The sequence below is a fragment of the Micropterus salmoides genome, unplaced genomic scaffold, assembly GCF_014851395.1.
Source record: "Micropterus salmoides isolate LMB-PRFRI ecotype aquatic unplaced genomic scaffold, ASM1485139v1 Ms_hic_scaffold_2, whole genome shotgun sequence".
In the NCBI taxonomy this organism is placed as follows: domain Eukaryota; kingdom Metazoa; phylum Chordata; class Actinopteri; order Centrarchiformes; family Centrarchidae; genus Micropterus; species Micropterus salmoides.
Window position 1 is genome coordinate 41,575,259 of NW_024041150.1, and position 72,089 is coordinate 41,647,347.

General features: G+C 42.1%; 1 protein-coding gene, 6 long non-coding RNA genes and 1 pseudogene across 7 annotated transcripts; 7 read left to right on the top strand and 1 right to left on the bottom strand.

The window, feature by feature from the left end:
* Positions 1 to 12,338: 12,338 nt before the first annotated feature.
* LOC119912320 lies at positions 12,339 to 12,934 on the top strand. The gene is made up of 2 exons (XR_005446127.1): positions 12,339 to 12,449; positions 12,577 to 12,934. It is a non-coding gene; the product is annotated as an uncharacterized LOC119912320 (long non-coding RNA).
* A 14,336-nt stretch (positions 12,935 to 27,270) lies between these two features.
* Positions 27,271 to 27,913, top strand: LOC119912316. Its single transcript, XR_005446122.1, has 2 exons — positions 27,271 to 27,428; positions 27,556 to 27,913. It is a non-coding gene; the product is annotated as an uncharacterized LOC119912316 (long non-coding RNA).
* Positions 27,914 to 45,159: 17,246 nt separating this feature from the next.
* LOC119912327 lies at positions 45,160 to 45,762 on the top strand. The gene is made up of 2 exons (XR_005446134.1): positions 45,160 to 45,275; positions 45,403 to 45,762. It is a non-coding gene; the product is annotated as an uncharacterized LOC119912327 (long non-coding RNA).
* A 2,733-nt stretch (positions 45,763 to 48,495) lies between these two features.
* LOC119912325 lies at positions 48,496 to 49,206 on the top strand. The gene is made up of 3 exons (XR_005446132.1): positions 48,496 to 48,517; positions 48,807 to 49,067; positions 49,146 to 49,206. It is a non-coding gene; the product is annotated as an uncharacterized LOC119912325 (long non-coding RNA).
* Positions 49,207 to 55,991: 6,785 nt separating this feature from the next.
* On the bottom strand, positions 55,992 to 56,898 carry LOC119912305 (annotated as a pseudogene).
* Positions 56,899 to 61,429: 4,531 nt separating this feature from the next.
* LOC119912296 (Fc receptor-like protein 5) lies at positions 61,430 to 62,657 on the top strand. The gene is made up of 2 exons (XM_038731436.1): positions 61,430 to 62,239; positions 62,318 to 62,657. Exons 1-2 carry the CDS (start codon positions 61,912 to 61,914, stop codon positions 62,614 to 62,616), a joined length of 627 nt encoding a protein of 208 aa, XP_038587364.1. The 5' UTR covers positions 61,430 to 61,911; the 3' UTR covers positions 62,617 to 62,657.
* On the top strand, positions 62,658 to 63,292 carry LOC119912318. The gene is made up of 2 exons (XR_005446125.1): positions 62,658 to 62,809; positions 62,937 to 63,292. It is a non-coding gene; the product is annotated as an uncharacterized LOC119912318 (long non-coding RNA).
* A 3,104-nt stretch (positions 63,293 to 66,396) lies between these two features.
* Positions 66,397 to 67,103, top strand: LOC119912322. The gene is made up of 3 exons (XR_005446129.1): positions 66,397 to 66,413; positions 66,701 to 66,964; positions 67,043 to 67,103. It is a non-coding gene; the product is annotated as an uncharacterized LOC119912322 (long non-coding RNA).
* Positions 67,104 to 72,089: the final 4,986 nt, after the last annotated feature.

Genomic DNA, 72,089 nt, shown 5'->3' on the forward strand with positions numbered 1-72,089 from the left:
TAAGCTTCAAGTCAGTGGTGCTTGTGGTAGAGATGGTAACACTGAGATGCTGGCTTAACAGCTACTTTAAGGACAGGATCTCTAATCAGAGAGTGGTGTATATATATTAATTAATTAGTATTAGTCTTGAATAATTACAAGTAAGTACATAAGTCGACCTGTTAAAACAAACCTAAACATTTTTGTTTATACATGAAATAAAATCATGTTATCTATGTTATAATCTCTGAAAATACACTACAATTCAACTACTGACCAGAATTAACAATTCTGTCAACAGAGCCCTCTTGTAGCCACATGTGTAACTGCAGCACTTTAATCTGTACAGGGTGAAACACAGCAGATGTAATAAGGACATGGCAACATGGCTTCACATGAGCACCCACCAAATGTGGCTTGAATTCAGCAGTGGCGTTAACAGGCACTCTTACAAGCCACTTCGGTGGATGGCATTCATACAGTTGCATACAGGTCATGATTCCAGTCAGCATTCGAGAAGAGAAGTGTAAGTTTGGATAGTCATTTTTTTTGTTTGTTTGATTTTTGTTTGAAAATAAAAGAAGAAACAAAAATGCCATATTTCTGTTGTATGTTGTCTGAATCAAAAAAAATAATTCTTTTTTCATTTCTCCATTTCAAGAAAAACATTCATAAAAGCAAGAAAAACGTATCAAAATAAAAGGCCCAAAGAGCCTGTTTTTGTTGTTGTTTTTTAATGAAAGTACTTTTTTGGACTTTCTACCGCCCTGCCGGTCTTGACAACATTTGGCTTCTAAGTCAATGTTCTGCAGCCATGCCAGAAATCAGGTTTGAGGCTGAATGATGCCAATGACGATGACGATGATGAAGTGATGAAGGTGCAGTGTAAAAACATGGAGCACAGCTGGTGCTTTGACTGAGTGGTAAGTTAACATAAGGTGTCAATAAGACCAAACGAAAGGTCTCTATTTTTCAGTTGTCCTTTAATTATTGCCACATGACCATATGCTACTTTTTTTCATATAGGTATGTGCGTTTGTTAAATTATATACAAATACCAAGTTAATATAAAAGACTAAATTGGCAAAAGATGTGATTTGTTTCTCAGTAAGTGTCACCACTGTGGCTTTGCACAACCTGGTCAGTTTTTCACTTTGAAATTCAACATAAAGTAATTTCCTGTTAACTTTGTGAGAGAAAACCACAAGAGAACGAGTGACACACAAAGAGGAAGGAGGAGGGTTTTACTTGGTTGACTGGTGAACGTAATGTGTTGATCTCAGATGTCCGAGAGTTAAAATGGAGGAATTTCTTTACCGTGGCTGCTAGGTAAGTAAGTCTATATTGTTTTGTTCATAGTGTGTATATTAGTGTTGTCTATTCTGTAGTTTGTGTCTGATTTTATACATATAATATATTTTATATTATTATTTTATTATTGTATGAGTAAGCACATCGTGAGCAATGTTCAATCCTGAGTCAAATTCCTCGGATGTGTACACATACCTGGCAATAAAACTGATTCTGATTCTGATTCTGATTAATGTGTGAATGTTTGTCTCCACGTTGTCTCAAAGATTAGGTCTCAAACATTTCTGGGGATTTTAAAAGCAGCAGTGAGTTACAGAGTGAACAAAATTAACGCAAAGAAAGAAATCAGACAAAGAGCAGGAATTTCAGTGTTGTTTGATAATATGGCAGCAAAGAACAACACAAACATTGCAGCAAGTGTTCATTGCGATTGTTAACAGTGCATAGTTATTCTTACAGTATATAATAGAATAGAAGAAAGAGGATGAAAGCATGTAGAAAAGTTTTATACAGAAAGGTATTTACTGTCCTTAAGTGCTACAGAAGAGAAAAACACACACATGAGTCTCAGACCAGAGGATGACTAATTAAAACACAATTATTAAAATTCAACAAAGTTCAAAGACACAAAAACAACAAGTTAAACAGGTGGTATTCCTCTTTTTGGCTTTTCCCTCTCTTTTATTGAGTTTTATACTTTTTTTTTGTGCATGTAACAGGTTTGCAAATTGAAAAAGCTCCAGCCCAAAGGGAGTTCCCATCTCCCACAGAAAGCTCTGCTCTGAACCGCTTGAAAACAGCTCGTTTGTAGTCCAGCCCTTCACTTCCTTTACTTGTGATGTCACAATGAAAACGCGTCATAAAGCTTGCCAAGCGGCTAGCAGGGTCAGGCACGCCCTCAAACCAAGCTAGTCTGAGCGGAGGCCCTTTGGCTCCACTCACCTTTGTTTGGGTTTCCATTGTATCATATCACCTCACCTCCGTCGAGGTTCCAAGCGAGCTGAGGGATACTAAAATATAACGTAAAAACATCGTCACTATTCACTGCATCATCATTGCTGCACCAGACAGAGGCCAGCAACAGAAGGTTTTATATTTTACAGTTTTGTATGAAATTTCATCACTAAATCCACTTCTGAGAAGTTTTGAGGTGAGAAATCAGCTGTGTAGATTCCGAATATTGACGGTTTTACGAGAAGTGATGGTGGAACAAAAATGTGCTTGAATATTTTCGGAGTTGAGGAGCTCCGCGAGTGTCTGCGGGGAAGCCTGTGCCAACCTGCGGGAGGAGCATGTGAGGCCGGCCAGCCGCCCGATCACAGAGCCCTCTGCTCCCGCCGTCACACAGACCCCTGCAGCAACAACGGCAGAGCAAAACACAGCTTATTTCTTACGACCCGCCCTTCTCTGCTTCTGATTGGCTAGTAGTCCTTACCTGAGAACTGCGCATGTGCAACAGAGAAAAGTATGAGAAAAATATGGTGTTTTTTTGAAAATTAAACCACATAAACCTGTACTGGTACAACCCCTGATTAAGATTTATTTTATAATACCACCTCTTTAAATTAGGGTTTATCCATTTATTGGCACCTTAAGTGTTTATAAAATGGACAGTGGCAAATACTCAGTGCAGCTCCAGGGCCAAAGCTGCTCAATGTGTCCTCCAGTACGCTTTGTTCCACCTGCTGAGCTCCTACAAGCTCTCAGTCCTCCTTCTGGCTGCCTGATGGTGAGAAACAGCAAACCTAAATGATAGAGTGGTGACAGCAGTGTACGCTTCACAGTGCTTGTATCAGTCCTTTGGCTAACTCAGCTAAACTTGTCTTAATATAAGAATAAATGCAACAACCAAATATAAAAGCAAATTTAATAATAAATAAAGGTGCAAAACTAAAAACAACTCAAAACCCACGCAAGACAAGCAAATACTTAGACCAGTAAGTATTAAGTCTTTAATTGTAACGTGCAACACACAGGCAACACAGGAAATGGAGGTCTCTTCCTGAGGCGGTCTATAACCTAAAATCTGTCAATCCACCCTACACACAAGGGAAACAGGCTTCACTTAGGCCAGACTGATTTCTTCTGTGGGCTGTGACTTAAATGCTATCCAGCTGCTCATGTAAATGTGTGATAATGTAATACCATATATAATTCCTATCTTTAGAGATTAATTACACTAATTACTGTTCCTGTAGATTGGTTTAATCAGAGTGTGATTTTGTAGTTTAGTAGTTTGGCTTGAATACAAACATACATACGTAAGCTGTTGATAAGGATCCTATTTAAAGTGGCTGCTGTCTGAATTTAATTACCTGTGGAAGGACTGAAATATTTGAGGTAATTATTACTATGTGTATGGATGCATGTATGTATGATTGTTTTTACTTTATTATATACTATGTGTGGACATCTTTGGGTAGATGCTCATGTATAACCCAGCAATTTAGGCAACATCAACATATTTCTGTAATTTATTACAACAACTAAATGCAGGAAGTTGGTCAAAATAAAGCAAACATAGTAATTATCATGAAGTAATTTAGTTTAGGCTTTTCCTTGGTGCCTAGACCTGCCAACAAATCTCTATCTCTGTGTGTTGCTGTGTGTGTGTGTGTGTGTGTGTGTGTGTGTGTGTGTGTGTGTGTGTGTGTGTGTGTGTGTGTGTTTTGTGTGTGTGTGTGATGAAAAGCAGCCTCCCTCGGGGTCCTAGTGCCCAACACCAGAAGGGATTTAAATTGTGAAGCCATAAATACAAATCATATTTGTATTTTTCTATGGTATTTATCAATACACCTGCTTATTTGTTGAGTACATGTTTGCACTGTAAAAAAATCTAAATCTAACAATTGTTATTTGTCTTATTATTATTGGGGGCTTAGGACCATGTCAGTGCAGCTTCAGCCCCCTAAAATATGCCTAACAACATCCATACTCAGCACACTATTACTCTCTGGAATGAAGTAGATAGTGTTTAGAGAGGTTCTTATCTGGAAAGAAGGGGGAACGAGTCCTCATGTTCCTTGTCGGCATCCTCGCCTACGCGAGTCCTCAGTCCGCCCTTTTCCCTCCATTCAACCCCGGCCACTGCTTGAACCTGTCTACCTGTCAACCTTGAAGGTTGCGCATCCTAAATAGAATAGAATAGAATAAAGTTTATTGCCATTTGCACAGTTACGTTGCAGTACAGGTACATTGGAATTCTTGTGCGTCTCTCAGAATCATCTTTAAAAAAAGGTAAAAGTATATATAAGAAAATATAAATACATACATTTATTTATATATATATATATATACACATGTATGTATATGTGTGTGTGTGTGTGTGTGTGTGTATATATATATATATATAATATCAGGTGTATACATGTATACACATAAAAAATGGTAAATGCTCTGTATTTGTGTATTTATTTGTGTAGCTCCTTTGTAGTCTTCCGACCACTCAAAGTGCTTTACACTACGTCACATTCACCCATTCACACACATTCATACACTGTTGGGCCATCGGGGGTTCAGAATCATCTAAAGGACACTTTGAGACACACACTTTGATATGCTCTGTTTATGGAAATTAAACAAAAAAATTGTATATGTCCCAAGAAAAATAGATTGTTATTTCACAATTTAATATAAATGTGTAGCTGTTGTTTGATTTTGAAGTCCAGATGCTGTTTCATGTAAAACCTCAAACCAGCCTGAGTCTGTTTTCTCTTTAGTTCTGACCTCACTGCTGAGCTGCACAACAAACCAAGATGAGAAAACTTCTTCTGTCTCAGCCAAAGCTGTGCAGTCTAAAAGTAGGAATATGAGCCATGTGGAGAAAATAATTCAAAAAAACTTCCTCCAGCCTCTCTGACTGTGAGTCCCAGCAGCTCTCAGCTGTTTAAAGATCAGTCTGTCTCTCTGAGCTGTGAGGAGGACGACAGCTCTGCTGGATGGACGCTGAGGAGGAACACAACCAGAGAAACCAGGACTCAGTGTGACGACTGGGGAAGATCAGCTGGTTCTTCCTGTTACATCAGCTACATAAACCCATTGGACAGTGGAGTTTACTGGTGTGAGTCCAGAGAGGGAGCAACCAGTAACACCATCAGCATCACTGTCACTGGTAAGATCAGACTGTGGAGTTAGTGTTGATGAAGCTGTGTGTAAATGATGAAATGCTGTAGTTTGTCTCTGTGTTGAGGTGGACCAGTGATCCTGCAGAGTCCTGTCCTCCCTGTGATGGAGGGACATGATGTCACTCTGCACTGTAAAACAGAGACCCCTCCCTCCAACCTCCCAGCTGGTTTCTATAAAGATGGCTCCCTCATCAGGACTGAGCCTACAGGTCACATGACCATCCACCATGTTAACAAGTCTGATGAAGGCCTCTACAAGTGTAACATCAGAGGTCGTGGAGAGTCTCCATCCAGCTGGATCTCTGTCACAGGTGAGGAGGTTACCTTTGATTTCAGGATTTATTTCATCCAGAGATTTATCTGACCAGGTGGGATTCTCTCTACAGGTAAACCTATAACCACAGCCCACTCCGACAACCCCGCCCTAAAATATCTTAGATGAAGATAAATTAAGTACATTTTCTTTCTAACCTGTTCTGACTGCAGTAAATGACCTGCCAGTCTCTATGGTGATGACCCCGTCTACCCAGGCTGAGGAGGGATTGGATGATGACTATGATGATGTCATAAACTCTGCTGTCACCACAGAGCATCACTTCTGAGCTGATCCAGTGTGTTCAGTGTGTTCTGGTTCTTAATGAAGCTAAAATGTTTGAGTCATCAGCAAATAAACCTCAGATTTCCTTCATAGATCACAAACAGCAGAGGACCCACAACACTTCCCTGTGGAACTCCTCATGTTCTAGTTTGACTTGTAGATGATGTTGAACTCAGGATCTCAGACTTCAGCAGAAGCAACAGTCTCACTTTAAACTCTTCTAATCTTGAACGTGATACATAATACAGACCCCTGGACAAGTGGACAAAACTGTCAACCTGTTTTTGATCCAAATGAAAGCTGATAGTTGGTCAGGTTGTGATTTGAGTTTTTTTATTCTTCATTTGTTTGTTTGGTTAATTTTTTCAATTACTACTTTAAAAGTTTTTAATAAACCCAGGGGCATAGCACAAAATTCTGGGCTCTATCCAAGCAGTCTCTGTGGGCCCCCCTCCCCTCTTGGTCCCTGTCTCTCATGAGTCTGCAGAGTTTGAAATCTCACCACATTTCAACCCTCTTTTCTCAACACACTTACTTTATTATGGTTAAACCAGGTTTGCTATGAGTATCATGCTTAAATGGGGTTAGGGATAGCTTAACTCATAACTAATTTCCCTCATGTTTATTAAAGCATTCATCTTTCCCAATGTATAAGACAACGCTAAAATAATACCATCTTAGTTGTCATAGCCCTACATTGAGAAAATGCTTACTATACTGCATAATGAAAAAACTGAACAAGACATATATCTCATTTGCAGAAACAAGAAGACAATAAAATCAGCTTTCAAATAAATGATAGCCTTTACAATGACATTTGTATAATTTCAGTACATTTAATATATCTTTGTGTCCACGTCCACAGTGTAAGTTAGTGGTTCAAAGGCATGTAGGCCTAAAGGCTAAATAATTAAAACTTTCAAAAGTTCAATTTATGATGCTGATATCAATGTTTGTTCTAGCCTACTATGCAAATATGCATCAAGCTAGATTCCTGCCTTCAACCTGCTGATAGTAACTTAAACCAGGGGTCCCTAACTACTTTTGTTAAATAATGTTTTTATTCAGGCTTCATTAGCATACTAGTGTTTCTACTAGTGTCATACTAAATGTTTTTACTGCCTATATCACTCTGAAAAGCCAAGGAGCCTTTATAATTTCCACCTGTTGTCTATTCCATTTGCACAACAGCATGTGAAATTGATTGTCAATCAGTGTTGTTTCCTTAAGTGTTCAGTTAATAAGTTTGATTTCACAGGAGTGTGATTGACTTGGAGTTACATTGTGTTGTTTAAGTGTTCCCTTTAGTTTTTTGAGCAGTGTATTATCACACAATAATTGGTCTTTTTCCACAATTATGTGAGCAGTCATAATCTGAATTTTTATTCTGATTTGTAAACCGAAAGTTATCCATGGAAGATAAATCAGGTGACTCCCTGATGGAACTGCATGATGAATAAGTATCTGCCTTCACTTGTCATCATTGAGGAGACCATTCATTTTGACCAAATCCCCAACTCTGTTTGTAGAAATGCGGACCCAAACTAGCCTCCCGCAACACAAGGGAGGCCAAATTAGCCTCCCTTGTGTTGCTGCAACGTAGCAAACAGGGGCGTTACATTGGGACGCTGAAGGGTGCCTTTAGCGTAAAATCCTTACGCTTTGTCACGCTGTCTGAAAGCTGTCTGTCAGTTATGATGCATTCAGATGAGAATGTGTTGGTTTAGAGGAGCACTTTAATTTGTAAATCTTTACACTTGATTATGCAACAGAAATTATAAAAAGAATTAAAGAGATTTGATTTTGATTTTTCTTCTGTTCACTCACTTAATTTTGGCATTTGATGAATATAATCTATTAACACTGTGAGTCCGGTGTGACAAAGTATGTGTACATACACCTGGCCAATAAAATGACTGATGTGTTTTCATCCTAAATTTGAGTTGCAATAACTTCTACGAGCCACCAGATGTCACTGTGCTTTCTGTTTCCACAAAGCTTCAGGGGCACTTCCACACTCAGTCACCACCTGCACTGCTTTAATATAAACTAGATACAGCACCGGGTGAATTTGCAACACCGTTTAAGGTTGTATTTGGTTTGATGATGATTTGGTGACATGACCATCCACCATGTTAACAAGTCTGATGAAGGACTCTATAAGTGTGACATCAGCGGTCATGGAGAGTCTCCATCCAGCTGGATCTCTGCTCTGACTGCAGAAAATGACCTGCCCGCCTCTATAACAATGACCCTGCCCACTCAGGCTGAGGAAGGTTCGGGTGATGACTATGGGCAAATAAACCTCACATTTCCTTCATAGATCACAAACAGCAGAGGACCCGCAACACTTCCCTGTGGAACTCCTCATGTTCTAGTTTGACTTGTAGATGATGTTGAACTCAGGATCTCAGACTTCAGCAGTAGGGGGGGGGGGGGGGGGTATTTTTATAGATGTATATTTGTTTGGTAAATTATATACAAATACAAAGTTAATACATGCTGTCTATAAAAAACTAAATTGGCAAAAGATGTGATTTGTCTCTCAGTAAGTGTCACCACTGTGGCTCTGCACAACCTGGTCAGTTTTCCACTGAGACTTAACATGAAGTATATTTCCTGTTAACTTTGTGAGAGAAAACCACAAGAGTACGAGTGACACACAAAGAGGAAGGAGGAGGGTTTTACTTGGTGTGACTGAACATTAATGTGTTGATCTCAGATGACCAAGAGTTAAAATGGAGAAATCATCTTTACCGCGGCTGCTTGGTAAGTAGAATCTACTTAATGTGTGAATGTTTGTCTCCACATTGTCTCAAAGATTAGGTCTCAAACATTTCTGGTGATTTTTAGAGCAACAACAGCTTTTTCTCACTTATTGAGCGGGTAGCAGAGAGTAGACAGTGGTCAGACTCTGACTGCACATTACTCTTGCAATGTGTGTTGACAGGTAAGGCACAGAAGGCCTACTCTGCTCTCATTGTGGCTGAAAGTAAAGTTTATGTGACCGTCAAGGCTGCAGTGTTTATGGCTTGTGAGTTGGTGCTGGAGAGAAGTGTAGCTTGGAGGTGATGGGGAGTGATACTGTAAGAGATGAGAGGGAGAGATACTGGGGCTTTTCATTCACATATTGTGAGCTCTGTGTTGCCATTTTCTCGGGAGAGCATGTGTTGACACGGGGAATGGGTTTTATCGTGCTGCCTAGACACTTAACTGTGGTTTGGTCCAAGGTGAGGTTGCCATGGGCATAAGGCCGGCACTACCAATTGAAGGAGTGCACATCATTCTAGGGAACGAGCTGGCTGGTAACCATAAATTGTACGCTTCACAGTGCTTGGATCAGTCCTTTGGCTAACTTGGCTAAGCTTGTCTTAATATCAGAATAAACACAACAACCAAATATAAAAGCAAATAAACATGTAAAATACAAAAGAAAATAACTAAACGTGCAAAACTAAAACAACTCAAAACCCACACAAGACAAGCAAATACTTAGACCTATCAAGTCTTTAATTGTAACGTGCAACACACACAGTCAAAACAGGAAATGGAGGTCTCTTCTGATGCAGTCTTTAAATATCCTAAAATCTGTCAATCCACCCTCAACACAAGGGAAACAGGCTTCAGCTCCACAATCCAACACACTTTTACTCTCTGGAATGAAGTAGATAATGCGTAGGAGAGGTTCTTATTTGGAAAAGGAGGGGGGAAGGAATCCTCATGTTCCTCACCAGCATCCTCACCTACGCGAGTCCTCACAAGCAGCTTTCCCTCCAGTCAACCCGGCCGCTGCTTGAACTTGTCTACCTCAAAGATTGTGCATCCTAAATGGTAAATGGTCTGTATTTGTATAGCATTTACATTTACATTTACTCATTTGGCAGACGCTTTTATCCAAAGTAACTTACATTTGAGGAACAACATACAGGCATCAACAGAGCATCAACTACAGGTCTACAACTGACAATACATACTAGTAAGAGCAGCAATAAATACTAGTAAGAGCTCACAGTACATATCACATCAATGGGGTAGATACCTAGGGAAGGAAGTAAGAGTTAACCAAAAGTGCAATCAAAACAAAAAGTGCAATCAATACAAGATCATTGTGGGGGATAGAAGAAGAAGAGCACAGAAGTGCATGTTAGAGGTTAGGAGTTAGAGGTGTTATAAGACCTTTGTAGTCTTCCGACCACTCAAAACGCTTTACGCTTCACCCATTCACACACATTCATACACTGAGCCTAAGTGCTAAAACGGAAACTAACACTCACACAGATTCATACACTGATGAGCCATCGGGGGCTCAGTATCTTGCCCAAGAAGGGGCGATTCTAGGATCAGACCTTTAGGGGTGCTCAGCCCCTAATGAGAATGTAGCATGCATACAATGCCTTGCAAAAGTGGTGGGGACATGCTGGAGACATCTCCCCACCCGGCTGATTTTGTCCCCATCACTTTTTGAGAGCATTTGTTAACAATCTTCTGAAAAAAAAGCACCAAGAAATGTTAACTAACAAATGAAAACGCTTTGAGAAAGGTTTATTTGCACAATAAGAAAACATGCAATGCAATATAGTTTTCCCTCATATAAAAACAGACATTTCCACCGTAAATTGGAGCAGAAAATGTCTCCCGAATGCAGGAAATTACCAGTTTAATGCTAAAATCTTGCCTTGTCTTGTTCTTGTGCATATATATATATATACACATACATATATATATATATATATATATATATATGTATATGTGTATGGTATGTAATAAATGCATTTTATAAATGTACATAATAAATGCATTACTAATTGTGCACCTATTTATTCATTAGTCGGTTAAGTTGGCGCATTCAGCTGCCTCTTGTCTCAACATCTTTTTCTTCTTAATTCTTATATTTTCGGCACCACACATTTCTTTTTCCTCTTTCTTTCTTTTCCATATTTACCGTCTCTGTTGCACTTGTCACACAACCCTGGGCTGAGTTCAGCCCCGACAAATGTAGCAAACCGGTGTAAAAGGTTTTTGGATTAAACTCGCCCCAGAGGGAAAGTAAACACCTCTCATCGGCGCCGTTGAGACAATCATAATTCAGCCAAGTTGGGAGGGGCCGCTCGTATCCCTCCTCAATATTGAAAGTATTAGTTTGGCCCCGAGAGACAGACACACAAGCAGCGTTCCGCAAAAGCTGACCTGTTGGCCAGCACGGTTGCGGATCATTCAGTAAAACATTAGAAACTGAAAAATGTCTGTATTCAGGGACATTAAATCCGTTTAATAAAAGAAAAGCCATATCAAACTGTAGGCGAATTGGTTGTCCCTTCTCTTGCTTCTCCAAAATCTAAAATTGGAGGACAGAAAATAATATAAAATATCGCCCCTATGCCCAAGGACACTTCGAAACACATTCCGACATGGTCTGTTTGTGGAAATTGGACTAAATACATATCTAATATAAATGTGTGGTGGTTTTCTACAAACAGGTTGCTCTGTTTTGTAGAAGTAGGTCTTGTTTCATGTTAAAACCACAAACCAACCTGAGTCTTTAGTTCTGACCTCACTGCTGAGCTGCACAACAAACCAAGGTGGAAAAACTTCTTCTGTCACAGCCACAGCTGTGCAGCCTGCAACACTGAGTTGTTAACAGATAAAAAAGATGTTTACAAACATGTTGCCAGATCTCAACCAACACTGAAAACATGCAGAAAACTTTCATCTATCAGCTCAAATCTGAGTTTAATTCAGTGCCTGAAACTCAGAGATCAGTTCAGCAGTGAAGAAGTGAGAAAGTAGGAATATGAGGAATGTGGAGAAAATTAATGCAAATGTTCTCTCTAACCACATCTTTCTGTCTCTTCCTCCAGCCTCTGACTGTGAGTCCCAGCAGCTCTCAGCTGTTTAAAGGAGAGTTTGTCTCTCTGAGCTGTGAGGAGGACGACAGCTCTGCTGGATGGACGCTGAGGAGGAACACGACGATGTGATGGAGGGACATGATGTCACTCTGCACTGTAAAACAGAGACCCCTCCCTCCAACCTCCCAGCTGGTTTCTATAAAGAGGGCTCCCTCATCAGGACTGAGCCTACAGGTCACATGACCATCCACCATGTTAACAAGTCTGATGAAGGCCTCTACAAGTGTAACATCAGAGGTCGTGGAGAGTCACCATCCAGCTGGATCTCTGTCACAGGTGAGGAGGTTACCTTTGATTTCAGGACTTATTTCATCCAGAGATTGACCTGACCAGGTGGATTCTCTCTACAGGTAAACCTACAACCTCAGCTCTGCCCACATCCCAGCTCTGCCCACCCCCCCCGCCTCCTCCAACCCCCTGCCTCAGCCCCCTTCCAGCTTGTGTTTAGACTGATCTGCCACCTGGTGGTCTTCTGTCCGTACTGCATCTCCACTGTCCTCATGGTGTCTTTATATCGACACAGGGCCACAGGTAACACTGAATCATTCACTGACCTTACAATCAATCAATCAATCAATTAATAGATCAATCATTACCTTTATTAATTTAGCTGATGCTTACTGATTGATATTTTATTTCTACCCTGCTCTGACTGCAGGAAATGACCTGCCCGCCTCTATGGTGATGACCCCGCCCCCCCAGGCTGATGAGGGATTGGATAATGACTATGATGACATCATCACTGCTGTCACCACAGAGCATCACTTCTGAGCTGATCCAGTGTGTTGTGATTCTTAAATGAAGATAAAATGTTTGCGTCATCAGCAAATAAACCTCAGATTTCATGATACAGACCCCTGGACAAATGGACAAAGCTGTCGACATGTTTTTGGTCCAAATAAAAGCTCAGGTTCAGGTTCTGGTTTGAGTTTTGTTGTTACTCTTGCTTGTTTGGTTTAGATGTTTTAAAACAGGGTTTTTATTTACTTTAAAAGTTTTCAATAAACTTCACAAAATTGACCAAACCTCAGTCTCTGTCATGCTAAGTTGCAAGTTATACAGAGGATGTATCATGTTTTGGGTTTGGCTTTTTATTTGTTCATCTTTGTTGTGTTTCTGCCATTTCCTCCTGTGTTTATCACTCCCCGCCTCCTGTGTTCTTGTTTTTTTGTCAGTTGTTCTTTGTTTCTGTGCTCTGTTTTTATTTTTTTAAGTCGCCCTCGTGCGTCTTTGTGAGTTTTACTTCCTGGTTTGTTTTGGAGCGTCCGGTGTCTTTGTCTAGCTTTGTTTCTGTTCAGTTATTAGTCCCATGTGTCTCACCTGTGTTACAGTTACCCTGCCCCCTCTATATAACGGTAGGTTTGTTTGTTCCCTTTTGTCAGATCCTTGTAGCTTGTTGTGCTCTTTCAAATGTGTTCCAGTTTTTAATCTTGCTTGTTTTGTTTGTGGATCTTTGTTGCACTTTTGCCTTCTTTTGATTTTGATTGGCTGTTTTGATTTTGTTTCTTTATGGATTTGTTTGGACTCAGCCACTCTCTACTAGGGGTGGGGGAAATAATTGATTTTTAGATGCATCGCGATGGGGACTTGGACGATTATGGATCGATTCACAAATGTCAATAATATTTGTATTGGATAAGGTCATTAGTAATTTTCACCAGTTCTGTCTCTGTGCTATGATGATCTCTAAATCCTGAGTGACAATCCTCAAATAAACTCTTGCTCTGTAGAAAGTCACACAGCTGTTTGGCGACTGCTTTCTCAAGCATCTTTGGGAGAAATGGAAGGTTAAATATAGGTTTACAGTTTGCTAAAACCCCTCGATCAAAAGCGGAAGAGGTTTAATTACAGCTACTTTAAAGTACTGTGGTACATAGCCTGTTGCCAATGTTTGCCTTAACTTGTGAGTTTCTGTGTTATACTACGGGGCTAACGGTACATGGTGAAACCAGAGGTGTTAAACACAACAGATGTAATAAGGACATGTGCTTATGTACAAAATGAAGAAAACGTGGGTTGAATTCAGCAGTGGCCTGCCACAGTCACTCTTACTAGCCATTTTTGCGGATGGCATTCATAAAGTTGCCCCCTAAAAGTCATGAGTCAGGTCAGCAGTCGGGAAGAGAGGTATACATTTGAATAGTTTGTTTTTATAATTGTTTTGTTTTGTTTTTTGCATGGACCTAAAAGTGAAGAAACAAAAAACAGAGCCATATTTCCATGAATCAAAAAAAAGTAATTAAAATAACTGTCCAATTTTGTTTCATTTTTTTTGTTTCTCTGTTTGAAGAAATAAACTAAGTAAAGACAGACAGGTGGGTCAGGTGACCCGTAAGTAAAAGTAAATATAACAAAATATATGAATTTCTTGGGGGGACTTTTACAAGCCTGTCGGTCTTGAGAACCTTTTGGCTTCAAAGTCAATGTTCTGCAGCCATGCCAGAATACAGGGGTGAGGTTGAATGATGATGATGATGAAGGTACAGTGTAAAAACAATGAGCACAGCTGGTGACTATGACTGGGTTTCTGACAAGAACAAACCACATGTCTCTATTTTTCAATTGTCCTTTATTTATTGCCACATGATCATATGTTGTTCATCATATGTTTATAGATGTATATTTGTTTGGTAAATTATATACAAATACCAAGTTAATACATGCTGTCTATAAAAGACTAAATTGGCAAAAGATGTGATTTGTCTCTCAGTAAGTGTCACCACTGTGCCTCTGCACAACCTGGTCAGTTTTTCAATTTGAGCCTCAACATAAAGTTTATTTCCTGTTAACTATGTGAGAAAACCACGAGAGAACGAGTGACACACAAAGAGGAAGGAGGAGGGTTTTACTTGGTTGACTGGTGAACGTTAATGTGTTGATCTCAGATGGCCGAGAGTAAAATGGAGAAATCATCTTTACCGCGGCTGCTGGTAAGCAAGAATCTACTTAATGTGTGAATGTTTGTCTCCACGTTGTCTCAAAGATTAGGTCTAAAACATTTCTGGTGATTTTGAAAGCAACAGCGAGTTATAGAGTGAACAACATGAATACAAAGACAGAAATCAGCCAAACAGATCGTGTACATGTTAACTGCAACAACAGAGCAGGAATTTCAGTGTTGTTTGATAATATGGCAGCAAAAAGCAACACAAACATTACAGCAAGTGTTCATTGCGATTGTTAACAGTAGTTATTCCTACAGTATATCATAAAATAGAAGAAAGAGGTTGAAAGCATGTAGAAAAGTTTTATACAGAAAGGTATTTACTATCCTGAAGTGCTACAGAAGAGAAAACACACACATGCCAAGCTCGGACCAGAGGATGACTATTTAAAACACAATTATTAAGAATTTAACAAAGGAAAAATACACAAAAACAAACTAGTTAAAACAGGGTTTATTCATTTATTGGCACCTTAATTGTTTATAAAATTGACAGTGGCAAATACTCCGGGGCCAAAGCTGCTCAGTGTGTTTCCAGAATCCTCCAGTACGCTTTGTTCCACATGCTGAGCTCCTCCAAGCTCTCAGTCCTCCTTCTGGCCGCCTGATGGTGAGAAACAGTAACCTTAAATGACCGAGTGGTGACAGCAGTCAAGGAGTCAAGTAAATTGTACGCTTCACAGTGCTTGGATCAGTCCTTTGGCTAACTCGCTAAGCTTGTCTTATATAAGAATAAACACAACAACCAAATATAAAAGCAAAAAACTAAATAACTAAACGTGCAAAACTAAAAACAACTCAAAACCCACTCAAGACAAGCAACTAGACCAGTAACTATTAAGTCTTTAATTGTAATGTGCCACACAGAGGCAACACAGGAAATGGAGGTCTCTTCTGAGGCTGTTTTAAATATCCTAAAATCCATCTATCCACCCTACACACAAGGGAAACAGGCTTCAGCTCAGCTATCCAACTCTCTGGAACAAAGTAGATAATGCGTAGGAGAGGCCCCAACGCCATCTTTCACTCCTGCTGCGTCGAAGGTTTCATGTCCTGACTGCTCTGTTTGGGGAAATTGAACTAAATCAAAATTGTATGTCTCCTTAATAAAATACAATTTGTTATTTCCAAAGCTAATATCAATGTGTGGCTGTTGTTCTGTTTTGTAGAAAGTCCAGATGTCTTGTTTCATGTAAAACCTCAAACCAACCTGAGTGTGTTTTCTCTTTAGTTCTGACCTCACTGCTGAGCTGCACAACAAACCAAGGTGAGCAAACTTCTTCTGTCACAGCCAAAGCTGTCCAGACTGCAACACTGAGTGGCTAAGAGATAATGAATAAAAAAACTCATGTAGCCACACCTCAACCAACGTTATAAGTATGCAGAAAACATTTGGGAAAATCAAATCAGTGGGATTCGGATTTCTTCTCTGAAATTCAGCGACTGAAACACAGAGATCAGTTCAGCAGGGAAGAAGTGAGAAAGTAGGAATATGAGGAATGTGGAGAAAATTAATGCAAATGTTCTCTCTAACCACATCTTTCTGTCTCTTCCTCCAGCCTCTCTGACTGTGAGTCCCAGCAGCTCTCAGCTGTTTGAAGGAGAGTCTGTCTCTCTGAGCTGTGAGGAGGACGACAGCTCTGCTGGATGGACGCTGAGGAGGAACACAACCAGAAGAACCAGGACTCAGTGTGACGACTGGGGAAGATCAGCTGGTTCTTCCTGTACATCAGCTACATCGCTGCATTGGACAGTGGAGTTTACTGGTGTGAGTCCAGAGAGGGAGCAACCAGTAACACCATCAACATCACTGTCACTGGTAAGATCAGACTGTGGAGTTAGTGTTGATGAAGCTGTGTGTAAATGATGAAATGCTGTAGTTTGTCTCTGTGTTGAGGTGGACCAGTGATCCTGCAGAGTCCTGTCCTCCCTGTGATGGAGGGACATGATGTCACTCTGCACTGTAAAACAAAGACCCCTCCCTCCAACCTCCCAGCTGGTTTCTATAAAGATGGCTCCTTCATCAGGACTGAGCCTACAGGTCACATGACCATCCACCATGTTAACAAGTCTGATGAAGGCCTCTACAAGTGTAACATCAGAGGTCGTGGAGAGTCTCCATCCAGCTGGATCTCTGTCACAGGTGAGGAGGTTACCTTTGATTTCAGGACTTATTTCATCCAGAGATTCATCTGACCAGGTGGGATTCTCTCTACAGGTAAACCTACAACCTCAGCTCTGCCCACATCTGCAGCTCTGCCCACCCCGACAACCCCGCCTCCTCCAACATCCCCTGCCTCAGCCCCCTTCCAGCTTGTGTTTAGACTGATCTACCACCTGGTGGTCTTCTGTCCGTACTGCATCTCCACTGTCCTCATGGTGTCTTTATATCGACACAGGGCCACAGGTAACACTGAATCATTCACTGATCTTACAATAAGTCAATTCATAAAATCAATCAATACATTTATCAGAGAATTTTATCCAAAGCGACTTACAATTACTACTGTATATATGTCAGATGTCGCACACCTATGGAGCAACTAGGAGTTAAGTTCCATGCTCAGGGGCACATTGGTGGAATTGAACCCAGGTCTCTCACACCAAAGACATTTGTCTTATCCACTGCACCATCACCACCACAATCAGTGATTGACAGTTAGATGAAGATAAATTAAGTAAATTTTCTTTCTAACCTGCTCTGAGTGCAGGACATGACCTGCCAGTCTCTATGGTGATGACCCCGTCTACCCAGGCTGAGGAGGGATTGGATGATGACTATGATGATGTCACCACAGAGCATCACTTCTGAGCTGATCCAGTGTGTTCAGTGTGTTCTGGTTCTTAATGAAGTTGAACAGTGATGGTGATTAGGGTAGTCACTGATGAACCATCCTTACCACATTTAAACAAATAATGATAATCTTTGGTTTGTGCTTGAGTCTGCAGAGTTTGAAATCTCACCACATTTCAACCCTATTTTCTCAGCACACTGTATCCTATAATTACTTTATTATGGTTAAATCAGGTTTGCTATGAGTATCATGCTTAAATGGGGTTAGGTATAGCCTAACTCATAACTTATTTCCCTCATGTTTATTAAAGCATTCATCTTTCCCAATGTATAAGACAACGCTAAAATACCATCTTAGTTGTCATAGCCCTACATTGAGAAAATGCTTACTATACTGCATAATGAAAAAACTGAACAAGACATATATCTCATTTGCAGAAACAAGAAGACAATAAAATCAGCTTTCAAATAAATGATAGCCTTTACAATGACATTTGTATAATTTCAGTACATTTAATATATCTTTGTGTCCACGTCCACAGTGTAAGTTAGTGGTTCAAAGGCATGTAGGCCTAAAGGCTAAATAATTAAAACTTTCAAAAGTTCAATTTATGATGCTGATATCAATGTTTGTTCTAGCCTACTATGCAAATATGCATCAAGCTAGATTCCTGCCTTCAACCTGCTGATAGTAACTTAAACCAGGGGTCCTTAACTACTTTTGTTAAATAATGTTTTTATTCAGGCTTCATTAGCATACTAGTGTTTCTACTAGTGTCATACTAAATGTTTTTACTGCCTATATCACTCTGAAAAGCCAAGGAGCCTTTATAATTTCCACCTGTTGTCTATTCCATTTGCACAACAGCATGTGAAATTGATTGTCAATCAGTGTTGCTTCCTAAGTGTTCAGTTAATAAGTTTGATTTCACTGGAGTGTGATTGACTTGGAGTTACATTGTGTTGTTTAAGTGTTCCCTTTAGTTTTTTGAGCAGTGTATTATCAGACAATAATTGGTCTTTTTCCACAATTATGTGATAGACCAGTAAACCGAAATGTGCACATCCCACACAGGACAACTGCACCAACTCCAGCACCCAGAACAAACTCATTTAAAATGGCTCTCTTCAATGTGAGATCACTTTCAAGTAAGACTTTTATCTTAAATGATTTTATCTTGTCTGCGAATCTAGATTTTATGTTTTTAACTGAATCCTGGTTGCAAATGAATGACTATACCCAACTAGCTGAACTGTGTCCGCCTCAATATGATTGTTTTAGTCAACCGAGGGTCAGTGGTCGTGGTGGTGGGCTAGTGAGCGTGTATAGGAAAAATTTTAAATGTCATCAAGTACGCTGTGATGAATTTAGCTCCTTTGAAGTTCTCACTCTTAAAGTTGGAGGGCTGCAACCTGTCATATTTGTTATAATTTATCGCCCCCCAAAACCGCCTGGAGGATTTTTATCAGAACTTCCTGAATTTTTATCTACTCTGGTTTTAAATTATGACAGAATTGTTCTTTGTGGCGATTTTAATATTCATGTTGATGACCCCAACAATGTTAATGCAACTGACTTTTTAAATATGGCCACTTCTTTTAACTTCAAACAACATGTCAAAGGGCAAACACATAACCGTGGTCATACACTGGACTTGGTTTTTACCCTGGGTGTCAGCATTTCCTCTGTGGAATTAGTGGACATGACCATATCTGACCACAGATGTATTGTTTTTAGCTGCGATTCGCCTGTTACTCATGCCGCCTCACCAAGCTCCGTGTGTTGTCGCATCTTTAATGAACAAAGTGTTTCAAAGTTTTGCACATTCTTTCAGAGCCAAAGCCAACACCTGTCTGATTCCAACACCAACAATCTGGTTGATCACTTCAATATATATGCTTGTCGTCACTAAATATTACTGCTCCTCTAAAGGTTAGGCCTACGTCTAAAGCTAGTAAACAACCCTGGATAAATGACAGCATTCGCAGCCTAAAAAGGGAATGCAGGAAAGCAGAGCGCAGATGGAAAAAATCCAATCTCCAAGTCCATTACCTCAGTCTGAAGGATTTATTAATTAACTACAATAAAATGGTTAAGGATGCGAGAACACACTATTTTTCTGAACTCATTACTACACATAAACACAATCCCAGGTTTCTGTTTAAGACTGTGGATCAGCTGCTAAACCCAACCCCTTGATCTCTGTTTTCAACATCTACTGGTTGTGTCCCTGATTATTTTGAAACAGCTTGCGTGAACCCACTTTTAAAGAAACCTGGTTTAGATCCCTCCCTCCCACATAATTTTAGACCAATTTCAAAACTGCCTTTTATTGCAAAGATTCTAGAAAGAATTGTGTCCAAACAGCTGCTCACTGTGCTGGAAAATAACAAAATATTTGAAAAGTTTCAGTCTGGTTTTAGGAAGTACCACAGCACTGAGACTGCCCTGCTTAAAGTCACCAATGACCTTTTAATGTCTGCTGATGAAGGTATGTGCTCAGTCCTTGTACTCCTGGACCTTAGCGCTGCTTTTGACACCATTAATCACAACATCATGTTAGACAGACTGAGGCACTGGGTGGGGATCTCTGGTACTGCCCTAGAATGGTTTTCATCCTACCTGTCAAATAGGAAGTTTTGCGTGTCTGTAAACAACTATGTCTCTTCATTCTGTCCAGTTAAATATGGTGTGCCTCAGGGGTCCGTCTTAGGACCCATTTTGTTTTCCTTGTATCTGCTTCCCCTTGGACATATTATCCATAAACATGGCATTTCTTTTCATATTTATGCTGATGACACACAAATATACTTGCCCGTCAGATCCACAGACCCTGGAATGCTGAGTTCACTTAACAACTGCCTTTGTGAAGTTAAAAAATGGATGTCAAATAATTTCCTCCAGCTGAACTCAGACAAAACAGAAATCCTGGTCATCGGGTCCCAGCAGATGGCAAATCAAATACTGCCATCTGCTGGTTCCCTAGTAAATCACATTAAGCCTGTGGCAAAGAACCTTGGTGTTTGGTTTGATAGTAATTTAAATTTCGAGCAGCACACCACAAAGCTTGTTCAATCATGTTTTTATCAACTTAGAAATATAGCTAAAATTCGATCTATGTTAACTTTTAAGGACACCGAGACCATTTTACACGCCTTCATCTCATCACGCCTGGATTATTGCAACAGCCTTTTCACCTGTTTAACCCAAAAATCTATTGATCAACTCCAGACTGTCCAGAACTCAGCTGCCAGGCTTTTAACCAGAACAAAGAAATATGACCACATTACTCCTATTTTAGCTTCATTACACTGGCTCCCAGTATGTTTTAGAATTGACTTTAAAATTCTATTGATCACTTTTAAAGCTCTTCATGGCCTCTCGCCTTGTTATATTTCTGACCTTTTAGTCCCATACGCACCAGCACGTACCTTGAGATCCTCGGGCAGAGGTCTGTTGTCTGTTCCAGAGTCTCGACTGAAAACTAAAGGGGACAGAGCGTTTGCTGTCAGGGCCCCGAGGCTCTGGAACAGCCTGCCCGAGGAAATCAGGTCGGCTGAGTCAGTGAACTCTTTTAAGGCCCTTCTTAAAACATACTTTTATAGGAGAGCTTTTCCCGATCTTATATGACTTTATTTTATCCCTTTTATTTTATTGTATTTTACTAATTTTATATTAAATTTTCATGCTCTTATCTTTTTTTTGTATTATTCTTTACACTTGTTAAAGCACTTTGTAACTTGTTTTTGAAAAGTGCTCTACAAATAAGGATTATTATTATTATTATTATTGAGGAGACCATTCATTTTGACCAAATCCCCAACTCTGTTTGTAGAAATGCAGACCCAAACTAACCTCCCACAACACAAGGGAGGCCAAATTAGCCTCCCTTGTGTTGCTGCAACGTAGCAAACAGGGGCGTTTCACAGGGACGCTGAAGGGTGCCTTTAGCGTAAAATCCTTACGCTTTGTCACGCTGTCTGAAAGCTTCAGTTATGATGCATTCAGATGAGAATGTGTTGGTTTAGAGGAGCACTTTAATTTGTAAATCTTTACACTTGATTATGCAACAGAAATAATAAAAAGAATTAAAGAGATTTGATTTTGATTTTTCTTCTGTTCACTCACTTAATTTTGGCATTTGATGAATATAATCTATTAACACTGTGAGTCCGGTGTGACAAAGTATGTTTACATACACCTGGCCAATAAAATGACTGATGTGTTTTCATCCTAAATTTGAGTTGCAATAACTTCTACAAGCCACCAGATGTCACTGTGCTTTCTGTTTCCACAAAGCTTCAGGGGCACTTCCACACTCAGTCACCACCTGAACTGCTTTAATATAAACTAGATACAGCACCGGGTGAATTTGCAACACCGTTTAAGGTTGTATTTGGTTTGATGATGATTTGGTGACATGACCATCCACCATGTTAACAAGTCTGATGAAGGACTCTATAAGTGTGACATCAGCGGTCATGGAGAGTCTCCATCCAGCTGGATCTCTGCTCTGACTGCAGAAAATGACCTGCCTGCCTCTATAACAATGACCCTGCCCACTCAGGCTGAGGAAGGTTCGGATGATGACTATGGGTAAATAAACCTCACATTTCCTTCATAGATCACAAACAGCAGAGGACCCGCAACACTTCCCTGTGGAACTCCTCATGTTCTAGTTTGACTTGTAGATGATGTTGAACTCAGGATCTCAGACTTCAGCAGTGGGGGGGGGTATTTTTATAGATGTATATTTGTTTGGTAAATTATATACAAATACAAAGTTAATACATGCTGTCTATAAAAAACTAAATTGGCAAAAGATGTGATTTGTCTCTCAGTAAGTGTCACCACTGTGGCTCTGCACAACCTGGTCAGTTTTCCACTGAGACTTAACATGAAGTATATTTCCTGTAACTTTGTGAGAGAAAACCACGAGAGTACGAGTGACACACAAAGAGGAAGGAGGAGGGTTTACTTGGTGTGACTGAACATTAATGTGTTGATCTCAGATGACCAAGAGTAAAAATGGAGAAATCATCTTTACCGCGGCTGCTTGGTAAGTAAGAATCTACTTAATGTGTGAATGTTTGTCTCCACGATGTCTCAAAGATTAGGTCTCAAACATTTCTGGTGATTTTTAGATCAACAGTAAGTTATAAAGAAAAGTAGAAAAGTTTTAAAGTTTTATACAAAAAGGTAAGGTGCTACAGAAGAGAAAAGCACACACATGCCAGGTTTGGAACAGAGGTTGACTTTTCAACCTCTAATAATATGACACATGACTATCTTTAATTTAACAAAGTTAAAATATACAAAAACAAACAAGTTAAAATAGGGTTATTACATTTAATGGCACTTTAAGTGTATATAATGGACAGTTGAAAATGTTCAGTGTGGCTCCAGGACCAAAGCTGCTGCCACCTGCTGAGCTCCTCCAAGCTCTCAGTCCTCCTTCTGGCTGCCTGATGTTGAGAAATAAGCAACCCTAAATGAGAGAGTGGGGACAGCAGTCAGGGAGTGTGACAACCCCTCCCAGGCACTAGGTATCCTGTGTCCTGTCTTTTTGTTATTGTCTTATCTTGCAGGATGGGGGCTGGGAGGTCGTCATCAGCGGGCCTGAGTGTTTGGGAGCTATAAAGCTCACATCCTTTTTTGTCTTTCTGGCTCTCTCATCACGGGTGCAGCTATTGATTGATTTTGTGTTCTCACTGACATTTCACACACTGACGTGACTGACACTTATTCACGTTATTATCTTTGTTAAATATTATTTTGTAAAATAAACCGTTACTTTTTTCGTGCAAGCTCGTTTTGTCTCCCATATTTGTCGCAGCCATAGTGCCGGGCTGTGACAAATGGGGGCTCGTCCAGTCCTTATGACTCGGTGTCTGCTTGACGGCGGAGGTTAGTTGTGGTCTAGTATTAAGTTGTGTGCCGCATTTTGTGAATGAGTTGTACAATCTGGTTGTTTGGGAGACATTGATGAGCTGTTTTGTGAACGAGACCCAGACAGCTTTTTCTCACTTATTGAGCGGGTAGCAGAGAGTAGACAGTGGTCAGACTCTGACTGCACATTACTCTTGCAATGTGTGTTGACAGGTAAGGCACAGAAGGCCTACTCTGCTCTCATTGTGGCTGAAAGTAAAGTTTATGTGACCGTCAAGGCTGCAGTGTTTATGGCTTGTGAGTTGGTGCTGGAGAGAAGTGTAGCTTGGAGGTGATGGGGAGTGATACTGTAAGAGATGAGAGTGAGAGATACCGGGGCTTTTCATTCACATATTGTGAGCTCTGTGTTGCCATTTTCTCGGGAGAACACGTGCTGACACGGGGAATGGGTTTAATCGTGCTGCCTAGACTGACACTTAACTGTGGTTTTTGTCCAAGGTGAGGTTGCCATGGGCAAAAGTGCCGGCACTACCAATTGAAGGAGTGCACATCATTCTAGGGAACGAGCTGGCTGGTAACCATAAATTGTACGCTTCACAGTGCTTGGATCAGTCCTTTGGCTAACTTGGCTAAGCTTGTCTTAATATCAGAATAAACACAACAACCAAATATAAAAGCAAATAAACATGTAAAATACAAAAAGAAAATAACTAAACGTGCAAAACTTAAAACAACTCAAAACCCACACAAGACAAGCAAATACTTAGACCAGTAACTATCAAGTCTTTAATTGTAACGTGCAACACACACAGGCAAAACAGGAAATGGAGGTCTCTTCTGATGCAGTCTTTAAATATCCTAAAATCTGTCAATCCACCCTATACACAAGGGAAACAGTCTTCAGCTCCACAATCCAACACACTTTTACTCTCTGGAATGAAGTAGATAATGCGTAGGAGAGGTTCTTATTTGGAAAAGGAGGGGGGAAGGAATCCTCATGTTCCTCACCAGCATCCTCACCTACGCGAGTCCTCACGAGCAGCTTTCCCTCCAGTCAACCCGGCCGCTGCTTGAACTTGTCTACCTCAAAGATTGTGCATCCTAAATGGTAAATGGTCTGTATTTGTATAGCATTTACATTTACATTTACATTTACTCATTTGGCATCCAAAGCGACTTACATTTGAGGAACAACATACAAGCATCAACAGAGCATCAACTACAGGTCTACAACTGACAATACATACTAGTAAGAGCAGCAATAAATACTAGTAAGAGCTCACAGTACATATCACATCAATGGGGTAGATACCTAGGGAAGGAAGTAAGAGTTAACCAAAAGTGCAATCAAAACAAAAAGTGCAATCAATACAAGATCATTGTGGGGGATAGAAGAAGAAGAGCACAGGAAGTGCATGTTAGAGGTTAGGAGTTAGACGTGTTATAAGACCTTTGTAGTCTTCCGACCACTCAAAACGCTTTACGCTTCACCCATTCACACACATTCATACACTGAGCCTAAGTGCTCAAACGGAAACTAACACTCACACAGATTCATACACTGATGAGCCATCGGGGGCTCAGTATCTTGCCCAAGAAGGGGCGATTCTAGGATCAGACCTTTAGGGGTGCTCAGCCCCTAATGAGAATGTAGCATGCATACAATGCCTTGCAAAAGTGGTGGGGACATGCTGGAGACATCTCCCCACCCGGCTGATTTTGTCCCCATCACTTTTTGAGAGCATTTGTTAACAATCTTCTGAAAAAAAAGCACCAAGAAATGTTAACTAACAAATGAAAACGCTTTGAGAAAGGTTTATTTGCACAATAAGAAAACATGCAATGCAATATAATCTTCCCTCATATAAAAACAGACATTTCCACCGTAAATTGGAGCAGAAAATGTCTCCCGAATGCAGGAAATTACCAGTTTAATGCTAAAAATCTTGCCTTGTCTTGTTCTTGTGCATATATATATATATATATATATATATATATGTGTGTATGTATGTATATGTGTATGGTATGTAATAAATGCATTTTATAAATGTACATAATAAATGCATTACTAATTGTGCACCTATTTATTCATTAGTCGGTTAAGTTGGCGCATTCAGCTGCCTCTTGTCTCAACATCTTTTTCTTCTTAATTCTTATATTTTCGGCACCACACATGTCTTTTTCCTCTTTCTTTCTTTTCCCATATTTACCGTCTCTGTTGCACTTGTCACACAACCCTGGGCTGAGTTCAGCCCCGACAAATGTAGCAAACCGGTGTAAAAGGTTTTTGGATTAAACTCGCCCCAGAGGGAAAGTAAACACCTCTCATCGGCACCGTTGAGACAATCATAATTCAGCAAGTTGGGAGGGGCCGCTCGTATCCCTCCTCAATATTGAAAGTATTAGTTTGGCCCCGAGAGACAGACACACAAGCAGCGTTCCGCAAAAGCTGACCTGTTGGCCAGCGCGGTTGCGGATCATTCAGTAAAACATTAGAAACTGAAAAATGTCAGTATTCAGGGACATTAAATCCGTTTAATAAAAGAAAAGCCTTATCAAACTGTAGGCTAATTGGTTGTCCCTTCTCTTGCTTCTCCAAAATCTAAAATTGGAGGATAGAAAATAATATAAAATATCGCCCCTATGCCCAAGGACACTTCGAAACACATTCCGACATGGTCTGTTTGTGGAAATTGGACTAAATACATATCTAATATAAATGTGTGGTGGTTTTCTACAAACAGGTTGCTCTGTTTTGTAGAAGTAGGTCTTGTTTCATGTTAAAACCACAAACCAACCTGAGTGTGATTTCTCTTTAGTTCTGACCTCACTGCTGAGCTGCACAACAAACCAAGGTGAGAAAACTTCTTCTGTCACAGCCACAGGAGTTGTTAACAGATAAAAAAGATGTTTACAAACATGTTGCCAGATCTCAACCAACACTGAAAACATGCAGAAAACTTTCATCTATCAGCTCAAATCTGAGTTTAATTCAGTGCCTGAAACTCAGAGATCAGTTCAGCAGTGAAGAAGTGAGAAAGTAGGAATATCAGGAATGTGGAGAAAATTTATGCAAATGTTCTCTCCAACCACATCTTTCTGTCTCTTCCTCCAGCCTCTCTGACTGTGAGTCCCAGCAGCTCTCAGCTGTTTAAAGATCAGTTTGTCTCTCTGAGCTGTGAGGAAGACGACAGCTCTGCTGGATGGACGCTGAGGAGGAACACAACCAGAGGAACCAGGACTCAGTGTGACGACTGGGGAGGAGAACCAGCTGGTTCTTCCTGTTACATCAGCTACATCGCTGCATGGGACAGTTAGTGTTGATGAAGCTGTGTGTAAATGATGAAATGCTGTAGTTTGTCTCTGTGTTGAGGTGGACCAGTGATCCTGCAGAGTCCTGTCCTCCCTGTGATGGAGGGACATGATGTCAATCTGCACTGTAAAACAAAGACCCCTCCCTCCAACCTCCCAGCTGGTTTCTATAAAGATGGCTCCCTCATCAGGACTGAGCCTACAGGTCACATGACCATCCACCATGTTAACAAGTCTGATGAAGGCCTCTACAAGTGTAACATCAGAGGTCGTGGAGAGTCTCCATCCAGCTGGATCTCTGTCACAGGTGAGGAGGTTACCTTTGATTTCAGGACTTATTTCATCCAGAGATTCACCTGACCAGGTGGATTCTCTTTACAGGTAAACCTGCAACCTCATCTCTGCCCACATCCGCAGCTCTGACCACCCCGACAACCCCGCCTCCTCCAACACCCCCTGCCTCAGCCCCCTTCCAGCTTGTGTTTAGACTGATCTGCCACCTGGTGGTGTTCTGTCCGTACTGCATCTCCACTGTCCTCATGGTGTCTTTATATCGACACAGGGCCACAGGTAACACTGAATCATTCACTGATCTTACAATCAATCAATCAATTAATTAATAGATCAATCATTACCTTTATTAATTTAGCTGATGCTTACTGATTGATATTTTATTTCTACCCTGCTCTGACTGCAGGAAATGACCTGCCCGCCTCTATGGTGATGACCCCGCCCCCCCAGGCTGATGAGGGATTGGATAATGACTATGATGACATCATCACTGCTGTCACCACAGAGCATCACTTCTGAGCTGATCCAGTGTGTTGTGATTCTTAAATGAAGATAAAATGTTTGCGTCATCAGCAAATAAACCTCAGATTTCATGATACAGACCCCTGGACAAATGGACAAAGCTGTCGACATGTTTTTGGTCCAAATAAAAGCTCAGGTTCAGGTTCTGGTTTGAGTTTTGTTGTTACTCTTGCTTGTTTGGTTTAGATGTTTTAAAACAGGGTTTTTATTTACTTTAAAAGTTTTCAATAAACTTCACAAAATTGACCAAACCTCAGTCTCTGTCATGCTAAGTTACAAGTTATACAGAGGATGTATCATGTTTTGGGTTTGGCTTTTTCTTTGTTCATCTTTGTTGTGTTTCTGCCATTTCCTCCTGTGTTTATCACTCCCCGCCTCCTGTGTTCTTGTTTTTTTGTCAGTTGTTCGTTTGTTTCTGTGCTCTGTTTTTATTTTTTTTAAGTCGCCCTTGTGCGTCTTTGTGAGTTTTACTTCCTGGTTTGTTTTGGAGCGTCCGGTGTCTTTGTCTAGCTTTGTTTTCTGTTCAGTCTTATTAGTCCCATGTGTCTCACCTGTGTTACAGTTACCCTGCCCCCTCTATTTAACGGTAGGTTTGTTTGTTCCCTTTTGTCAGATCCTTGTAGCTTGTTGTGCTCTTTCAAATGTGTTCCAGTTTTTAATCTTGCTTGTTTTGTTTGTGGATCTTTGTTGCACTTTTGCCTTCTTTTGATTTTGAATGGCTGTTTTGATTTTGTTTCTTTATGGATTTGTTTGGACTCAGCCACTCTCTACTAGGGGTGGGGGAAATAATTGATTTTTAGATGCATCGCGATGGGGACTTGGACGATTATGGATCGATTCACAAATGTCAATAATATTTGTATTAGTTAAGGTCATTAGTAATTTTCACCAGTTCTGTCTCTGTGCTATGATGATCTCTAAATCCTGAGTGACAATCCTCAAATAAACTCTTGCTCTGTAGAAAGTCACACAGCTGTTTGGCGACTGCTTTCTCAAGCATCTTTGGGAGAAATGGAAGGTTAAATATAGGTTTACAGTTTGCTAAAACCCCTCGATCAAAAGCGGAAGAGGTTTAATTACAGCTACTTTAAAGTACTGTGGTACATAGCCTGTTGCCAATGTTTGCCTTAACTTGTGAGTTTCTGTGTTATACTACGGGGCTAACGGTACATGGTGAAACCAGAGGTGTTAAACACAACAGATTTAATAAGGACATGTGCTTATGTACAAAATGAAGAAAACGTGGGTTGAATTCAGCAGTGGCTTGCCACAGTCACTCTTACTAGCCATTTTTGCGGATGGCATTCGTAAAGTTGCCCCCTAAAAGTCATGAGTCAGGTCAGTCAGGAAGAGAGGTATACATTTGAATAGTTTGTTTTTATAATTGTTTTGTTTTGTTTTTTGTATGGACCTAAAAGTGAAGAAACAAAAAACAGACCAATATTTCCATGAATCAAAAAAAACTAAAATAACTGTCCAATTTTGTTTAATTTTTTTTGTTTCTCTGTTTGAAGAAATAAACTAAGTAAAGACAGACAGGTGGGTCAGGTGACCCGTAAGTAAAAGTAAATATAACAAAATATATGAATTTCTTGGGGGGACTTTTACAGGCCTGTCGGTCTTGAGAGCCTTTTTGGCTTCAAAGTCAATGTTCTGCAGCCATGCCAGAATACAGGGGTGAGGTTGAATGATGATGATGATGAAGGTACAGTGTAAAAACATTGAGCACAGCTGGTGACTATGACTGGGTTTCTGACAAGAACAAACGTCTCGGGTTACGTATGTAACCCTGGTTCCCCGAGAAGGGGAACGAGAGACTGCGTCGGTTACGACACTATGGGAACGCCTCTAGGCGAAGCAGGTCTGAACGTGAATGAAATCACTCCAATCCTATTGGCCTGTTGCTAGAACGGTAAGGTGTGACGGAATAACCGGAGGAGTATAAAGCACACCTGTACACACTCATCATTAGCTTAAACTATGAAGCAGGCGCTTCAGGCGGGGAGAGAGGTGCGGCGGGCCGACGCAGTCTCTCGTTCCCCTTCTCGGGGAACCAGGGTTACATACGTAACCCGAGACGTTCCCCTTCGAGGGAACTCGAACTGCGTCGGTTACGACACTATGGGAACGAGATACCCACTAAACCGTGCCGAAAACCCCTCCTGCCCCTGTGTGCAATAAAGTGGCACGACTAAGAGGAGAGCGCACGAGTGCCAGGTGCCGAAGGAAGGTCAAGACTGTAAAACCGAATGAATGTGTGCGGAGTGGCCCAGCCAGCCGCTAAACAACATCCTGCAAGAGGCCCCGGAAAGGAGGGCTCGAGAGGCCGCCTTGCCTCTGGTAGAATGAGCCCTCACAGCCACAGGTGAAGGCAAACCGCGCACCTGATAGGCCAGGGAAATAGTCTGAACAATCCAGTTGCTAATAGTATGTTTGGATGCAGGGAGCCCGGCCCTGGGAGACCCAAAACACACTAGCAGCTGGTCAGCCTTCCTCCAACGGGAGGACCTCAGAGTGTAAATACTCAGTGCTCTGACAGGGCAGAGCAGATGAAGTCTCCCGTCCTCCGCCGTCACATGAGGTGGAGGATGAAATGCCTGCAGCACTGTGGACCCTGCCGCACAAGAAGGCACTTTAGGGATGTATCCTGAACGAGGGTGCAGGATAGCCCTAATATTCCCCGGGGCAAACTCCAGGCTTTGCGGGGAAACCGAAAGCGCTTGGAGCTCCCCCACCCTCCTCAGAGAGGTGATAGCAAGGAGAAAGGCCATCTTGAGGGTCAAGTGCTTAGCCTCAGCTGACTCCAGGGGTTTGAAGGGGGCCTCAGCCAACGCCCCAAGAACCACTGCCAGATCCCAAGTGGGAACCTTGGACCGAGTCGCAGGTCTCATCCTCCGGGCACCACGGAGGAAAGTACAACCAAGGGAAGTTTCCCCAAGAACCCCTCCCTCAGAGGGGTGTGGAAAGATGAAATAGCTGCCACGTACACCTTGAGGGTGGAAGGGGAAAGACCAGCAGAGAACCGGTCCTGGAGGAACTCAAGTACCTGAACCACCGGGCAGGTAACAAGGTCCACCGACCGGTCCCTACACCAAGTGGAGAAAACACTCCACTTCAGGAAGTACATCCTCCGTGTGGACGGGGCCCTGGAGCTCAGGAGGGTCTCGACTGCTCCGGCTGTTAGACCCGCCTCTAGGTACTGTGCCCCCTCAGGGGCCAGACCCACAGTCGCCATATGGCGGGGCAATGGGGGAAGAACCTCCTCACCTCAGAGGGACCCGCCACGGCGGGCCGTCCAGGAGCGACATGATGTCCGAGAACCACACCCGGGTTGGCCAGAACGGGGCTACGAGCAGTAGGCCGACATAGTCCTGGCGGACCCGCTCCAGAACCCCGGGAGCAGAGCGACTGGGGGAAAAGCGTACAGACGTAGCCTCGGCCACGAATGTACCATGGCGTCCAGACCCAACGGGGCTGGAGGAACAAGAGAAAACCATAGCGGGCAGTGCGTAGTCTCTTGAGACGCAAACAGATCCACGTCTATGGGGCCGAACTCTTCGCACAAGAGCTCCACCACTTCGGGGTGAAGACTCCATTCCCCGGGCCTCAGCCCCTGCCTCAACAGCAGGTCTGCTCCCTGATTCTGCGTCCCCAGGAGATACATCGCCCTGAGCGATAGTAACCTCTGCTGGGACCACAGGAGGATCTGACGCGCCAGTCTGTCCAGAGGGCGCGAGCGCAGACCACCCTGGTGATTCAGATAGGTCACCACCGCTGTGTTGTTTCCTCGGAACGAACCAGGACGTGGTGGCCTTGGAGATCGGGCAGGAAACTCCTTAGAGCCTGGAACACCGCCAACATCTCGAGACAGTTGATATGCCACTCGGATCGATGCACCTGCCAGGATCCCCTTGCAAAGCGGCCGTCCATGACCGCGCCCCAGCCCGTGAGGGAGGCGTCTGTCGAAAGAACCAGCCGGCGACAAGACCCTCCCAGCACGGGCCCCTGGGACAGGAACCAAGTTTCCTTCCAAACTGATAGGGAACGAAGACACTTGCGCGTAACCCAAACCAGACGGAGAGGATTCCCCTCGGGGAAAAACCCTTGTTCCTTAGCCACCACTGCAGGGGTCTCATGTGCAGCAGTCCAGATGGTATTACGCTGGACGCAGCCGCCAGGAGACCCAACACTCGTTGAAAGTGTTTCATAGTGATGGCGTGGCCTAACTTCACCCCTTTCACGGCAGCCAATATGGTGTCGACACGTGCCGGAGACAATTGTGCCCGCATCGTTGTCGAATCCCATGCAACCCCTAGGAACGTAGCCCGTGGGTGGGCGCCAGCACGCTCTTCTTTGCGTTGAGCCTCAGCCTAAACGCCGCAGACGAGCCAGAACGACATCTCGATGCCGAACCGCCAACTCTCGAGACTGGGCTAGGATGAGCCAGTCGTCGATGAAGTTGAAATCCGGATGCCCCGGAGCCTCAGCGGGGCCAGTGCTGCATCCATACACTTGGTGAATGTGCGAGGGGAAGTGCCAGGCCGAATGGAAGAACCCGATACTGGTAAGCCACACCCCCGAAGGCAAACCTCAGGAACTTCCTGTGAGAAGGACGGATGGAGACCTGGAAATAGGCGTCCTTTAGATCTATCGTGACGAACCAATCCTCAGATTGGATGTGCGTCACGGTGGCGGGGATGATGAGCATCTTTAACCTGAATCTCCTCAGAGACCGGTTAGAACCCGCAGATCCAAAATAGGGCACGCAGCCCTCCGTCCTTCTTGGGGACTATGAAGTACCGGCTGTAGAACCGGCGTCTCTGTCTGGGGGGGAGACACGTTCCACGGCCCCTTTCCTCAGCAGAGTACAAACTTCCTGTCCCAACACCGGACCTTGCTCCGGGCGGACCACAGTCCAAACCACCCCCTCTCTTCTGTTGAATTTGGAGGGCGGGTTTTGAACTGTAGTCGATACCCATCTATGGCAGTGCGCAGGACCCGCGGAGAAATGTTCGTCAGGCTCCGCCAAGCGTCTGCAAAGTCTGCCAACGGAACCAGCCCCTCGGGGCTGGTGGTCGGTGTCTCGTGTGATCTTCTGGTGGACCCCTGAAGCCCCAGAACGGCAGGGGGGAGCCGCCGAAGATCCACGGTGAGTGAGTCGGGATCCGTCCGCCTGCAGACCCTCGGGGCAGGCAGTACGGCGCGGACTCGGTGGTGGCAGGTGCGTCCTGAACGTGTAAACGGCGGGATAACATCACCTGTTGCCACGGCGGAGGGGACCTCGGTCGGCCTCCGGGGGGGGTGGGGGGGGGTGCGGGAGGGGAGAAAGACTCCCCTACCCCGGTCTTCCCTGAGCTCCGTCGGGACTGGATGACGGTCCTCAGATCGCGTCTCTCAGACGGCTGAGGGTGAGAGCGCCGTCTCGCTGCCCCAGCTCCTCGGGGGGCCCCCGAGAAGCGACACTCTGCTTCCTCTCCTCTCCGTAGGAGCTCGTAGAGGGAAGGGACCTACGCCTGGCAGCCTCAGCTGCCTTGGGTCCAGACCGGCGAGGGAGGTACTGGCGGAACGCTTCGCACTGCGTCTAACGCTTCGTGGTTCTGCGAAGCTCCGCCAGATCTTCCTCGGAGGGACCCCCCCTCTGAACCATCTCCTGTAGCAGGTTGGCTTGGTAGGCTTGAAGCACCGTGGTGTGCAAGCTCGCACCTGCCTGGCCCGCTGCCATGTACGCCTTCCCCACGAGCGTGGATGTGGTGCGACATGGTTTGGATGGTAACGCCGGCTTCTCCAGGGAGGACGCAAGTCGAGGGGAGAGATAGCTCGCAAGCTCATCCTCACCCGAGGCATCCTCCCATAACCACGGTCCCTAACCCCCATCACATTACTGTAGTTCAGTGATCGGGGTGTGGAAAGCCATGTAGAGAAGGGTCTGCCCCATGATTAATCAGTTCATCATGTAATTTCTTTTCAGGAATGAATGGCAGAGACCGGCGTGGAGGTGGCGTGTGGTGCTTAAGAAACCTTTCATCAAGCTACCACTAGCCTGTGGTGTCTGCTCCTCTGTTCTCTTTTTGTTTTGGTTTTTTTCGGCCAGTTGATGTTGAGCTTGGCCACGGCTCTAGTCACCACCTCCAGCAGCACGTCATAGTCGGGCGCGGCCAGATGATGCCGCCCCGACACCCGGAAGTCATCGTCCACTGCGCTGAGCACGTCCGCCTCCTCGGAGTCGGATTGCTGCAGCGTCTCCGGATCCAAACCGCGAGCGGGAGAAGCCGAGAACGGGCTCCCGAACGAGGAAAGGAAGCGTCGCAGCCAGCGGATGAAGGTCGGGAAAAAGCCTCAGCCGTCCCGAAATCCTCCGACAGATCACGCTGTGAACCCATGAGTGAAGCTGCCAGGCTGCCTCAGCGGCCGCAGGGCCCGCGCCATGGGGAAAACACATCCGGCCATCCTCGGAAAGAGAGCCATGCTGTACCTCAGTACCCGCACGGAAAGGGCTTCGCAACGGGCGCAGGCAGCCCCCTCGAGAGCTGCCCGTGCGTGCTCCTTCCCCAAACATGAGACACACATCTCATGAGAATCTCCATCCGTGATGTACCGAGGGCAAGAAAAAACACACCTTCTGTACATCTGGTTGCCGGACATGCTGGTAGACTTCTTCTTCAGGTAAGACACACTGCTTGTAGGACTGGAGCTTTCTTCAAACAACATACAGAGCCTGCTGAATAAAAAAAAGCTAATGATGAGTGTGTACAGGTGTGCTTTATACTCCTCCGGTTATTCCGTCACACCTTACCGTTCTAGCAACAAGCCAATAGGATTGGAGTGATTTCATTCACGTTCAGACCTGCTTCGCCTAGAGGCGTTCCCATAGTGTCGTAACCGACGCAGTTCGAGTTCCCTCGAAGGGGAACCACATGTCTCTATTTTTCAATTGTCCTTTATTTATTGCCACATGATCATATGTTGTTCATCATATGTTTATAGATGTATATTTGTTTGGTAAATTATATAAAAAATACCAAGTTAATACATGCTGTCTATAAAATATTAAATTGGCAAAAGATGTGATTTGTCTCTCAGTAAGTGTCACCACTGTGCCTCTGCACAACCTGGTCAGTTTTTCAATTTGAGCCTCAACATAAAGTTTATTTCCTGTTAACTATGTGAGAAAACCACAAGAGAACGAGTGACACACAAAGAGGAAGGAGGAGGGTTTTACTTGGTGTGACTGGTGAACGTTAATGTGTTGATCTCAGATGACCGAGAGTTAAAATGGAGAAATCATCTTTACCGCGGCTGCTAGGTAAGCAAGAATCTACTTAATGTGTGAATGTTTGTCTCCACGTTGTCTCAAAGATTAGGTCTAAAACATTTCTGGTGATTTTGAAAGCAACAGCGAGTTATAGAGTGAACAACATGAATACAAAGACAGAAATCAGCCAAACAGATCGTGTACATGTTAACTGCAACAACAGAGCAGTGTTGTTTGATAATATGGCAGCAAAAAGCAACACAAACATTACAGCAAGTGTTCATTGCGATTGTTAACAGTAGTTATTCCTACAGTATATCATAAAATAGAAGAAAGAGGTTGAAAGCATGTAGAAAAGTTTTATACAGAAAGGTATTTACTATCCTGAAGCGCTACAGAAGAGAAAAGCACACACATGCCAAGCTCGGACCAGAGGATGACTATTTAAAACACAATTATTAATAATTTAACAAAGTTAAAATACACAAAAACAAACAAGTTAAAACAGGGTTTATTCATTTATTGGCACCTTAATTGTTTATAAAATTGACAGTGGCAAATACTCCGGGGCCAAAGCTGCTCAGTGTGTTTCCAGAATCCTCCAGTACGCTTTGTTCCACCTGCTGAGCTCCTCCAAGCTCTCAGTCCTCCTTCTGGCCGCCTGATGGTGAGAAACAGTAACCTTAAATGACCGAGTGGTGACAGCAGTCAAGAAGTCAAGGAAACTGCACGCTTCACAATGCTTGGATCAGTCCTTTGGCTAACTCTGCTAAGCTTGTCTTAATATAAGAATAAACACAACAACCAAATATAAAAGCAAAAAACTAAATTACTAAACGTGCAAAACTAAAAACCCACTCGAGACAAGCAACTAGACCAGTAACTATTAAGTCTTTAATTGTAATGTGCCACACAGAGGCAAAACAGGAAATGGAGGTCTCTTCTGAGGCTGTCTTTAAATATCCTAAAATCCATCTATCCACCCTAGACACAAGGGAAACAGGCTTCAGCTCAGCTATCCAACTCTCTGGAACAAAGTAGATAATGCGTAGGAGAGGCCCCAACGCCATCTTTCACTCCTGCTGCGTCGAAGGTTCCATGTCCTGACTGCTCTGTTTGGGGAAATTGAATTAAATCAAAATTGTATGTCTCCCTAATAAAATACAATTTTTATTTCCAAGCTAATATCAATGTGTGGCTGTTGTTCTGTTTTGTAGAAAGTCCAATGTCTTGTTTCATGTAAAACCTCAAACCAACCTGAGTGTGTTTTCTCTTTAGTTCTGACCTCACTGCTGAGCTGCACAACAAACCAAGGTGAGAAAACTTCTGTCACTGCCAAAGCTGTCCAGACTGCAACACTGAGTGGCTAAGAGATAATGAATAAAAAAACTCATGTAGCCACACCTCAACCAACGTTATAAGTATGCAGAAAACATTTGGGAAAATCAAATCAGTGGGATTCGAATTTCTTCTCTGAAACTCAGCGACTGAAACACAGAGATCAGTTCAGCAGGGAAGAAGTGAGAAAGTAGGAATATCAGGAATGTGGAGAAAATTTATGCAAATGTTCTCTCTAACCACATCTTTCTGTCTCTTCCTCCAGCCTCTCTGACTGTGAGTCCCAGCAGCTCTCAGTTTTTCAGCTGGAAGTCTGTCTCTCTGAGCTGTGAGGAGGACGACAGCTCTGCTGGATGGACGCTGAGGAGGAACACAACCAGAGGAACCAGGACTCAGTGTGACGACTGGGGGAACCAGCTGGTTCTTCCTGCAACATCAGTACATCCCAGTGGACAGTGGAGTTTACTGGTGTGAGTCCAGAGAGGGAGCAACCAGTAACACCATCAGCATCACTGTCACTGGTAAGATCAGACTGTGGAGTTAGTGTTGATGAAGCTGTGTGTAAATGATGAAATGCTGTAGTTTGTCTCTGTGTTGAGGTGGACCAGTGATCCTGCAGAGTCCTGTCCTCCCTGTGATGGAGGGACATGATGTCACTCTGCACTGTAAAACAAAGACCCCTCCCTCCAACCTCCCAGCTGGTTTCTATAAAGATGGCTCCCTCATCAGGACTGAGCCTACAGGTCACATGACCATCCACCATGTTAACAAGTCTGATGAAGGCCTCTACAAGTGTGACATCAGAGGTCGTGGAGAGTCTCCATCCAGCTGGATCTCTGTCACAGGTGAGGAGGTTACCTTTGATTTCAGGACTTATTTCATCCAGAGATTCATCTGACCAGGTGGATTCTCTCTACAGATAAACCTACAACCTCAGCTCTGCCCACATCCGCAGCTCTGCCCACCCCGACAACCCCGCCTCCTCCAACACCACCTGCCTCAGCCCCCTTCCAGCTTGTGTTTAGACTGATCTACCACCTGGTGGTGTTCTGTCCGTACTGCATCTCCACTGTCCTCATGGTGTCTTTATATCGACACAGGGCCACAGGTAACACTGAATCATTCACTGATCTTACAATAAGTCAATTCATAAAATCAATCAATACATTTATCAGAGAATTTTATCCAAAGCGACTTACAATTACTACTGTATATATGTCAGATGTCGCACACCTATGGAGCAACTAGGAGTTAAGTTCCATGCTCAGGGGCACATTGGTGGAATTGAACCCAGGTCTCTCACACCAAAGACATTTGTCTTATCCACTGCACCATCACCACCACCATCAATGACATCAGTGATTGACAGTTAGATGAAGATAAATTAAGTACATTTTCTTTCTAACCTGCTCTGAGTGCAGGACATGACCTGCCAGTCTCTATGGTGATGACCCCGTCTACCCAGGCTGAGGAGGGATTGGATGATGACTATGATGATGTCACCACAGAGCATCACTTCTGAGCTGATCCAGTGTGTTCAGTGTGTTCTGGTTCTTAATGAAGTTGAACAGTGATGGTGATTAGGGTAGTCACTGATGAACCGCTCTTACCACATTTAAACAAATAATGATAATCTTTGATTTGTGCTTGAGTCTGCAGAGTTTGAAATCTCACCACATTTCAACCCTATTTTCTCAACACACTGTATCCTACAATTACTTTATTATGGTTAAACCAGGTTTGCTATGAGTATCATGCTTAAATGGGGTTAGGTATAGCTTAACTCATAACTAATTTCCCTCATGTTTATTAAAGCATTCATCTTTCCCAATGTATAAGACAACGCTAAAATAATACCATCTTAGTTGTCATAGCCCTACATTGAGAAAATGCTTACTATACTGCATAATAAAAAAACTGAACAAGACATATATCTCATTTGCAGAAACAAGAAGACAATAAAATCAGCTTTCAAATAAATGATAGCCTTTACAATGACATTTGTATAATTTCAGTACATTTAATATATCTTTGTGTTCACGTCCACAGTGTAAGTTAGTGGTTCAAAGGCATGTAGGCCTAAAGGCTAAATAATTAAAACTTTCAAAAGTTCAATTTATGATGCTGATAACAATGTTTGTTCTAGCCTACTATGCAAATATGCATCAAGCTAGATTCCTGCCTTCAACCTGCTGATAGTAACTTAAACCAGGGGTCCTTAACTACTTTTGTTAAATAATGTTTTTATTCAGGCTTCATTACCATACTAGTGTTTCTACTAGTGTCATACTAAATGTTTTTACTGCCTATATCACTCTGAAAAGCCAAGGAGCCTTTATAATTTCCACCTGTTGTCTATTCCATTTGCACAACAGCATGTGAAATTGATTGTCAATCAGTGTTGCTTCCTAAGTGTTCAGTTAATAAGTTTGATTTCACAGGAGTGTGATTGACTTGGAGTTACATTGTGTTGTTCAAGTGTTCCCTTTAGTTTTTTGAGCAGTGTATTATCACACAATAATTGGTCTTTTTCCACAATTATGTGAGCAGTCATGATCTGATTTTTTATTCTGATTTGTAAACCGAAAGTTATGCATGGAAGATAAATCAGGTGACTCCCTGATGGAACTGCATGATGAATAAGTATCTGCCTTCACTTGTCATCATTGAGGAGACCATTCATTTTGACCAAATCCCCAACTCTGTTTGTAAAAAATGCAGACCCAAACTAACCTCCCGCAACACAAGGGAGGCCAAATTAGCCTCCCTTGTGTTGCCGCAACGTAGCAAACAGGGGCGTTTCACAGGGACGCTGAAGGGTGCCTTTAGTGTAAAATCCTTACGCTTTGTCACGCTGTCTGAAAGCGTCAGTTATGATGCATTCAGATGAGAATGTGTTGGTTTAGAGGAGCACTTTAATTTGTAAATCTTTACACCTGATTATGCAACAGAAATTATAAAAAGAATTAAAGAGATTTGATTTTGATTTTTCTTCTGTTCACTCACTTAGTTTTGGCATTTGATGAATATAATCTATTAACACTGTGAGTCCGGTGTGACAAATTCCTCCTATGTGTACATACACCTGGCCAATAAAAGTGACTGATGTGTTTTCATCCTAAATTTGAGTTGCAATAACTTCTACAAGCCACCAGATGTCACTGTGCTTTCTGTTTCCACAAAGCTTCAGGGGCACTTCCACACTCAGTCACCACCTGCACTGCTTTAATATAAACTAGATACAGCACCGGGTGAGTTTGTAACACCGTTTAAGGTTGTATTTGGTTTGATGATGATTTGGTGATTTGGTTTGTGTGAAGACTACAACAGCACGTTGATGTGATCAACTCTACTGTAACTTATGAACCTGCTGAGCTTCTCCTCAAATTAACAACCGACCAAAATATCTACTGAGCAGCCTCCTCACCTGTGACAGAGATCCAGCTGGATGGAGACTCTCCATGACCGCTGATGTCACACTTGACTTGGAAACATGGTGGATGGACATGTGACCTGTAGGCTCTGTCCTGATGAGGGAGCCATCATCACATCAGCTGGATCTCTGCTCTGACTGCAGAAAATGGCCAGCCCGCCTCTATAACAATGACCCCGCCCACTCAGGCTGAGGAAGGTTCGGGTGATGACTATGGGCAAATAAACCTCAGATTTCCTTCATAGATCACAAACAGCAGAGGACCCACAACACTTCCCTGTGGAACTCCTCATGTTCTAGTTTGACTTGTAGATGATGTTGAACTCAGAATCTCAGACTTCAGCAGTAGGGGGGGGGGGTATTTTTATAGATGTATATTTGTTTGGTAAATTATATACAAATACAAAGTTAATACATGCTGTCTATGAAAAACTAAATTGGCAAAAGATGTGATTTGTCTCTCAGTAAGTGTCACCACTGTGGCTCTGCACAACCTGGTCAGTTTTCCACTGAGACTTAACATGAAGTATATTTCCTGTTAACTTTGTGAGAGAAAACCACGAGAGTACGAGTGACACACAAAGAGGAAGGAGGAGGGTTTTACTTGGTGTGACTGAACATTAATGTGTTGATCTCAGATGACCAAGAGTTAAAATGGAGAAATCATCTTTACCGCGGCTGCTTGGTAAGTAAGAATCTACTTAATGTGTGAATGTTTGTCTCCACATTGTCTCAAAGATTAGGTCTCAAACATTTCTGGTGATTTTTAGATCAACAGTGAGTTATAGAGAAAAGCAGAAAAGTTTTATACAAAAAGGTAAAGTGCTACAGAAGAGAAAAGCACACACATGCTAGGTTCGGAACAGAGGTTGACTTTTGACAACCTCTAATAATATGACACATCACTATCTTTAATTTAACAAAGTTAAAATACACAAAAACAAACAAGTTAAAATAGGGTTATTACATTTAATGGCACTTTAAGTTTATAAAATGGACAGTTGAAAATGTTCAGTGTGGCTCCAGGGCCAAAGCTGCTGCCACCTGCTGAGCTCCTCCAAGCTCTCAGTCCTCCTTCTGGCTGCCTGATGTTGAGAAATAAGAAACCCTAAATGAGAGAGTGGGGACAGCAGTCAGGGAGTGTGACAACCCCTCCCAGGCACTAGGTATCCTGTGTCCTGTCTTTTTGTTATTAACTTGCAGGATGGGGGCTGGGAGGTCGTCATCAGCAGGCCTGAGTGTTTGGGAGCTATAAAGCTCACATCCTTTTTTGTCTTTCTGGCTCTCTCATCGCGGGTGCAGCTATTGATTGCTTTTGTGTTCTCACTGACATTTCACACACCCACACACTGACATGACTGACACTAATTCACGTTATTATCTTTGTTAAATATTATTTTGTAAAATAAACCGTTACTTTTTTCGTGCAAGCTCGTTTTGTCTCCCATATTTGTCGCAGCCATAGTGCCATAGTGTGACAAATGGGGGCTCGTCCAGTCCTTATGACTCTGTGTCTGCTTGACGGCGGAGGTTAGTTGTGGTCTAGTATTAAGTTGTGTGCCTCATTTTGTGAATGAGTTGTACAATCTGGTTGTTTGGGAGACATTGATGAGCTGTTTTGTGAACGAGACCCAGACACCTTTTTCTCACTTATTGAGCGGGTAGCAGAGAGTAGACAGTGGTCAGACTCTGACTGCACATTACTCTTGCAATGTGTGTTGACAGGTAAGCACAGAAGGCCTACTCTGCTCTCATTGTGGCTGAAAGTAAAGTTTATGTGACCGTCAAGGCTGCAGTGTTTATGGCTTGTGAGTGCTGGAGAGAAGTGTAGCTTGGAGGTGATGGGGAGTGATACTGTAAGAGATGAGAGTGAGAGATACCGGGGCTTTTCATTCACATATTGTGAGCTCTGTGTTGCCATTTTCTCGGGAGAGCACGTGCTGACACGGGGAATGGGTTTAATCGTGCTGCCTAGACTGACACTTAACTGTGGTTTGGTCCAAGGTGAGGTTGCCATGGGCAAAAGTGCCGGCACTACCAATTGAAGGAGTGCACATCATTCTAGGGAACGAGCTGGCTGGTAACCATAAATTGTACGCTTCACAGTGCTTGGATCAGTCCTTTGGCTAACTTGGCTAAGCTTGTCTTAATATCAGAATAAACACAACAACCAAATATAAAAGCAAATAAACATGTAAAATACAAAAAGAAAATAACTAAACGTGCAAAACTTAAAACAACTCAAAACCCACACAAGACAAGCAAATACTTAGACCAGTAACTATCAAGTCTTTAATTGTAACGTGCAACACACACAGGCAAAACAGGAAATGGAGGTCTCTTCTGATGCAGTCTTTAACTATCCTAAAATCTGTCAATCCACCCTATACACAAGGGAAACAGGCTTCAGCTCCACAATCCAACACACTTTTACTCTCTGGAATGAAGTAGATAATGCGTAGGAGAGGTTCTTATTTGGAAAAGGAGGGGGGAAGGAATCCTCATGTTCCTCACCAGCATCCTCACCTACGCGAATCCTCACGAGCAGCTTTCCCTCCAGTCAACCCGGCCGCTGCTTGAACTTGTCTACCTCAAAGATTGTGCATCCTAAATGGTAAATGGTCTGTATTTGTATAGCATTTACATTTACATTTACTCATTTGGCAGACGCTTTTATCCAAAGCGACTTACATTTGAGGAACAACATACAAGCATCAACAGAGCATCAACTACAGGTCTACAACTGACAATACATACTAGTAAGAGCAGCAATAAATACTAGTAAGAGCTCACAGTACATATCACATCAATGGGGTAAATACCTAGGGAAGGAAGTAAGAGTTAACCAAACGTGCAATCAAAACAAAAAGTGCAATCAATACAAGATCATTGTGGGGGATAGAAGAAGAAGAGCACAGGAAGTGCATGTTAGAGGTTAGGAGTTAGAGGTGTTATAAGACCTTTGTAGTCTTCCGACCACTCAAAACGCTTTACACTTCGTTACATTCACCCATTCACACACATTCATACACTGAGCCTAAGTGCTCAAACGGAAACTAACACTCACAGATTCATACACTGATGAGCCATCGGGGGCTCAGTATCTTGCCCAAGAAGACATCTCCCCACCCGGCTGATTTTGTCCCCATCACTTTTTGAGAGCATTTGTTAACAATCTTCTGAAAAAAAAGCACCAAGAAATGTTATCTAACAAATGAAAATGCGTTGAGAAAGGTTTATTTGCACAATAAGAAAACATGCAATGCAATATATTTTTCCCTCATATAAAAACAGACATTTCCACCGTAAATTGGAGCAGAAAATGTCTCCCGAATGCAGGAAATTACCAGTTTAATGCTCAAAATCTTGCCTTGTCTTGTTCTTGTGCATCGTCACGTCTCATGATCCATTACGCCCCTAATCTGAGCCCTTATGTCCCCACCACTTTTCAACAGAAAGTGACGCCCTTGATGCAGACACACAAAGATTCTTCACATTGCAAACTGGTGTTTGTATGTGTGTGTGTATATGTGTATATATGTGTGTGTATATATATATATATATATATATATATATGTGTATGGTATGTAATAAATGCATTTTATAAATGTACATAATAAATGCATTACTAATTGTGCACCTATTTATTCATTAGTCGGTTAAGTTGGCGCATTCAGCTGCCTCTTGTCTCAACATTTTTTTCTTCTTAATTCTTATATTTTCGGCACCACACATGTCTTTTTCCTCTTTCTTTCTTTTCCCATATTCACCGTCTCTGTTGCACTTGTCACACAACCCTGGGCTGAGTTCAGCCCCGACAAATGTAGCAAACCGGTGTAAAAGGTTTTTGGATTAAACTCGCCCCAGAGGGAAAGTAAACACCTCTCATCGGCGCCGTTGAGATAATCAGAATTCAGGCAAGTTGGGAGGGGCCGCTCGTATCCCTCCTCAATATTGAAAGTATTAGTTTGGCCCCGAGAGACAGACACACAAGCAGCGTTCCGCAAAAGCTGACCTGTTGGCCAGCGCGGTTACGGATCATTCAGTAAAACATTAGAAACTGAAAAATGTCAGTATTCAGGGACATTAAATCCGTTTAATAAAAGAAAAGCCATATCAAACTGTAGGCTAATTGGTTATCCCTTCTCTTGCTTCTCCAAAATCTAAAATTGGAGGATAGAAAATAATATAAAAAATCGCCCCTATGCCCAAGGACACTTCGAAACACATTCCGACATGGTCTGTTTGTGGAAATTGGACTAAAAACAATTGCATGTGTATGTAAATAAAATGAGTTTTTTCCATATCTAATATAAATGTGTGGTGGTTTTCTACAAACAGGTTGCTCTGTTTTGTAGAAGTACGTCTTGTTTCATGTTAAAACCACAAACCAACCTGAGTGTGATTTCTCTTTAGTTCTGACCTCACTGCTGAGCTGCACAACAAACCAAGGTGAGAAAACTTCTTCTGTCACAGCCACAGGTGTGCAGTCTGCAACACTGAGTGGTTAACAGATAAAAAAGATGTTTACAAACATGTTGCCAGATCTCAACCAACACTGAAAACATGCAGAAAACTTTCATCTATCAGCTCAAATCTGAGTTTAATTCAGTGCCTGAAACTCAGAGATCAGTTCAGCAGTGAAGAAGTGAGAAAGTAGGAATATCAGGAATGTGGAGAAAATTAATGCAAATCATCTCTTTAACCACATCTTTCTGTCTCTTCCTCCAGCCTCTCTGACTGTGAGTCCCAGCAGCTCTCAGCTGTTTAAAGATCAGTTTGTCTCTCTGAGCTGTGAGGAGGACGACAGCTCTGCTGGATGGACGCTGAGGAGGAACACAACCAGAGAAACCAGGACTCAGTGTGATGACTGGGGAAAATCAGCTGGTTCTTCCTGCAACATCAGCTACATCACCCCATGGGACAGTGGAGTTTACTGGTGTGAGTCCAGAGAGGGAGCAACCAGTAACACCATCAACATCACTGTCACTGGTAAGATCAGACTGTGGAGTTAGTGTTGATGAAGCTGTGTGTAAATGATGAAATGCTGTAGTTTGTCTCTGTGTTGAGGTGGACCAGTGATCCTGCAGAGTCCTGTCCTCCCTGTGATGGAGGGACATGATGTCACTCTGCACTGTAAAACAAGACCCCTCCCTCCAACCTCCCAGCTGGTTTCTATAAAGATGGCTCCCTCATCAGGACTGAGCCTACAGGTCACATGACCATCCACCATGTTAACAAGTCTGATGAAGGCCTCTACAAGTGTAACATCAGAGGTCGTGGAGAGTCTCCATCCAGCTGGATCTCTGTCACAGGTGAGGAGGTTACCTTTGATTTCAGGACTTATTTCATCCAGAGATTTATCTGACCAGGTGGATTCTCTCTACAGATAAACCTACAACCTCAGCTCTGCCCACATCCGCAGCTCTGCCCACCCCGCCTCCTCCATCGCCTCCTCTAACACCCCCTGCCTCAGCCCCCTTCCAGCTTGTGTTTAGACTGATCTACCACCTGGTGGTCTTCTGTCCATACTGCATCTCCACTGTCCTCATGGTGTCTTTATATCGACACAGGGCCACAGGTAACACTGAATCATTCACTGACCTTACAATCAATCAATCAATCAATTAATAGATCAATCATTACCTTTATTAATTTAGCTGATGCTTACTGATTGATATTTTCTTTCTACCCTGCTCTGACTGCAGGAAATGACCTGCCCGTCTCTATGGTGATGACCCCGCCCCCCCCCAGGCTGAGGAGGGATTGAATAATGACTATGATGACATCATCACTGCTGTCACCACAGAGCATCACTTCTGAGCTGATCCAGTGTGTTGTGGTTCTTAAATGAAGATAAAATGTTTGCGTCATCAGCAAATAAACCTCAGATTTCATGATACAGACCCCTGGACAAATGGACAAAGCTGTCGACATGTTTTTGGTCCAAATGAAAGCTCAGGTTCAGGTTCTGGTTTGAGTTTTGTTGTTACTCTTGCTTGTTTGGTTTAGATGTTTTAAAACAGGGTTTTTATTTACTTTAAAAGTTTTCAATAAACTTCACAAAACTGACCAAACCTCAGTCTCTGTCATGCTAAGTTGCAAGTTATACAGAGGATGTATCATGTTTTGAGTTTGGCTTTTTATTTGTTCATCTTTGTTGTGTTTCTGCCATTTCCTCCTGTGTTTATCACTCCCCGCCTCCTGTGTTCTTGTTTTTTTGTCAGTTGTTCGTTTGTTTCTGTGCTCTGTTTTTATTTTTTTAAGTCGCCCTCGTGCGTCTTTGTGAGTTTTACTTCCTGGTTTGTTTTGGAGCGTCCGGTGTCTTTGTCTAGCTTTGTTTCTGTTCAGTCTTATTAGTCCCATGTGTCTCACCTGTGTTACAGTTACCCTGCCCCCTCTATATAACGGTAGGTTTGTTTGTTCCCTTTTGTCAGATCCTGTAGCTTGTTGTGCTCTTTCAAATGTGTTCCAGTTTTTAATCTTGCTTGTTTTGTTTGTGGATCTTTGTTGCACTTTTGCCTTCTTTTGATTTTGATTGGCTGTTTTGATTTTGTTTCTTTATGGATTTGTTTGGACTCAGCCACTCTCTACTAGGGGTGGGGGAAATAATTGATTTTTAGATGCATCGCGATGGGGACTTGGACGATTATGGATCGATTCACAAATGTCAATAATATTTGTATTGGATAAGGTCATTAGTAATTTTCACCAATTCTGTCTCTGTGCTATGATGATCTCTAAATCCTGAGTGACAATCCTCAAATAAACTCTTGCTCTGTAGAAAGTCACACAGCTGTTTGGCGACTGCTTTCTCAAGCATCTTTGGAGAAATGGAAGGTTAAATATAGGTTTACAGTTTGCTAAAACCCCTCGATCAAAAGCGGAAGAGGTTTAATTACAGCTACTTTAAAGTACTGTGGTACATAGCCTGTTGCCAATGTTTGCCTTAACTTGTGAGTTTCTGTGTTATACTACGGGGCTAACGGTACATGGTGAAACAGAGGTGTTAAACACAACAGATGTAATAAGGACATGTGCTTATGTACAAAATGAAGAAAACGTGGGTTGAATTCAGCAGTGGCTGCCACAGTCACTCTTACTAGCCATTTTTGCGGATGGCATTCATAAAGTTGCCCCCTAAAAGTCATGAGTCAGGTCAGCAGTCGGGAAGAGAGGTATACATTTGAATAGTTTGTTTTTATAATTGTTTTGTTTTGTTTTTTGTATGGACCTAAAAGTGAAGAAACAAAAAACAGAGCCATATTTCCATGAATCAAAAAAAAGTAATTAAAATAACTGTCCAATTTTGTTTCATTTTTTTTGTTTCTCTGTTTGAAGAAATAAACTAAGTAAAGACAGACAGGTGGGTCAGGTGACCCGTAAGTAAAAGTAAATATAACAAAATATATGAATTTCTTGGGGGGACTTTTACAGGCCTGTCGGTCTTGAGAGCCTTTTGGCTTCAAAGTCAATGTTCAGCAGCCATGCCAGAATACAGGGGTGAGGTTGAATGATGATGATGATGAAGGTACAGTGTAAAAACATGAGCACAGCTGGTGACTATGACTGGGTTTCTGACAAGAACAAACCACATGTCTCTATTTTTCAATTGTCCTTTATTTATTGCCACATGATCATATGTTGTGCATCGTATGTTTATAGATGTATATTTGTTTGGTAAATTATATACAAATACCAAGTTAATACATGCTGTCTATAAAAGACTAAATTGGCAAAAGATGTGATTTGTCTCTCAGTAAGTGTCACCACTGTGCCTCTGCACAACCTGGTCAGTTTTTCAATTTGAGCCTCAACATAAAGTTTATTTCCTGTTAACTATGTGAGAAAACCACAAGAGTACGAGTGACACACAAAGAGGAAGGAGGAGGGTTTTACTTGGTTTGACTGGTGAACGTTAATGTGTTGATCTCAGATGGCCGAGAGTTAAAATGGAGAAATCATCTTTACCGCGGCTGCTAGGTAAGCAAGAATCTACTTAATGTGTGAATGTTTGTCTCCACGTTGTCTCAAAGATTAGGTCTAAAACATTTCTGGTGATTTTGAAAGCAACAGCGAGTTATAGAGTGAACAACATGAATACAAAGACAGAAATCAGCCAAACAGATCGTGTACATGTTAACTGCGACAACAGAGCAGGAATTTCAGTGTTGTTTGATAATATGGCAGCAAAAAGCAACACAAACATTACAGCAAGTGTTCATTGCAATTGTTAACAGTAGTTATTCCTACAGTATATCATAAAATAGAAGAAAGAGGTTGAAAGCATGTAGAAAAGTTTTATACAGAAAGGTATTTACTATCCTGAAGTGCTACAGAAGAGAAAAGCACACACATGCCAAGCTCGGACCAGAGGATGACTATTTAAAACACAATTATTAATAATTTAACAAAGTTAAAATACACAAAAACAAACAAGTTAAAACAGGGTTTATTCATTTATTGGCACCTAAAATCCATCAATCCACCCTATACACAAGGGAAACAGGCTTCAGCTCAGCTATCCAACTCTCTGGAACAAAGTAGATAATGCGTAGGAGAGGCCCCAACGCCATCTTTCACTCCTGCTGCGTCGAAGGTTTCATGTCCTGACTGCTCTGTTTGGGGAAATTGAACTAAATCAAAATTGTATGTCTCCTTAATAAAATACAATTTGTTATTTCCAAAGCTAATATCAATGTGTGGCTGTTGTTCTGTTTTGTAGAAAGTCCAGATGTCTTGTTTCATGTAAAACCTCAAACCAACCTGAGTGTGTTTTCTCTTTAGTTCTGACCTCACTGCTGAGCTGCACAACAAACCAAGGTGAGAAAACTTCTGTCACTGCCAAAGCTGTCCAGACTGCAACACTGAGTGGCTAAGAGATAATGAATAAAAAAACTCATGTAGCCACACCTCAACCAACGTTATAAGTATGCAGAAAACATTTGGGAAAATCAAATCAGTGGGATTCGGATTTCTTCTCTGAAACTCAGCGACTGAAACACAGAGATCAGTTCAGCAGGGAAGAAGTGAGAAAGTAGGAATATCAGGAATGTGGAGAAAATTAATGCAAATGTTCTCTCTAACCACATCTTTCTGTCTCTTCCTCCAGCCTCTCTGACTGTGAGTCCCAGCAGCTCTCAGCTGTTTGAAGGAGAGTCTGTCTCTCTGAGCTGTGAGGAGGACGACAGCTCTGCTGGATGGACGCTGAGGAGGAACACAAGCAGAGGAACCAGGACTCAGTGTGATGACTGGGGAAAATCAGCTGGTTCTTCCTGTTACATCAGCTACATCACCCCATGGGACAGTGGAGTTTACTGGTGTGAGTCCAGAGAGGGAGCAACCAGTAACACCATCAGCATCACTGTCACTGGTAAGATCAGACTGTGGAGTTAGTGTTGATGAAGCTGTGTGTAAATGATGAAATGCTGTAGTTTGTCTCTGTGTTGAGGTGGACCAGTGATCCTGCAGAGTCCTGTCCTCCCTGTGATGGAGGGACATGATGTCACTCTGCACTGTAAAACACAGACCCCTCCCTCCAACCTCCCAGCTGGTTTCTATAAAGATGGCTCCCTCATCAGGACTGAGCCTACAGGTCACATGACCATCCACCATGTTAACAAGTCTGATGAAGGCCTCTACAAGTGTGACATCAGCGGTCGTGGAGAGTCTCCATCCAGCTGGATCTCTGTCACAGGTGAGGAGGTTACCTTTGATTTCAGGACTTATTTCATCCAGAGATTGATCTGACCAGGTGGGATTCTCTCTACAGGTAAACCTACAACCTCAGCTCTGCCCACATCCGCAGCTCTGCCCACCCCGACAACTCCGCCTCCTCCATCGCCACCTGCCTCAGCCCCCTTCCAGCTTGTGTTTAGACTGATCTGCCACCTGGTGGTGTTCTGTCCGTACTGCATCTCCACTGTCCTCATGGTGTCTTTATATCGACACAGGGCCACAGGTAACACTGAATCATTCACCGGTCTTACAATAAGTCAATTCATAAAATCAATCAATACATTTATCAGAGAATTTTATCCAAAGCAACTTACAATTACTACATATGTCAGATGTCGCACACCTATGGAGCAACTAGGAGTTAAGTTCCATGCTCAGGGGCACATTGGTGGAATTGAACCCAAGTCTCTCACACCAAAGACATTTGTCTTATCCACTGCACCATCACCACCACCATCAATGACGTCAGTGATTGACAGTTAGATGAAGATAAATTAAGTAAATTTTCTTTCTAACCTGCTCTGAGTGCAGGACATGACCTGCCAGTCTCTATGGTGATGACCCCGTCTACCCAGGCTGAGGAGGGATTGGATGATGACTATGATGATGTCACCACAGAGCATCACTTCTGAGCTGATCCAGTGTGTTCAGTGTGTTCTGGTTCTTAATGAAGTTGAACAGATGGTGATTAGGGTAGTCACTGATGAACCACTCTTATCACATTTAAACAAATAATGATAATCTTTGGTTTGTGCTTGAGTCTGCAGAGTTTGAAATCTCACCACATTTCAACCCTATTTTCTCAGCACACTGTATCCTACAATTACTTTATTATGGTTAAACCAGGTTTGCTATGAGTATCATGCTTAAATGGGGTTAGGGATAGCCTAACTCATAACTAATTTCCCTCATGTTTATTAAAGCATTCATCTTTCCCAATGTATAAGACAACGCTAAAATACCATCTTAGTTGTCATAGCCCTACATTGAGAAAATGCTTACTATACTGCATAATGAAAAAACTGAACAAGACAATAAAATCAGCATTCAAATAAATGATAGCCTTTACATTGACATTTGTATAATTTCAGTACATTTAATCTATCTTTTTATCCACGTCCACAGTTAGTGGTTCAAAGGCATGTAGAACTTTCAAAAGTTCAATTTATGATGCTGATAACAATGTTTGTTCTAGCCTACTATGCAAATATGCATCAAGCTAGATTCCTGCCTTCAACCTGCTGATAGTAACTTAAACCAGGGGTCCTTAACTACTTTTGTTAAATAATGTTTTTATTCAGGTTTCATTAGCATACTAGTGTTTCTACTAGTGTCATACTAAATGTTTTTACTGCCTATATCACTCTGAAAAGCCAAGGAGGCTTTATCATTTCCACCTGTTGTCTATTCCATTTGCACAACAGCATGTGAAATTGATTGTCAATCAGTGTTGCTTCCTAAGTGTTCAGTTAATAAGTTTGATTTCACAGGAGTGTGATTGACTTGGAGTTACATTGTGTTGTTTAAGTGTTCCCTTTAGTTTTTTGAGCAGTGTATTATCAGACAATAATTGGTCTTTTCCCACAATTATGTGAGCAGTCATAATCTGATTTTTTATTCTGATTTGTAAACCGAAAGTTATGCATGGAAGATAAATCAGGTGACTCCCTGATGGAACTGCATGATGAATAAGTATCTGCCTTCACTTGTCATCATTGAGGAGACCATTCATTTTGACCAAATCCCCAACTCTGTTAGTAGAAATGCAGACCCAAACTAACCTCCCGCAACACAAGGGAGGCCAAATTAGCCTCCCTTTGTCACGCTGTCTGAAAGCTGTCTGTCAGTTATGATGCATTCAGATGAGAATGTGTTGGTTTAGAGGAGCATTTTAATTTGTAAATCTTTACACTTGATTATGCAACAGAAATAATAAAAAGAATTAAAGAGATTTGATTTTGATTTTTCTTCTGTTCACCCACTTAATTTTGGCATTTGATGAATATAATCTATTAACATGTGAGTCCGGTGTGACAAATTCCTCCTATGTGTACATACACCTGGCCAATAAAGTGACTGATGTGTTTTCATCCTAAATTTTAGTTGCAATAACTTCTACAAGCCACCAGATGTCACTGTGCTTTCTGTTTCCACAAAGCTTCAGGGGCACTTCCACACTCAGTCACCGCCTGCACTGCTTTAATATAAACTAGATACAGCACCGGGTGAGTTTGTAACACCGTTTAAGGTTGTATTTGGTTTGATGATGATTTGGTGATTTGGTTTGTGTGAAGACTACAACAGCACGTTGATGTGATCAACTCTACTGTAACTTATGAACCTGCTGAGCTTCTCCTCAAATTAACAACCGACCAAAATATCTACTGAGCAGCCTCCTCACCTGTGACAGAGATCCAGCTGGATGGAGACTCTCCATGACCGCTGATGTCACACTTGACTTGGAAACATGGTGGATGGACATGTGACCTGTAGGCTCTGTCCTGATGAGGGAGCCATCTTTATCATGCAGTATCACTCGTTTATCTGAACAAAAGATTAAAAATATGTTTGTATGTACAACCAGTGAATCTGATTGGGCTTGATGAATGTTAGAGAGATAGTACTTTAAAGATAAAACACATAAATACTTTTTCAGACACTAAAATGAACGTTTGTATAGATTTCTAGTATGTTTGATTAAATTGATGAAAAACATACTACTCCTACTACTGGCAGTTCCACACTGATGAAAGCTGCAGCCCCAGCAAGGCCCTCAGATTTGGTTTCATCACGATAGCACTTCCGGCTGTGGCTATTGGTATGTGTTTGTTTTTTAATTTATTTTCTCCTTTGAGTGAATGGATGGTTGATGTGTTGTAGAGAGTGGGAGTAGCAGTGGGCGTGACCGTGCTGGCTGAGGAGCAACATGCTACTGCCTGCCACGCCATCCTCCCCGCACTAACCAGACACTCGGAGGAGCACCCCTGCCTCTGCTTTGCCCAGTTCCTGACAGTTTCATAAATATCGCATCACAGTTCACCAAATTGTCACTGATAATGATTTGATTCTTCAGCAAAGTCTCCTCAGCACAAAGTGAAGCTTCCCCACATGACTTCACCAAATGTTCATGTTGCTCTTGATACTAAACAAGGTGCTGCCTTAAAACCTGGAAGTCTATTTTTAATGTAACCTCCTCCTGATATTAACTCATTTGATTTCATTCATAGTAAAATAGAGCAAACGCAGGTGGATCTAATGTTAAGTCACACTTTAATCATCAGAACTGGCTTCAGATGTTTCATCGGCTGGCTGAGGCCGAGACTGTAGCAAGCAGGACTCACCATCACGGCCTGCCTTGGGGTTCATACATCGTCTTTTATATCAGATAAGCAATAATGCCTGTGACTGAAAACAAGAACAACCTGCTCTACCTACAGCTGACTGACTGATGCTCAAACCTTAACAGGCTTCAGCAGTCTGAATCACACAGATCAAGGGGACTTCTTCCCCCTCTGTGCCACTAACCCTGCCCTGTAGAAGAGGAAATTTGGTAATAAAAGAAGTGTAACTTGATATGTGTCACTCAGCTCAAATAAACAGCCAAAGTCCTGACATCACTTCCTGTCTGCAGTCTCTCTGTCAGCATTTATTTCTTTAGTCTTTCTGACAAAAATGAAGCAAGGTCCTGGAGTTTACCTTCAATAAAACAAATAAGCATCTACAACTAAAGGTTTAACGGTACAACGGAGGTTTGCTTGTTGCTCTGTGTCTCATTTAGTTTCGTCAGAACTTTAGGACGAGGACTGTGGTCTTTGTCCTTCATCTCTGACGCTGTAGTCGTATTATGAAGGGACCGCTCAGCGTACATGTGGGGCGTGAGCTGATCCTTTAAAGACCTTTTCACAAAGCTACTGAGAACAACGTTCACTGAGGAATGGAGAGACCCTGCCGCTGTATGAATGAGCTTACTCACTATGTGACAGGTGCCCAGTCTGTTAGTGAACGGGACATCAAGTATTCATCCAGTCAACTGTGTCACTGACTTTGCTTACTTACTTCACTGCAACTTACTAAATGCCTGTGCATGCACAGCGAGTACATTCAGCTACATGAATGAAATATAAACAAATACTGAATTTATTGTTTTTTAGCATTAAGAAAATATGTACACAGAGACATCGATCAAAGTAACAGCCTGTGTAGAGGCAGCTGAAGGACCTACAGACCAAGAAAGACAAGATTGCACACACTGAGGGATTGAAAGGTAATTACAAAACAACATAGACACAAACATGAGGATACAAATGACTGTTGAGGTGGACCAGTGATCCTGCAGAGTCCTGTCCTCCCTGTGATGGAGGGACATGATGTCACTCTGCACTGTAAAACAGAGACCCCTCCCTCCAACCTCCCAGCTGGTTTCTATAAAGATGGCTCCCTCATCAGGACTGAGCCTACAGGTCACATGACCATCCACCATGTTAACAAGTCTGATGAAGGCCTCTACAAGTGTGACATCAGCGGTCGTGGAGAGTCTCCATCCAGCTGGATCTCTGCTCTGACTGCAGAAAATGACCTGCCCGCCTCTATAACAATGACCCCGCCCACTCAGGCTGAGGAAGGTTCGGGTGATGGGCAAATAAACCTCAGATTTCCTTCATAGATCACAAACAGCAGAGGACCCACAACACTTCCCTGTGGAACTCCTCATGTTCTAGTTTGACTTGTAGATGATGTTGAACTCAGAATCTCAGACTTCAGCAGTGGGGGGGGGGGTATTTTTATAGATGTATATTTGTTTGGTAAATTATATACAAATACAAAGTTAATACATGCTGTCTATAAAAACTAAATTGGCAAAAGATGTGATTTGTCTCTCAGTAAGTGTCACCACTGTGGCTCTGCACAACCTCGTCAGTTTTCCACTGAGACTTAACATGAAGTATATTTCCTGTTAACTATGTGAGAGAAAACCACGAGAGTACGAGTGACACACAAAGAGGAAGGAGGAGGGTTTTACTTGGTGTGATTGAACATTAATGTGTTGATCTCAGATGACCAAGAGTTAAAATGGAGAAATCATCTTTACCGCGGCTGCTTGGTAAGTAAGAATCTACTTAATGTGTGAATGTTTGTCTCCACAATGTCTCAAAGATTAGGTCTCAAACATTTCTGGTGATTTTTAGATCAACAGTGAGTTATAGAGAAAAGCAGAAAAGTTTTATACAAAAAGGTAAAGTGCTACAGAAGAGAAAAGCACACACATGCCAGGTTCGGAACAGAGGTTGACTTTTGACAACCTCTAATAATATGACACATCACTATCTTTAATTTAACAAAGTTAAAATACACAAAAACAAACAAGTTAAAATAGGGTTATTACATTTAATGGCACTTTAAGTTTATATAATGGACAGTTGAAAATGTTCAGTGTGGCTCCAGGGCCAAAGCTGCTGCCACCTGCTGAGCTCCTCCAAGCTCTCAGTCCTCCTTCTGGCTGCCTGATGTTGAGAAACAGCAACCCTAAATGACAAAGTGTGGACAGCAGTCAGGGAGTGTGACAACCCCTCCCAGGCACTAGGTATCCTGTGTCCTGTCTTTTTGTTATTATCTTGCAGGATGGGGGCTGGGAGGTCATCATCAGCGGGCCTGAGTGTTTGGGAGCTATAAAGCTTACATCCTTTTTTGTCTTTCTGGCTCTCTCATCGCGGGTGCAGCTGTTGATTGCTTTTGTGTTCTCACTGACATTTCACACACCCACACACTGACATGACTGATACTGATTCAATTCAATTCAATTCAATTTTATTTATATAGCGCCAAATCACAACAACAGTTATCTCACAGCGCTTTTCATAAAAGAGCAGGTCTAGACCATACTCTGTGATGATATTTACAGAAGCCCAACAGTTCCCACCAAGAGCAAGCACTAGGCGACAGAGGCAAGGAAAAACTTCCTTTTAAGAGGCAGAAACCTCGAGCAGAACCATGGCTCAGGGTGGGCGGCCATCTGCCTCGACCGGTTGGGGTGAGAGAGAGAGAGAGAGAGAGAGAGAGAGAGAGGGATGTAAGGAGAGAGAGAGGGGAGGGAGGCAGCCTACACAATATACACACAGAGGTACAGACAGTGAAGGTAATGTTGCTATAAACTAAATGAAAAATGGTACAGATATTTATAATAGTGTTAATGGTAACCATCGTAATGTTAATGATTATAATAACAATAATAACAATAAGACTAGCAACAATAGTCGTTGCAGTAGAGGGTGTCGAGCAGGAACACGGGGGCAGCAGGCGACCCGCAGCCACAGATCCAGACTCCACAGCTCCAGAGCCAGAAAACCTGCAGGAAGTGATAGGAGAGAGAGAGAGACGAGAAAGCACAAGACTACCAGAAAGGGGAGAAGTTGTGTTAGTAACATGCAATAATGGGATAAGGTTGCATACAGAGGGAGAGAAAGTAGAGGAGAGAGGAGCTCAGTGCATCATGGGAAATCCCCGGCAGTCTAGGCCTATAGCAGCATAACTAAGGGATGGTTCAGGACTACCTGAGCCAGCCCTAACTATAAGCTTTATCAAAGAGGAAAGTCTTAAGCCTACTCTTAAATGTGGAGATGGTGTCTGCCTCCTGAACCCAAACTGGAACCTGGTTCCACAGGAGAGGAGCTTGATAGCTGAACGCTCTGGCTCCTAGTCTACTTTTGGAGACTCTAGGAACCACAAGTAACCCTGCATTCTGGGAGCGCAGTGCTCTGGTGGGGTAGTAAGGTACTATGAGCTCTTTAAGATAAGATGGTGCCTGACCATTAAGAGCTTTGTAGGTAAGAAGAATGATTTTAAATTCTATTCTGGATTTTACTGGAAGCCAATGCAAAGAAGCTAAAACAGGAGAAATGTGATCTCTTTTCCTGGTTCCTGTCAGAACACGTGCTGCAGCATTCTGGATCAGCTGAAGAGTCTTAATGGACTTTTTCGAGCAGCCTGATAATAAGGAATTGCAGTAATCCAGCCTAGAAGTAACAAATGCATGGACTAGTTTTTCTGCATCATTTTTAGACAGGATGTTCCTGATTTTCGCAATATTACGTAGGTGAAAAAAGGCGGTCCTTGAAATTTGCTTAATGTGAGACTTAAACGACATGTCCTGATCAAAGATAACTCCAAGATTCCTCACAGTGGTGCTGGAGGCCAAGGCGATGCCATCCAGGGAAACTATATCTTTAGATAATGCGTCACGGAGGTGCTTAGGCCCCAGAGCAATAACTTCAGTTTTATCTGAGTTTAACATGAGAAAATTAATTAATTAATTAAGTCATCCAGGTTTTAACATCCTGAAGGCACATTTGAAGTTTAGCTAACTGATGAGTTTCATCTGGCTTGATCGATAGATATAACTGAGTATCATCTGCATAACAATGAAAGCTTATGGAATGTTTCCTGATAATATTGCCTAAAGGAAGCATATATAAAGTGAAGAGGATTGGTCCAAGGACAGATCCTTGAGGAACTTCATGAGTAACTTTGGCGTGCATGGAGGACTCATCGTTAACATGTACAAACTGAAATCGATCTGATAAATAGGACTTAAACCAGCTTAGAGCGGTTCCTTTAATGCCAATGAAATATTCCAGTCTCTGCAATAGGATCTGATGGTCAATGGTATCAAATGCAGCACTAAGATCTAATAAAACCAGTACAGAGACAAGTCCTTTGTCTGATGCAATAAGGAGGTCATTAGTAATTTTCACCAGTGCTGTCTCTGTGCTATGATGAGCTCTAAATCCTGACTGAAAATCCTCAAATAAACTATTGCTCTGTAGAAAGTCACACAGCTGTTTAGCAACTGCTTTCTCCAGAACCTTAGAGAGAAATGGAAGGTTAGATATAGGTATATAGTTGGCTAAAACATCCGGATCAAGTTTGGGCTTTTTTAGAAGAGGTTTAATTACAGCTACTTTAAAGTACTGTGGTACATAGCCTGTTGATAAAGATAGATTGATCATATCTAGTATAGAGGTGCTGACTAAGGGTAAAACATCTTTAAGCAGCCTAGTCGGGATGGGGTCTAAGAGGCAGGTTGATGGTTTAGATGAAGAAATTATTGAAGTTAGTTGGTAAAGATTGAGGGAAGCAAAACAGTCTAAACATGTATCTGGTTCTACAGCTGTTTCTAAGGTTCCTGAGTTTAGAGATAAGTCGGTGCCAATTGAGGGCAGGTCTTGGTGAATTTTGTCTCTAATAGCTAGAATTTTGTCATTAAAGAAGCTCATGAAATCGTAACTACTGAGAGCTATGGGAATACTTGGCTCAATAGAGCTGTGACTCTCTGTCAGCCTGGCTACAGTGCTGAAAAGAAACCTGGGTTTGTTCCTATTTTCCTCTATTAATGACGAGTAGTACGCTGCTCTGGCATTACGGAGGGCCTTCCTATAAGTTTTAAGACTATCTTGCCAAATTAAACGAGAATTTTCCACTTTGGTGGAACGCCAATTCCTCTCAAGTTTCCGTGATATTTGCTTTAATTTGCGAGTTTCAGTATTATACCATGGAGCTAACCGTCTTTGTTTTAGTATTTTCTTTTTTAGAGGGGCTACAGAGTCCAGTGTCATTCGCAGCGAGCCTGCAGCACTATCAACAAGATGATCGATTTGGGAGGGACTGAAATTAGCATAGGAGTCCTCCGTTACTATGTGACTAGATAATGTATTTAGAGCTGATGGAATCGCATCCTTAAATTTAGCTATAGCACTATCAGACAGACATCTTGTATAAAAATTTTTGCCCAATGGCGAGTAGTTCAGAAATACAAACTCAAAAGTTATCAAACAGTGGTCGGATAAAGAGGGATTCTGTGGGAACACCACTAAATGTTCAATTTCAATACCATACACCAAAACAAGGTCGAGGGTGTGGTTAAAACAGATTCACGTTATTATCTTTGTCAAATATTATTTTGTAAAATAAACCGTTACTTTTTTCGTGCAAGCTCGTTTTGTCTCCCATATTTGTCGCAGCCATAGTGCCGGGCTGTGACAAATGGGGGCTCGTCCAGGCCTTATGACTCTGTGTCTGCTTGACGGCGGAGGTTAGTTGTGGTCTAGTATTAAGTTGTGTGCCTCATTTTGTGAATGAGTTGTACAATCTGGTTGTTTGGGAGACATTGATGAGCTGTTTTGTGAACGAGACCCAGACACCTTTTTCTCACTTATTGAGCGGGTAGCAGAGAGTAGACAGTGGTCAGACTCTGACTGCACATTACCTTGCAATGTGTGTTGACAGGTAAGCACAGAAGGCCTACTCTGCTCTCATTGTGGCTGAAAGTAAAGTTTATGTGACCGTCAAGGCTGCAGTGTTTATGGCTTGTGAGTTGGTGCTGGAGAGAAGTGTAGCTTGGAGGTGATGGGGAGTGATACTGTAAGAGATGAGAGTGAGAGATACTGGGGCTTTTCATTCACATATTGTGAGCTCTGTGTTGCCATTTTCTCGGGAGAGCACGTGTTGACACGGGGAATGGGTTTAATCGTGCTGCCTATTCCAGTGCTAGACTGACACTTAACTGTGGTTTGGTCCAAGGTGAGGTTGCCTGGGGCATAAGGCCGGCACTACCAATTGAAGGAGTGCACATCATTCTAGGGAACGACCTGGCTGGTAACCATAAATTGTACGCTTCACAGTGCTTGGATCAGTCCTTTGGCTAACTCGGCTAAGCTTGTCTTAATATCAGAATAAACACAACAACCAAATATAAAAGCAAATAATCATGTAAAATACAAAAAGAAAATAACTAAACGTGCAAAACTAAAAACAACTCAAAACCCACACAAGACAAGCAAATACTTAGACCAGTAACTATCAAGTCTTTAATTGTAACGTGCAACACACACAGGCAAAACAGGAAATGGAGGTCTCTTCTGATGCAGTCTTTAACTATCCTAAAATCTGTCAATCCACCCTATACACAAGGGAAACAGGCTTCAGCTCCACAATCCAACACACTTTTACTCTCTGGAATGAAGTAGATAATGCGTAGGAGAGGTTCTTATTTGGAAAAGGAGGGGGGAAGGAATCCTCATGTTCCTCACCAGCATCCTCACCTACGCGAATCCTCACGAGCAGCTTTCCCTCCAGTCAACCCGGCCGCTGCTTGAACTTGTCTACCGGTCTACTTCAAAGATTGTGCATCCTAAATGGTAAATGGTCTGTATTTGTATAGCATTTACATTTACATTTACTCATTTGGCAGACGCTTTTATCCAAAGCGACTTACATTTGAGGAACAACATACAAGCATCAACAGAGCATCAACTACAGGTCTACAACTGACAATACATACTAGTAAGAGCAGCAATAAATACTAGTAAGAGCTCACAGTACATATCACATCAATGGGGTAGATACCTAGGGAAGGAAGTAAGAGTTAACCAAACGTGCAATCAAAACAAAAAGTGCAATCAATACAAGATCATTGTGGGGGATAGAAGAAGAAGAAGAGCACAGGAAGTGCATGTTAGAGGTTAGGAGTTAGACGTGTTATAAGACCTTTGTAGTCTTCCGACCACTCAAAACGCTTTACACTTCACCCATTCACACACATTCATACACTGAGCCTAAGTGCTCAAACGGAAACTAACACTCACACAGATTCATACACTGATGAGCCATCGGGGGCTCAGTATCTTGCCCAAGAAGGGGCGATTCTAGGATCAGACCTTTAGGGGTGCTCAGCCCCTAATGAGAATGTAGCATGCATACAATGCCTTGCAAAAGTGGTGGGGACATGCTGGAGACATCTCCCCACCCGGCTGATTTTGTCCCCATCACTTTTTGAGAGCATTTGTTAACAATCTTCTGAAAAAAAAGCACCAAGAAATGTTAACTAACAAATGAAAATGCGTTGAGAAAGGTTTATTTGCACAATAAGAAAACATGCAATGCAATATAGTTTTCCCTCATATAAAAACAGACATTTCCACCGTAAATTGGAGCAGAAAATGTCTCCCGAATGCAGGAAATTACCAGTTTAATGCTAAAAATCTTGTCTTGTCTTGTTCTTGTGCATCGTCGCGTCTCATGATCCATTACGCCCCTAATCTGAGCCCTTATGTCCCCACCACTTTTCAACACAAAGTGACGCCCTTGATGCAGACACACAAAGATTCTTCACATTGCAAACTGGTGTGTGTGTGTGTATGTGTATATGTGTATATATATGTGTGTGTGTGTATATATATATATATATATATATATGTATATATATGTGTATATATATATATATATATATATATATATATATGTATATATGTGTGTATGTATATATATATATATATATATATATATATATATATATATATATATATATATATTATATGTGTGTGTGTATGTATATGTGTATGGTATGTAATAAATGCATTTTATAAATGTACATAATAAATGCATTACTAATTGTGCACCTATTTATTCATTAGTCGGTTAAGTTGGCGCATTCAGCTGCCTCTTGTCTCAACATCTTTTTCTTCTTAATTCTTATATTTTCGGCACCACACATTTCTTTTTCCTCTTTCTTTCTTTTCCCATATTTACCGTCTCTGTTGCACTTGTCACACAACCCTGGGCTGAGTTCAGCCCCGACAAATGTAGCAAACCGGTGTAAAAGGTTTTTGGATTAAACTCGCCCCAGAGGGAAAGTAAACACCTCTCATCGGCACCGTTGAGACAATCATAATTCAGCCAAGTTGGGAGGGGCCGCTCGTATCCCTCCTCAATATTGAAAGTATTAGTTTGGCCCCGAGAGACAGACACACAAGCAGCGTTCCGCAAAAGCTGACCTGTTGGCCAGCGCGGTTGCGGATCATTCAGTAAAACATTAGAAACTGAAAAATGTCAGTATTCAGGGACATTAAATCCGTTTAATAAAAGAAAAGCCATATCAAACTGTAGGCTAATTGGTTGTCCCTTCTCTTGCTTCTCCAAAATCTAAAATTGGAGGATAGAAAATAATATAATAATAAATATCGCCCCTATGCCCAATGACACTTCGAAACACATTCCGACATGGTCTGTTTGTGGAAATTGGACTAAAAACAATTGCATGTGTATGTAAATAAAATTAGTTTTTTCCATATCTAATATAAATGTGTGGTGGTTTTCTACAAACAGGTTGCTCTGTTTTGTAGAAGTACGTCTTGTTTCATGTTAAAACCACAAACCAACCTGAGTGTGATTTCTCTTTAGTTCTGACCTCACTGCTGAGCTGCACAACAAACCAAGGTGAGAAAACTTCTTCTGTCACAGCCACAGGTGTGCAGCCTGCAACACTGAGTGGTTAACAGATAAAAAAGATGTTTACAAACATGTTGCCAGATCTCAACCAACACTGAAAACATGCAGAAAACTTTCATCTATCAGCTCAAATCTGAGTTTAATTCAGTGCCTGAAACTCAGAGATCAGTTCAGCAGGGAAGAATTGAGAAAGTAGGAATATGAGGAATGTGGAGAAAATTAATGCAAATGATCTCTCTAACCACATCTTTCTGTCTCTTCCTCCAGCCTCTCTGACTGTGAGTCCCAGCAGCTCTCAGCTGTTTGAAGGAGAGTCTGTCTCTCTGAGCTGTGAGGAGGACGACAGCTCTGCTGGATGGACGCTGAGGAGGAACACAACCAGAGAAACCAGGACTCAGTGTGATGACTGGGGTGAACCAGCTGGTTCTTCCTGCAACATCAGTTACATTTTCCCAGTAGACAGTGGAGTTTACTGGTGTGAGTCCAGAGAGGGAGCAACCAGTAACACCATCAACATCACTGTCCCTGGTAAGATCAGACTGTGGAGTTAGTGTTGATGAAGCTGTGTGTAAATGATGAAATGCTGTAGTTTGTCTCTGTGTTGAGGTGGACCAGTGATCCTGCAGAGTCCTGTCCTCCCTGTGATGGAGGGACATGATGTCACTCTGCACTGTAAAACAAAGACCCCTCCCTCCAACCTCACAGCTGGTTTCTATAAAGATGGCTCCCTCATCAGGACTGAGCCTACAGGTCACATGACCATCCACCATGTTAACAAGTCTGATGAAGGCCTCTACAAGTGTGACATCAGAGGTCGTGGAGAGTCTCCATCCAGCTGGATCTCTGTCACAGGTGAGGAGGTTACCTTTGATTTCAGGACTTATTTCATCCAGAGATTCACCTGACCAGGTGGGATTCTCTCTACAGGTAAACCTACAACCTCAGCTCTGCCCACCCCGACAACCCCGCCTCCTCCAACACCACCTGCCTCAGCCCCCTTCCAGCTTGTGTTTAGACTGATCTACCACCTGGTGGTGTTCTGTCCATACTGCATCTCCACTGTCCTCATGGTGTCTTTATATCGACACAGGGCCACAGGTAACACTGAATCATTCACTGACCTTACAATCAATCAATCAATCAATTAATAGATCAATCATTACCTTTATTAATTTAGCTGATGCTTACTGATTGATATTTTATTTCTACCCTGCTCTGACTGCAGGAAATGACCTGCCCGCCTCTATGGTGATGACCCCGCCCCCCCAGGCTGATGAGGGATTGGATAATGACTATGATGACATCATCACTGCTGTCACCACAGAGCATCACTTCTGAGCTGATCCAGTGTGTTGTGATTCTTAAATGAAGATAAAATGTTTGCGTCATCAGCAAATAAACCTCAGATTTCATGATACAGACCCCTGGACAAATGGACAAAGCTGTCGAAATGTTTTTGGTCCAAATGAAAGCTCAGGTTCAGGTTCTGGTTTGAGTTTTGTTGTTACTCTTGCTTGTTTGGTTTAGATGTTTTAAAACAGGGTTTTTATTTACTTTAAAAGTTTTCAATAAACTTCACAACAACTTTGTTGTGTTTCTGCCATTTCCTCCTGTGTTTATCACTCCCCGCCTCCTGTGTTCTTGTTTTTTTGTCAGTTGTTCGTTTGTTTCTGTGCTCTGTTTTATTTTTTTTAAGTCGCCCTCGTGCGTCTTTGTGAGTTTTACTTTCTGGTTTGTTTTGGAGCGTCCGGTGTCTTTGTCTAGCTTTGTTTTTCTGTTCAGTCTGGTTAGTCCCATGTGTCTCACCTGTGTTACAGTTACCCTGCCCCCTCTATATAACGGTAGGTTTGTTTGTTCCCTTTTGTCAGATCCTTGTAGCTTGTTGTGCTCTTTCAAATGTGTTCCAGTTTTTAATCTTGCTTGTTTTGTTTGTGGATCTTTGTTGCACTTTTGCCTTCTTTTGATTTTGAATGGCTGTTTTGATTTTGTTTCTTTATGGATTTGTTTGGACTCAGCCACTCTCTACTAGGGGTGGGGGAAATAATTGATTTTTAGATGCATCGCGATGGGGACTTGGACGATTATGGATCGATTCACAAATGTCAATAATATTTGTATTGGATAAGGTCATTAGTAATTTTCACCAATTCTGTCTCTGTGCTATGATGATCTCTAAATCCTGAGTGACAATCCTCAAATAAACTCTTGCTCTGTAGAAAGTCACACAGCTGTTTCGACTGCCTTCTCAAGCATCTTTGGGAGAAATGGAAGGTTAAATATAGGTTTACAGTTTGCTAAAACCCCTCGATCAAAAGCGGAAGAGGTTTAATTACAGCTACTTTAAAGTACTGTGGTACATAACCTGTTGCCAATGTTTGCCTTAACTTGTGAGTTTCTGTGTTACACTACGGGGCTAACGGTACATGGTGAAATCAGAGGTGTTAAACACAACAGATGGAATAAGGACATGTGCTTATGTACAAAATGAAGAAAACGTGGGTTGAATTCAGCAGTGGCCTGCCACAGTCACTCTTACTAGCCATTTTTGCGGATGGCATTCATAAAGTTGCCCCCTAAAAGTCATGAGTCAGGTCAGCAGTCGGGAAGAGAGGTATACATTTGAATAGTTTGTTTTTATAATTGTTTTGTTTTGTTTTTTGTATGGACCTAAAAGTGAAGAAACAAAAAACAGAGCCATAATATTTCCATGAATCAAAAAAAAGTAATTAAAATAACTGTCCAATTTTGTTTCATTTTTTTTGTTTCTCTGTTTGAAGAAATAAACTAAGTAAAGACAGACAGGTGGGTCAGGTGACCCGTAAGTAAAAGTAAATATAACAAAATATATGAATTTCTTGGGGGGACTTTTACAGGCCTGTCGGTCTTGAGAGCCTTTTGGCTTCAAAGTCAATGTTCTGCAGCCATGCCAGAATACAGGGGTGAGGTTGAATGATGATGATGATGAAGGTACAGTGTAAAAACAATGAGCCAGCTGGTGACTATGACTGGGTTTCTAACAAGAACAAACCACATGTCTCTATTTTTCAATTGTCCTTTATTTATTGCCACATGATCATATGTTGTTCATCATATGTTTATAGATGTATATTTGTTTGGTAAATTATATACAAATACCAAGTTAATACATGCTGTCTATAAAAGACTAAATTGGCAAAAGATGTGATTTGTCTCTCAGTAAGTGTCTCCACTGTGCCTCTGCACAACCTGGTCAGTTTTTCAATTTGAGCCTCAACATAAAGTTTATTTCCTGTTAACTATGTGAGAAAACCACGAGAGAACGAGTGACACACAAAGAGGAAGGAGGAGGGTTTTACTTGGTTTGACTGGTGAACGTTAATGTGTTGATCTCAGATGGCCGAGAGTTAAAATGGAGAAATCATCTTTACCGTGGCTGCTAGGTAAGCAAGAATCTACTTAATGTGTGAATGTTTGTCTCCACGTTGTCTCAAAGATTAGGTCTCAAACATTTCTGGTGATTTTGAAAGCAACAGCGAGTTATAGAGTGAACAACATGAATACAAAGACAGAAATCAGCCAAACAGATCGTGTACATGTTAACTGCAACAACAGAGCAGGAATTTCAGTGTTGTTTGATAATATGGCAGCAAAAAGCAACACAAACATTACAGCAAGTGTTCATTGCAATTGTTAACAGTAGTTATTCCTACAGTATATCATAAAATAGAAGAAAGAGGTTGAAAGCATGTAGAAAAGTTTTATACAGAAAGGTATTTACTATCCTGAAGTGCTACAGAAGGAAAAACACACACATGCCAAGCTCGGACCAGAGGATGACTATTTAAAACACAATTATTAAGAATTTAACAAATTAAAATACACAAAAACAAACAAGTTAAAACAGGGTTTATTCATTTATTGGCACCTTAATTGTTTATAAAATTGACAGTGGCAAATACTCCGGGGCCAAAGCTGCTCAGTGTGTTTCCAGAATCCTCCAGTACGCTTTGTTCCACCTGCTGAGCTCCTCCAAGCTCTCAGTCCTCCTTCTGGCCGCCTGATGGTGAGAAACAGTAACCTTAAATGACCGAGTGGTGACAGCAGTCAAGGAGTCAAGGAAACTGCACGCTTCACAGTGCTTGGATCAGTCCTTTGGCTAACTCGGCTAAGCTTGTCTTTATATAAGAATAAACACAACAACCAAATATAAAAGCAAAAAACTAAATAAGTAAACGTGCAAAACTAAAAACAACTCAAAACCCACACAAGACAAGCAACTAGACCAGTAACTATTAAGTCTTTAATTGTAATGTGCCACACAGAGGCAACACAGGAAATGGAGGTCTCTTCTGAGGCTGTCTTTAAATATCCTAAAATCCATCAATCCACCCTACACACAAGGGAAACAGGCTTCAGCTCAGCTATCCAACTCTCTGGAACAAAGTAGATAATGCGTAGGAGAGGCCCCAACGCCATCTTTCACTCCTGCTGCGTCGAAGGTTCCATGTCCTGACTGCTCTGTTTGGGGAAATTGAACTAAATCAAAATTGTATTTCTCCTTAATAAAATACAATTTTTTATTTCCAAAGCTAATATCAATGTGTGGCTGTTGTTCTGTTTTGTAGAAAGTCCAGATGTCTTGTTTCATGTAAAACCTCAAACCAACCTGAGTGTGTTTTCTCTTTAGTTCTGACCTCACTGCTGAGCTGCACAACAAACCAAGGTGAGCAAACTTCTTCTGTCACTGCCAAAGCTGTCCAGACTGAAACACTGAGTGGCTAAGAGATAATGAATAAAAAAACTCATGTAGCCTCAACCAACGTTATAAGTATGCAGAAAACATTTGGGAAAATCAAATCAGTGGGATTCGGATTTCTTCTCTGAAACTCAGCGACTGAAACACAGAGATCAGTTCAGCAGTGAAGAAGTGAGAAAGTAGGAATATGAGGAATGTGGAGAAAATTAATGCAAATGTTCTCTCTAACCACATCTTTCTGTCTCTTCCTCCAGCCTCTCTGACTGTGAGTCCCAGCAGCTCTCAGCTGTTTGAAGGAGAGTCTGTCTCTCTGAGCTGTGAGGAGGACGACAGCTCTGCTGGATGGACGCTGAGGAGGAACACAACCAGAGGAACCAGGACTCAGTGTGACGACTGGGGAGGAGAACCAGCTGGTTCTTCCTGTTACATCAGCTACATCGCTGCATGGGACAGTGGAGTTTACTGGTGTGAGTCCAGAGAGGGAGCAACCAGTAACACCATCAACATCACTGTCACTGGTAAGATCAGACTGTGGAGTTAGTGTTGATGAAGCTGTGTGTAAATGATGAAATGCTGTAGTTTGTCTCTGTGTTGAGGTGGACCAGTGATCCTGCAGAGTCCTGTCCTCCCTGTGATGGAGGGACATGATGTCACTCTGCACTGTAAAACAGAGACCCCTCCCTCCAACCTCCCAGCTGGTTTCTATAAAGATGGCTCCCTCATCAAAGACTGAGCCTACAGGTCACATGACCATCCACCATGTTAACAAGTCTGATGAAGGCCTCTACAAGTGTAACATCAGAGGTCGTGGAGAGTCTCCATCCAGCTGGATCTCTGTCACAGGTGAGGAGGTTACCTTTGATTTCAGGACTTATTTCATCCAGAGATTCATCTGATCAGGTGGATTCTCTTTACAGGTAAACCTGCAACCTCATCTCCCCCCAAAATCTGCAAACCAAGGTGAGCAAACTTCTTCTGTCACAGCTGAAAAGTTATTCACTCCCTGATAGAACAGTTAATGTTTAGGACAGTGTTTGGGGAGGGAAACAGCCACTTTACAAATACAATAAAACACTGAATGCAGTTTTGACATTTAAATTTTTATCAACCCGATCTCATCTCATGCGTCACATATACACGCTTTGGAAAAGCCATGTCTATTGTATGCAAAACATCGATTTTGCGTGTATATGATATGCTGCAGTTTGCAATAGTGTTGCAACACAAAGGAGGCTAACCCTACAGCTGTGCACAACTGCCGGTCGACATGCATATATTTACTGACTTGGGCTAGGCACTAGCTTATGCTATGGTTAAGGTTAGCGAAGTTGCCTCGGGGGGGGGGCTGTCAACTCCTTAAACAAAAACATCACTAGCTAGCTAGTGACCCCGGGGCGTCACATACACACTCGGCTTGGATGCGTCACACCCACACGTTCCTGGGGGCGTCTACTATACATACAAAATCGCTGTTTTGCATACAATAGACACGGCTTGTTCAAAGCATGTAAATGCATGACACCTGAGCATGAGAACAGGCTGATTTTTATACCAGCAGTTTTAGCTTTGGCTCCAGTACTGGAGAAAATAAAAATGTAATTCAGAAACCAGGACTGCACAGCATGATGAAGCGGCTACCAGAGAAGACAGGATATTTATATGCGACACATGTAGCCAGATCTTCTGATGTTTAACACCAACCTTGAGAATTAAATTTGAAAACAGGCAGAAAACATTTGTCTATCAGCTCATATCTGAGTTTGATTCAAATTTCTTCTCTGAAAATCAGCGACTGAAACTCAGAGATCAGTTCAGCAGTGAAGAAGTGAGAAAGTAGGAATATGAGGGATGTGGAGAAAATTAATGCAAATGTTGTCTCTAACCACATCTTTCTGTCTCTTCCTCCAGCCTCTCTGACTGTGAGTCCCAGCAGCTCTCAGCTGTTTGAAGGAGAGTCTGTCTCTCTGAGCTGTGAGGAGGACGACAGCTCTGCTGGATGGACGCTGAGGAGGAACACAACCAGAGGAACCAGGACTCAGTGTGACGACTGGGGAGGAGAACCAGCTGGTTCTTCCTGCAACATCAGCGACATCTTCACATCAGACAGTGGAGTTTACTGGTGTGAGTCCAGAGAGGGAGCAACCAGTAACACCATCAACATCACTGTCACTGGTAAGATCAGACTGTGGAGTTAGTGTTGATGAAGCTGTGTGTAAATGATGAAATGCTGTAGTTTGTCTCTGTGTTGAGGTGGACCAGTGATCCTGCAGAGTCCTGTCCTCCCTGTGATGGAGGGACATGATGTCACTCTGCACTGTAAAACAGAGACCCCTCCCTCCAACCTCCAGCTGGTTTCTATAAAGATGGCTCCCTCATCAGGACTGAGCCTACAGGTCACATGACCATCCACCATGTTAACAAGTCTGATGAAGGCCTCTACAAGTGTGACATCAGAGGTCGTGGAGAGTCTCCATCCAGCTGGATCTCTGTCACAGGTGAGGAGGTTACCTTTGATTTCAGGACTTATTTCATCCAGAGATTCACCTGACCAGGTGGGATTCTCTCTACAGGTAAACCTACAACCTCAGCTCTGCCCACATCCGCAGCTCTGCCCACCCCGACAACCCCGCCTCCTCCAACACCACCTGCCTCAGCCCCCTTCCAGCTTGTGTTTAGACTGATCTACCACCTGGTGGTGTTCTGTCCGTACTGCATCTCCACTGTCCTCATGGTGTCTTTATATCGACACAGGGCCACAGGTAACACTGAATCATTCACTGACCTTACAATCAATCAATCAATCAATTAATAGATCAATCATTACCTTTATTAATTTAGCTGATGCTTACTGATTGATATTTTATTTCTACCCTGCTCTGACTGCAGGAAATGACCTGCCCGCCTCTATGGTGATGACCCCGCCCCCCCAGGCTGATGAGGGATTGGATAATGACTATGATGACATCATCACTGCTGTCACCACAGAGCATCACTTCTGAGCTGATCCAGTGTGTTGTGATTCTTAAATGAAGATAAAATGTTTGCGTCATCAGCAAATAAACCTCAGATTTCATGATACAGACCCCTGGACAAATGGACAAAGCTGTCGAATGTTTTTGGTCCAAATAAAAGCTCAGGTTCAGGTTCTGGTTTGAGTTTTGTTGTTACTCTTGCTTGTTTGGTTTAGATGTTTTAAAACAGGGTTTTTATTTACTTTAAAAGTTTTCAATAAACTTCACAACAACTTTGTTGTGTTTCTGCCATTTCCTCCTGTGTTTATCACTCCCCGCCTCCTGTGTTCTTGTTTTTTGTCAGTTGTTCGTTTGTTTCTGTGCTCTGTTTTATTTTTTTTAAGTCGCCCTCGTGCGTCTTTGTGAGTTTTACTTCCTGGTTTGTTTTGGAGCGTCCGGTGTCTTTGTCTAGCTTTGTTTCTGTTCAGTCTGGTTAGTCCCATGTGTCTCACCTGTGTTACAGTTACCCTGCCCCCTCTATATAACGGTAGGTTTGTTTGTTCCCTTTTGTCAGATCCTTGTAGCTTGTTGTGCTCTTTCAAATGTGTTCCAGTTTTTAATCTTGCTTGTTTTGTTTGTGGATCTTTGTTGCACTTTTGCCTTCTTTTGATTTTGATTGACTGTTTTGATTTTGTTTCTTTATGGATTTGTTTGGACTCAGCCACTCTCCACTAGGGGTGGGGGAAATAATTGATTTTTAGATGCATCGCGATGGGGACTTGGACGATTATGGATCGATTCACAAATGTCAATAATATTTGTATTGGATAAGGTCATTAGTAATTTTCACCAGTTCTGTCTCTGTGCTATGATGATCTCTAAATCCTGAGTGACAATCCTCAAATAAACTCTTGCTCTGTAGAAAGTCACACAGCTGTTTGGCGACTGCTTTCTCAAGCATCTTTGGGAGAAATGGAAGGTTAAATATAGGTTTACAGTTTGCTAAAACCCCTCGATCAAAAGCGGAAGAGGTTTAATTACAGCTACTTTAAAGTACTGTGGTACATAGCCTGTTGCCAATGTTTGCCTTAACTTGTGAGTTTCTGTGTTATACTACGGGGCTAACGGTACATGGTGAAACAGAGGTGTTAAACACAACAGATGTAATAAGGACATGTGCTTATGTACAAAATGAAGAAAACGTGGGTTGAATTCAGCAGTGGCCTGCCACAGTCACTCTTACTAGCCATTTTTGCGGATGGCATTCATAAAGTTGCCCCCTAAAAGTCATGAGTCAGGTCAGCAGTCGGGAAGAGAGGTATACATTTGAATAGTTTGTTTTTATAATTGTTTTGTTTTGTTTTTTGCATGGACCTAAAAGTGAAGAAACAAAAAACAGAGCCATATTTCCATGAATCAAAAAAAAGTAATTAAAATAACTGTCCAATTTTGTTTCATTTTTTTTGTTTCTCTGTTTGAAGAAATAAACTAAGTAAAGACAGACAGGTGGGTCAGGTGACCCGTAAGTAAAAGTAAATATAACAAAATATATGAATTTCTTGGGGGGACTTTTACAAGCCTGTCGGTCTTGAGAACCTTTTGGCTTCAAAGTCAATGTTCTGCAGCCATGCCAGAATACAGGGGTGAGGTTGAATGATGATGATGATGAAGGTACAGTGTAAAACAATGAGCCAGCTGGTGACTATGACTGGGTTTCTGACAAGAACAAACCACATGTCTCTATTTTTCAATTGTCCTTTATTTATTGCCACATGATCATATGTTGTTCATCATATGTTTATAGATGTATATTTGTTTGGTAAATTATATACAAATACCAAGTTAATACATGCTGTCTATAAAAGACTAAATTGGCAAAAGATGTGATTTGTCTCTCAGTAAGTGTCACCACTGTGCCTCTGCACAACCTGGTCAGTTTTTCAATTTGAGCCTCAACATAAAGTTTATTTCCTGTTAACTATGTGAGAAAACCACGAGAGAACGAGTGACACACAAAGAGGAAGGAGGAGGGTTTTACTTGGTTTGACTGGTGAACGTTAATGTGTTGATCTCAGATGGCCGAGAGTAAAATGGAGAAATCATCTTTACCGCGGCTGCTTGGTAAGCAAGAATCTACTTAATGTGTGAATGTTTGTCTCCACGTTGTCTCAAAGATTAGGTCTAAAACATTTCTGGTGATTTTGAAAGCAACAGCGAGTTATAGAGTGAACAACATGAATACAAAGACAGAAATCAGCCAAACAGATCGTGTACATGTTAACTGCAACAACAGAGCAGGAATTTCAGTGTTGTTTGATAATATGGCAGCAAAAAGCAACACAAACATTACAGCAAGTGTTCATTGCATTGTTAACAGTAGTTATTCCTACAGTATATCATAAAATAGAAGAAAGAGGTTGAAAGCATGTAGAAAAGTTTTATACAGAAAGGTATTTACTATCCTGAAGTGCTACAGAAGAGAAAAACACACACATGCCAAGCTCGGACCAGAGGATGACTATTTAAAACACAATTATTAAGAATTTAACAAAGGAAAATACACAAAAACAAACAAGTTAAAACAGGGTTTATTCATTTATTGGCACCTTAATTGTTTATAAAATTGACAGTGGCAAGTACTCCGGGGCCAAAGCTGCTCAGTGTGTTTCCAGAATCCTCCAGTACGCTTTGT

Bases quoted from the DNA above. Each gene is read 5' to 3' on its own strand.
- LOC119912296 (XM_038731436.1), top strand. From the start codon at position 61,912: ATGAGGAATGTGGAGAAAATTAATGCAAATGATCTCTCTAACCACATC. The intron at 62,240-62,317 runs GTAAGATCAGAC...CTCTGTGTTGAG, and splicing joins CATCAACATCACTGTCCCTG to GTGGACCAGTGATCCTGCAG.